This window comes from Saccopteryx bilineata, chromosome X (genome assembly GCF_036850765.1).
Source record: "Saccopteryx bilineata isolate mSacBil1 chromosome X, mSacBil1_pri_phased_curated, whole genome shotgun sequence".
Classification (NCBI taxonomy): Eukaryota; Metazoa; Chordata; class Mammalia; order Chiroptera; family Emballonuridae; genus Saccopteryx; species Saccopteryx bilineata.
Genome location: NC_089502.1, coordinates 81,721,679 through 81,793,767, shown reverse-complemented (window position 1 = coordinate 81,793,767; position 72,089 = coordinate 81,721,679).

Below are 72,089 nucleotides of genomic sequence, written 5' to 3'. Positions count from 1 at the left end.
AAATTAATCCACAGTTATATGGACAACTGATATTTGACAAAGGCTATAAGAGCATACAGTGGAGTCAAGACAATCTCTTTAATAAATGGTGTTGGGAAAATTGGACATCTACCTGCAAAAAAATTAAACTAGACTACCAATTTACCTTATTCACAAAAATAAGCTCAAAATAGATAAAAGACTAAATTTAAAGCCATAAAACCATAAGCATCTTAAAAGAAAAGATAGGGAATAAGCTCTTCCACATCACTCGCAGCAATATATTTGCTGATTTATCTCCATGAGCAAGTGAAATAAAAGACAGTATAAACAAATTGAACTATATCAAACTAAAAAGTTTTTGTGCTCGTAAAGACAATTAGAACAGAATAAAAAGACAATCTACACAATGGGAGAATATATTTGACAATACATCTGATAAGGAGTTAATAACCAAAATTTGTAATGAACTTATAAACCTCAACACCAGGAAGACAAACAATCCATTCAAAAAATGGGCACAAGAAATGAATAGACACTTCTCCAAAGAGGACATACAAATGGCCAATAGGCATATGAAAAAATGCTCAACATCACTAATCATTAGAAAAATGTAAATTAAAACCACAATGAGATATCACCTCACATCAGTCAGAATGGCGCTCATCAACAAAACAACACAGAATGAGTGCTGGAGAAAATGTGGAGAATAGGGAACCCTCCTGCATTGCTGGTGGGAGTGCTGACTGGTGCAGCCACTGTGGAAAACAATATGGAGATTTCTCAGAAAATTAAAAATCAAACTGCCTTTTGACCCAGCTATTCCACATTTAAGAATATACCCTAAGAACATCATAGAACTGTTCCAAAAGGAGAAATGCACCCCCATGTTTATGGCAGCATTGTTCACAATAGTGAAGACCTGGAAACAGCCCAAGTGTTTGTTCATGGATGAGTGAATTAAAAAGCTTTGGTACATATATATTATGGAATATATGATATCATCATATCAGCCATAAGATATGATGGCATTGGATCATTCACAATTATATGGATGGACCTTGATAATAGTATACTGAATGAAATAAATCAGAAAAAAAATAAGAGTATAGGAATCCATACATAGGTGGGACATAAAAATGAGACTCAGAGACATGGGAAAGAATGTGTTGGTAATGGGTGGGGGGAGGAAAGAGAGAGAGGGGTGGGGGGAGGGGAGGCGCACAAAGAAAACTATATAGAAGGTGACACAAGACAATTTGACTTTGGGTGAGGGGTATACAACATAATTAAATGTCAAAATTATCTGGAGATATTTTCTCTAAACATATGTACCCTGATTTATCAATGTCACTGCATTAAAATTAATAAATTTAAAAAAAGAAGAAACAAGATAGTTCACAAGTAAACAAGCTAATATCACAGCTTAGAGAAGTAAAAAACAACAAAGAAAATGCAAATTCAGCAGAAAAAAGAAAACAGGAATATTAGAAGAGAACTAAATGAAATAAATAACTATAACTACAGAAAAAAATTAATAAAAATAGAGCCTGTTCTTTGAAAAGATAAATAAAATTGACATCCAACCTGGCATTGACACAGTGGGTAGAGCATTGACCTGTGATGCTGAGGAATCAGGTTTAAAACTCTAAATTTGTCAACTTGAGTGTGGGATCACTGGCTTAACAGAAAAGTCGCTGGCTTGAACCCAAGGTCGCTGGCTCAAGCAAGGGGTCACTGGCTCATTTGGAGCCCCCGATCAAGGCATATATAAGAAAACAAACAATAAACAACTAAAGTGCCCCAGCTATGAGTTGATGCTCTTCATCTCTCTCCCATCCTGTCTGATCATCTCTATCTCTCTCTCCCACCTTCTCTCTCCTTTATTAAAAAGTTAAAAATAAAAATAAAATTGACAATCAGTAAGAGAAATGACTCATACAAAAAAAAAAAGTCCAAAATGAAAGAGGAGAAATTATGACGGACAGTATAGATATACAAAGGAGCATACTATGAAAGATTGTATGAAACTAAATTTAACAATCTAGAAGAAATGAATAGATTACTAGAACTATTCAATCTTCCTAGATTTAATCATGAAGAAGTAAAAAATTAAAATAGACTCATAAACAGGGAGGGAAGAAAAACAACTATCAAAAATATTTCCCAAAATAAAAACCCAAGACTAGATGGCTACAATAGTAAATTCTAAACCATTTAAAAAAAATTTGGTACCTATTTTTTCAAAACCTTCCCAAAAATAGAGGAAGAAGCAATCATCCCTAACACATTTTATGAGGCTAATATAACTGTGTTACCAAAACCTAGCAAGGAAACCACACAAACAGAAAAAGTAAAGACTAATATTTCCAGTGAATACAAATGCAATAATCCCAAACAAAATACCAGCAAATTGAACACAGCAACACATTAAAAATGATACATCATGATCAAGTGGGATTCGTTTCAGGAGCACAAGGATGGTTGAACATACATATATAAATCAGCACAATACACCACATCAAAAAAATCACAAAGAACAAAAATCATGTCCCTATTAATAGATGCCAAAAGGCATTTGATAAGATAAATCAGCCCTGGCCGGTTGGCTCAGCGGTAGAGCGTCGGCCTAGCGTGCGGAGGACCCGGGTTCAATTCCCGGCCAGGGCACACAGGAGAAGCGCCCATTTGCTTCTCCACCCCTCCGCCGCGCTTTCCTCTCTGTCTCTCTCTTCCCCTCCCGCAGCCAAGGCTCCATTGGAGCAAAGATGGCCCGGGCGCTGGGCATGGCTCTGTGGCCTCTGCCTCAGGCGCTAGAGTGGCTCTGGTCGCAATATGGCTATGCCCAGGATGGGCAGAGCATCGCCCCCTGGGGGGCAGAGCACCGCCCCTGGTGGGCGTGCCGGGTGGATCCCGGTCGGGTGCATGCGGGAGTCTGTCTGTCTCTCCCTGTTTCCAGCTTCAGAAAAATGAAAAAAAAAAAAAAAGATAAATCATCCATTTACATTTAAAACACTTAATATAAAATTGGTATAGAAGAATACTACCTCAAAATAATAAGGCCACATATGACAAATCATCAGCTAATATCATACATAATGGTGAAAAAAATTAAGACTTTTTCTCTAAAACCAGAAACAAGACAATGCTACCTCCTATCTACAATCTTATTCAACACAGTTCTGAAAGTATTAGCCAGAGAAATCAGGCAACAGAAAGAAACAAAAGGTAGTTATACCAGGAAAAGAGAAGTAAAGGTATAACTTTTTACAGATGACATGATGCTGTATATAGAAAAGCCCAGAAACTACAACCAAAAACTACTAAAAAGAAGAAATGAGTATGGTAAAGTTGCAGGATACCAAATCAATATACAAAACTTAATGCTTTCCTATATGCCAACAATGAAACTTCAGAAAATAAACTAAAAAGCAAACAACAAAACAAAATTTATTTTACAATTACAAAAATAAAATAAAATAAAATACCAAAGCATAAACTTAACAAAGCTTGTGCAGAATCTATATACTGAAAACTACAAAGTATATTGAAGGAAATTTAAAAAACACTGAATGAAATGGAAAAGATAATCTATGTTTATGGATTGGAAGAATCAGCATATTTATAATAGTCATATTAGCCAAAATAATATACAAATTCAATGCAGTCTTCATTAAAGTTCAAAGTAATTTTTAAAGAAACAATAAAAAGTCATCAGGTTTGTATGGAACCATAAAAAACCTTGAATATGGTGGAGCGTCAGCCTGGCGTGCGGGAGTCCTCGGTTTGATTCCCTGCCAGGGCACACAGGAGGGGTGCCCATCTGCTTCTCCACCCCTTCCCCTCTCCTTCCTCTCTGTCTCTCTCTTCTCCTCCCATGGCCAAGGCTCCATTGGAGCAGAGTTTTCCCGGGCACTGAGGATGGCTCTGTGGCCTCTGCCTCAGGCACTAAAATGGCTCTGATTGCGGCAGAGCGATGCCCCAGATGGGCGGAGCATCGCCCGCTGGTGGGTGTGCCAGGTGGATACCAGTCAGGCGCATGCGGGAGTCTGTCTGACTGCCTCCCTGTTTCCGGCTTTGGAAAAATACAAAAAAAACCCAAAAAACCAAAAAACCTTGAATAGCAAAAGCAACCCAGAGAAAAAAGAATGAAGCTGAAAGTATCACAATCCCTGACATCAAAGTGCACTACAGAGCCACGACAATCAAAACAGCATGGTATTGCCAGAAAAATATACATATAGATCAATGGAACACAATAAAAAATTCAGAAATAATACCACATATATATATATATACAAGTAATGTTCAACAAAGGTGTTAAAAACACAAAATGGAGAAAAAAAGCTACTTCAATAAATGTGTTGGGAAAATTGGAAAGCCACATGCAAAACAATAAAACTTAATTATAGTTTGACCCCCTGAACAAAAATTAATTTAAAATAAATCAAAGACCTAAATAAAATATCTGAAACAATAAATTACATAGAAAAAAAAAACCCCATAAGTACTAAACTCATGGCACTTGGCCACAGAGAACATTTTATTAATTTGACCCCAAAGGCAAGGAATATAAAGGCAACAGTAAATGAATGGGTCTATATAAGACTAAAATGTTTCTGAACAGCAAAAGAAACTGGTAAAACAAAAACACAGCCAACGAAATGAGAGGTGATATTTGCAAACAACAGCTTCGGTAAGGATTAATATCGAAAATATATGAAGAACTCACAAAGCTCAGCAACAAACAATTCAATTAAAAAATGGTGAGAGAATTTAAATAGATATTTCTTATAGAAGACATACAAATGGCCAACAAATAAATGAAAATTGCTCATCTTCACTTAGCTATTAGTGCAATGCTAATCAAAACTACATTGAGCCTGACCAGGCAGTGACACAGTGGATAAAGTATCAGACTGGGATGCAGAGGACTCAGGTTCAAAACCCCAAGGTCGCCAGCTTGAGCGTGGGTTCATCTGGTTTGACTAAGGTTCAGCTGCTTGAGCCCAAGCTTGCTGGCTTGAGCAAGGGGTTACTCAGTCTGCTGTAGCCCCTCCCCGTCAAGTCACATATGAGATAGCAATCAATGAACAAGTAAGGTGCCGCAACAAAGAATTGATACTTCTCATTTCTCTGCCCTCCTGTCTATCTGTTCCTATTTATCCCTCTCTCTGACTTTCTGTGTCTGTCACAAAAACAAACAAACAAACAAAAAACTACAATGAAATACAAGATAGGTAATAACATGAGTTGAAGAGGCTGTCGTGAAAAAAGTGAACTCATTCATTCCTGGTGGGAATGCAAACTAGTACAGCTATTATGGAAGAAAGTCTGGTGATTCCTCAAAAAATTAAAAGTAGATCATATGACTCAGCAATTCCTATAGTGAATATATATCAACCCAAAACTCTCAAAATTATTGGTTCATAAAGGCACATGCAGCCACATATTTATCACAGCATTATTCACAGTGACCAAGACATGGAAACAGCTAGTGTCCCTTGGTAGAAATTAGATAAAGAAGAAGTGGTGCATATATATAATGGAATACTATTAATCCATAACAACTGATGACATATTGACATCTATGATAGCATGGATGAACCTTGAGAATATTATACTGAGTGAAATAAGTAAATCAGAAAAAGATAAAAATTATATAATTTCATATAAGTTTGATATAAAACTGAGACTCATGATATAAATAAAAGTGGTTACCAGGGGGAAGGTTTATAGGGAGGGGGAGGGAGTAAAGAGAAACAAATATAAGGTGACAGAAAGTCATTTGACTTTGAGTAATGAGTACACCTGTTAATCAACAGTTCAAGTGCTATAGAAATGTTTACCTGAGACCTATGTACTCTTATTAATCAATGTTATCAGGTTAAACTTAATTTTCTAGAAATTTAAAAAAAATTTTTTTTGTATTTTTCTGAAGCTGGAAATGGGGAGGCAGTCAGAAAGACTCCTGCATGCGCCCAACTGAGATCCACCAGGCATGCCCACCAGGGGGAGATGCTCTGCCCATCTGGGGTGTCACTCTGCTGCAACCAGAGCCATTCTAGCGCCTGAGGCAGAGGCCACAGAGCCATGCTCAGCACCTGGGCCAACTTTGCTCCAAAGGAGCCTTGGCTGCAAGAGGGGAAGAGACAGAGAGGAAGGAGAGGGGGAGGGATGGAGAAGCAGATGGGCGCTTCTCCTGTGTGCCCTGGCCGGGAATCAAACCTGGGACTCCTGCACACCAGGCCAATGCTCTACCACTGGGCCAACTGGCCAGGGCCCTAGAAAAATTTTTTTAAAAAGTTATAATGAAGACAAATGGGCATAACTGAAGGAGCCTTTAGATATGAAGTTGTAAAATTACAGGCAACTTTAAAATATGGAGATTTGACTAGCAGGTGCAATATGAAAACACATCAATAATTGGCAGTAAAAGAGAAAGTTTAACAAATGAATGAACAAATAAATTTCCAAGTACCATTGAGGATAAAACTACCTGTTCTGTAGTATTGGTAAGAACGTATTTTAGGTCTAGGAAGATATAATGAATAACATATATTTTATCCAACAAAAAATGATATACATACTGTGTGCCAAGCATTATAAAAAAATTACAACTACTTTGATCTTTTATCTCATAACAGCAACTATATAATGCTAGGCCTATTATCATCCAGGTTTTACATGTGACAAACTGAGTTACAATTTTAATAACTTGCCAAAATTAACACACTTAGTAAATTGTAAGAATAGGATTTGATCCTAGGCACTTTCTTCATTGTGACTAGGCCTCTTAACCATTAGAGAGCACTGTCTTTCCAATATAGTTAAAATAAGCTACAAGGATAGTAGAGAAGAGAGTGTGACATTGGGAATATTACATAGAAAAAAAGAGGATTGTCAGTAAAATATCAAAAGAAGCAGGATCCCAAGTGGATGAGTAGGTAAAATAGGGTTTATACATCTTAATACCAGAGTGACTTGTGAAAGATGTATTTTCATAATTAGATGTACATTAGGCTGGGAAGAGAAATTAAAGGAATTTCTGAGAAAATTCACAAAGCAAATAAAGTGATGGCTTGCCATCCAGGCAAGACAGGCACAAATGATCTTCTTGTGCAGTGACTCAAAAAGATAATTTTGGAGGACCGAGAACTGTAACAATGGGTAGAAAAGTATTGACAAAGGTTTCTGATGAACTAGAAGAGAAAAGTTAAATACAATTTCCATTTTTAGATATTTATATACCCATAAGAGTAAAATCTTTCATCTTTCTAAGAAGCTCATAAAACATCCAGACAGTGCCTAGTTTTAGAATATTTGTTCCCAATGTGCAGTCTCCAGATGTGCAGTATCAATATCACTTAGAAACTTATTAGAAATGTTTATTGTCACTTCTTTCTCCCTCACCGGAATACTATACCAGAAACTTTTCAAATTTCTAGAGACAGGTAGGTGGCTGCTGAGAGACTCATGCCTTGCATGGCTGAATACAGGTTCAGGAAAAGGACTATGAAGAGAATAAATAGATATAGCTGATTAGATATGGGAAAGATTTTAGCGCAGTTGAGTTAAAAGAGTATAACATATGTATTTTTTCTTTTACACCCCAAAAATGTGTACATATCATTTATATCTTAGCCCACCCATGATCCTCACAAATGTCACAAATATCTAGTATAGATACTGCTCAAAGATAAGATGAGAGGCAAGAATACAGATTGCTAATATTACTTAATAATAAAGAAAATGAATACCAAAATGAGACTCATGATCATAGATAAAAGTAAAATGATTACGGGGGGGGGGAGGTTGGTGGGAGGGAAGTGGTGGGGGTAAGGGAGTAAAAAGGACAAGTTTACAGTGGCAAAATGATTTGACTTTGAGTGATGGGCAAACAGCACAATCAATAGTTCAAATGCTATAGAAATATTTACCTGAAACCTATGGACTCTTATTGATCAATGTCACCCCATTAAATTAAATTTTCTAAAAAAAATTATAAAAATAAGAAAATAAGTTCTGATAACTTACTATAGCTATTTTGTTTCAGCCACATCAAAATATCCTCAGTATTAAAATGTTCATGTAAAATTGGCCATTTTAAATTATCTTGTTTCAAAAATACGATCATAGTATCCAACAAATATATGTTCATTTCAGAAAGGTGTAATTAGTTCTTTGTGAGAATTAAAGTAAGAAGAATTTTTTAATATAATTAAATCCAACTCCTTTGGCAATATAACAGTATGTGTTTTTAGTGGTAGATTAAAAATAAAAGAATGTCCTGTATTACTTGCACATCACTGTTCTAAACATCAGAATATATTATAAAAGACATATTCACAGGTTTGAGAATAATGTCTTCTCCCAGGTTCAGGGTTACAATTATGGCCTTTGTTGATTGGAGATTAGTGAAAGTAATTACTACTGGAGGCTTTTTCTCATGGTTTAATTAGCTGTATATGAAATTACAACTTGCACTAAACCATCTTTTTAAAATTTATTTAGAAAATAAAATTTAATGCAGAGGTATTGATCAGTAAGAATACATAGGTTTCACATAAACATTTCTATAGCATTTCTATGTGCATCACTCATCACCAAAAGTCAAATCATTTTCTGTCATTATATATTTGTCGCTCTTTACTCCCCTTCTCTCACTTTCTCCCCAAACCTCCTCTTCCTGGTAATCACTTCATTTTTATCTGTCCATTAGTCTCAGTTTTATACCATACTTATGTGTGAGATCATATAGTTCTTAGCCTTTTCTGGTTAGCCTAATTTCACTTACTATAATATTCTCAATGTTGTCAACGGCAATATGTCATCATTTCTTATGACTGAGGGGTATTCCATTTTATATATGTACCACATTTTCTTAATCCAATCTTCTACTGAAGGGCACTTTGGTTGTTTCCATGTCTTGGTCACTGTAATGAAGATGGTGGTGCATTTGTCTTTGTGTACCAATGTTTGTGAGATTAAACTATATTTTATAAACAATTTCCATTAGATAAATGACCAATTGCATACAAAATTACTTCTTCATATATTACCAATGTCCTTTTACAGTGAGCAGACAGCATTATGTGGCAGTTTCTTAAACTTTTGCATTGAAGTTTCCCAAAGGCATAGAAGGATCTATGAATATGATAAATTAGGGTTGTCATGAGGATTCCACGAAGTCTTCTCTGAATAACAACAAAAAACTTCTGTAAATATTTTTTATTAAAAATAAGTAGTAGTTGAATTTTACTTTATAATACATCTGTTGTTTTTGAACTGAAAATAATGATCTAATTTATTACTATAAAGAAAAATGGATGCTGTAAAAAGACATGTTACTTATTTCCTGTGGCTCACAATGAACTAATATATTTTCCAAAAGCCTCATACACTTAGGGTTGAATAGTAAGAAAATGAAATGTTACATGGGTTTGAGCTTTAGAACTTGCCAATGGTCTGGCCTTTTCCTGATTTCTTTGTCTCAATGTCTACATGTGAGACACCAATTATAACTCTTGCTTGATAATTTCTAGTAATAGTTTGCTCACCATATATTAAAGCAGCCTATATTAGCTTTTAACAATTCTTAATGTAATAAAGGTGTTTTCTGTTTCTTGTCATGGTTGTTCATTAGGGGCCATTCAGTGTAATGGATAAATTGTGTTTTCCCCACCCATTCATTTATTAAAGTCCTAAACCCCAGCATGTCTGATGTGACTGTATTTGGGAATAGGTGATTAAGTAAATATGAATTAATTGTATTATGATGGACAACTAGAAACCATTGCCACATGTTTTTTTAATCAACACATAACTTATGACACAATGCTAATATTATTCTCCCATAATATACAAAGTGCTAAGGTATAATAAAGTCAGAGAATAAGGCCAAAGTTATATGAATAATAGTTGACCTAACAAATCCAATTCAGTTAATTAACTCCAGAGACTATATATATCATTATTATCATTACTACTGCTACTAATACTGACACCATTGCTATTACTACTGCTTATTATTATTGTTATTACTACAGTTGTTACTTCTATTACAACACACACATGAGAATAAGCTCTTTGAGACCAGAGGCTATGTTTTATTACCTTGGAATTTAACTGTTGTAATATTAGGCATTAAATAATTAGTCATTGAACAAATGGATAAAGAAATGAGTAAATGAGCATTATTAGCTCATTCAATCAGTTAAAAATCCACTTGACTTTACTGTTATTTACTTTATTTTCCATGCTTGTTTAAATATATATAAAGTGATAATATAAAATCACTTGTTCACACCCTGGGAAAAAATATTTGTGTGCACACACTTTTCTACTAAAATAACCAGTCTATTAATTGAATATTATTAACATAACAGTGTTATTTAACCTATCTTGGTTGTTACTAATTTCTACTTTATTAGTGCATTAAAGTCACCTGATTTTCAATCTGCCTGAGATTTTACTATGAATTAATATTAAGATGATAAATGTGGAATTTTTGGGTTTCAGAATGTTTGGGAAAGAAGAGTTAGATATTGCCTATCTATTGAGTGAACCAAGGATAAAGGGAACAATCAAGGCAAAGAAAATTAAAAAAAAAGATCTTTGAAAGTAATCTATATTTTAAAAGAAAGCACAGCATTAGACTGGTTACCAAGAAAATGCTCAGTGTTAGGTTTTGTATTTCCTCAGTAATTATTTATTATCCATTATGCCTTTTATTACAAATGGGAGCCATAGGCATTATAATCTCATCAGTGCTCAGGGCCTCTACTATTTGTATTCAATATTCTCTTTTTTGTCACAGAAACAGAGAGAGACAAAGAGAGGGACAGATAGGGACAGACAGAATGGAAGGGAGAGATATGAGAACTATTTATTCTTTGTTGCAGCATCTTAGTTTCTCACTTGATTGCTTCCTCACCTGTGCCTTGATCAGGAGGCTACAGCAGACTGAGTGACCCCTTGTTCTGTTGTAAAGTACCCAATTCAAAATTATGCAGGTTTTTGTAGAGATACCAAGTCCAGATAAAATTTGAAAAGTTTTATTAAAGGAGGAAATTTATTAAATATTCCGGCCAAATATATCTTACATGGGGCAGCAGTCTCAAATCATGTATCTGATTAATATTCTAGGGGCTGGTTATATACACTTAATTATACATGGGTAGGAAAAAGCCTGACATCACGGCATAAGCTTATAACCTTTGTTCAGAGATATATACATTAACTACACACTTTCAGGAGGGGAGGGGTAGTTTACATGGGGAAAAAATGACTGTAAATAGCCCATCAATATGAGAAAAGGTTTAATTTAATATTTTCAATTCCTGCACCTGGCTGGCTATTCACTTGCTTCCTCACAGGTGTGTGTGGCGGGGGAGGTCAGAGAATCCAACTCTCTTTCCCTTCTGCATTTACAACATAATACCATTTGCCATCCTGGCTTTATGCTAATCACAAAAGCATAGAAATTTCATCTACAAAATCTCTCTGCCCTAGCCCAAATTATTAAAAAATTTTAAGCTTCCTATAGTATTAACATTAATTCTGTAATTCTGATACCTGACAAAAATCCTCACTGGTTTTTTTTGTTATAAATTTTTATTTTAATGGGGTGATATCAATAAATCAGGGTACATATATTCAAAGAAAACATGTCCAAGTTCTGTCATTCAATTCTGTTGCATACCCATCACCCAAAGTCATATTGTCCTCCATCACCTTCTATCTAGTATTCTTTGTGCCCCTCCCCCAAACCCTCCCCCTCTCCCTCCTTCCCTCCCCCCCACCTCCCGTAACCACCAAACTCTTGTCCATGTATCTTAGTCTTGTTTTTATGTCCCAACAATGTATGGAATCCTGCAGTTCTTGTTTTTTTCTGATTTACTTATTTCACTCCGTATAATGTTATCAAGATCCCACCATTTTGTTGTAAGTAATCCGATGTCATCATTTCTTATGGCTGAATAGTATACCATGGTGTATATGTGCCACATCTTCATTATCCAGTATTCTATTTTTTTACACTGATTAAAGCCTTTAAGCAAACTCTTGGCCAATACAGCAAGAATCCATAAAAGAGTAGTGTCCTTAACATGTTCACAATTCCAAGTTGGCCCCAACACCATGCCAAATCCCTGAAAAATGCAACCCAACCCCAGTTCAGTATGTTAGGAGCTGTCACAAGGAGTAGGAGTCCAGGAAAAGTCCACATCCAGGAAAAGTCCGCATGGCACTGGAATTGTTGTCACAATTCTATACTTTGCAGCTTATGTCCAAGTCACAGTGACCACTGCTTCTAGCTGGTAATGATTCAGGTAGACTGGAAAAGCCATCTGTAGCATGTGTGGAGATGGAGCTTCTGTTCTCCTCTGCCTGGAGACATGAGACCAGGTTGCTTTTCCCTGGAGCTCTGTGACTGTGGCTTGGTAAAGAGAACCTTGGGATACACTAAGCTGGGTGGCAAAGGTAGATTCATAACAGTGGTTAGCAAAAGGGGGAAAGAGAGCTCTAAATTAGGAGTAGGTCCCAGCCTGAAATATGAGTGGGGCATTGACGTAGGACAAATAAAGAAAACACGATATATTAAACAAAGCAGCAGAAAATAGGACTATCAACACCCACAACAGAGATCTTCAAGGGAAGAATAAAAAACCCGACTATTCAGGCAAGACATAGTTAAGTGGCCCTTGTGAAAATGAGATCAGTATACCTGCTTCTTGGAAGAAATACCCCAGGCTCGTCCACAGTGTTGTAGATAAGGCAAACAGCCCTGGTCACCTTCAGCCTTCAGTGGAAAACCCCAGCATTCTGGGCAAGGTTAGGTCATATGTGGCTGGAGCAGGGCTGGAAGAGACTGAATCCTCCCTTGGAGGAGCGAGAGAGAATCCTATCTTCCAGTGTCCCTGTTTCCACACAGCAGAGGCATGTAAGTCTGGCAGGCTTTAGCTCAATGACCTTCCTTTCCACTATTGAAGCAGGACCCAGATGGCATCCTATGAGACCCATTTGGGGCGTTGGAGCCTTTAAGGGCTTATCCTAAAAGCTGGTAGTTCCCCTGATCTCTATTGGGCTTTTCTGCCTCTTGGTATCTTAAAGGCCATGCTCAGAAGATCTCGTTGAGGGATTTAAGGATCCCCATCTGCCTATATAAATCTTTTCCATATATCTGGAACTATTTGAAAAAAGACAAAACAGTGTTATTAGCTGGAACAAATAAAGAAGGTAGTAGTTTACAGCAGAAAAAGATTTGGCATCTCCTGTTCATCAGTATTCAAAAGAAATTTAACATTTTTTAAAATAAAAAGCATGATATGGTAGACCCGTAGGAGTTCCAGGATATGACTCCTCCCTTTTAATTTTTTTTTAAATTGACCTTAAAATATTTGCTGGGTACACATTAATAATACCTTGACTTTAAAGATTGTAAGAATGACAAAATACAGTAACAGTATGAGACTGAATTGCTCGATCTGTCATGGTTGCTCCAAATAACATTCTTTTGGGTAGCTTGATCAATAAGGGCATTCCTAGACCCTGGCCAGTTGGCTCAGTGGTAGAGTGTCGGCCTGTTGTGCAGGAGTCCTGGGTTTGATACCCGGCCAGGGCTTCCCAGCCAGGGCACACAGGAGAAGCGCCCATCTGCTTCTCCACCCCACCCCTCACCTTCCCCTCTGTCTCTCTCCTTCCCTCCCGCAGCCAAGGCTCCATTGGAGCAAAGTTGGCCCGGGCGCTGAGGATGGCTCTGCGGCCTCTGCCTCAGGTACTAGAATGACTTGTTGCAACAGAGCAACACCCCAGATGGGCAGAGCATCCCCCTCCCCGGTAGGCATGCCGGGTGGATCCCGGTCGAGTCTGTCTGACTGTCTCCCGGTTTCCAAATTCAGAAAAATACAAAGAAAAGAAAAGAAAAGAAAAAGGGCATTTCCTTGTGCTAAACCTCCAGAGAGCATGGAGTGAGCTTGAGTATGTCCTATAAAACATGGAGCTCTATGTTGACATACAAGTCTTTAAAGAAGGAGGAACTGCTTAAATAGTTCATCAGCATTTGTCCCTAAGACAGCAGTATTTATAGTAGAAACACCATAAATAAATATTTACTGTCTTTATATAGATTAAAGGGGGAATATGAAACCCCAACATTGTTGTCCATATCTCTGAGTCTCATTTTTGTGTCCCACCTATGTATGGAATCATATAGTTCTTAGTTTTTTCTGATTTACTTATTTCACTCAGTATAATGTTATCAAGGTCCATCCATGTTGTTGTAAAAGATCCGATGTCATAATTTCTTATGGCTGAGTAGTATTCCATAATACACACACACACACACACACACACACACACACACACACACACACCAAAGCTTTTTAATCCACTGATCCTCTGATGGACACTTGGGCTGTTTCCAGATCTTTGCTATTGTGAACAATGCTGCCAAAATGATAGTGCATTTCTTCTTTCAAACAGTGGTATGGTATTCCTGGGGTATATTCCTAACAGTGGTATGGCTGGGTCAAAGGCAATTTGATTTTTAATTTCTTGAGGAATCTCCATACTGTTTTCAACAGTGGCTGCACCAGTCTGCATTCCCACCAGCAGTGCAGGATGGTTTCCTTTTCTTCACATCCTCACCAGCACTTATTCTGTGTTGTTTTATTGATGAGCGCCATTCTGACTGGTGTGAGGTGATATCTCATTGTGGTTTTAATTTGCATTTCTCTAATCATTAGTGATGTTGAACATTTTTTCATATGCCTATTGGCCATCTGTGTGTCCTCTTTTGAGAAGTGTCTATTCATTTCTTTTGCCCATTTCTTGATTGGATTGTTTGCCTTCCTGGTATTAAGTTTTACATGTCCTTTATAAATTTTGGTTATTAACCCTTTATCAAACGCATTGTCAAATATATTCTCTCATTGTGTAGTTTGTCTTTTTATTCTGTTCTTACTGTCTTTAGCTGTGCAGAAGCTTTTTAGTTTGATAAAGTCCCATTTGTTTATCCTGTCTTTTATTTCACTTGCCTGTGGAGACAAATCAGCAAATATATTCCTGTGAGAGATGGCAGAGAGCTTACTGCCTATGTTTTCTTCTAAGATGCTTATGGTTTTAGGGCTTACAATTTAGTCTTATATCAATTTTGAGTTTATTTTTGTGAATGGTGTAAGTTGGTGATCTACTTTCATTTTCTTCCAGGTAACTGTCCAATTTCCCCAACACTATTTGCTGAAGAGGCTGTCTTTACTCCAATGTATGCTCTTACCTCCTTTGTCAAATATCAGTTGTCCATAAAAGTGTGGGTTTATGTCTGGGTTCTCAGTTCTGTTCCATTGATCTATATGCCTGTTCTTATGCCAGTACCACGCTGTTTTGAGTACAATGGCCTTATGAGATAACTCGATATCCGGAAGTGTGATACCTCCCACTTTATTCTTCCTTTTCAAGATTGCTGAGGCTATTCGTGTTCTCTTTTGGTTCCATATAAATTTTTGGAATATGTGTTCTATCTCTTTGAAGTAAGTCATTGGTATTTTAATCGGTATTGCATTGAATTTATATATTCATTTGGGTAATATAGATGTTTTAATGTTTATTCTTCCTAACAATGAGCATGGTATATGCCTCCACTTGTGTGTATCTTCCCTGATCTCTTTTATCAATGTTTTATAATTTTCTGAGTACAAGCCTTTAATCTCCCTGGTTAAATTTATTCCTAGGTACTTTATTTTTTTGGTTGCAATGGTAAAGGAGATTGATTCCTTAATTTCTCTTTATGAAAGTTCATTGTTAGTGTATAAAAATGCCTCTGATTTCTGAGTATTGATTTTATATCCTGCCACATTGCTCATTTAACAGGTCTAGTAGTTTTTTGACTGCGACTTTAGGGTTTTCTATATACAATAACATATCATCTGCAAATAATGATAGTTTTACTTCTTTTCCAATTTGGATGCCTTTTATTTCTTTTTCTTTTCTGATTGCTGTGGCTAAGACTTTCAGAACTATGTTCAATAAGAGTGGTGAAAGGGGGAACCCCTGCCTTGTTACTGATCTTAAGGGGATTGCTTTTATTTTTTGCCCATTGATTATGATATTGGCTGTGGGTTTGTCATAGATGGCCTTTATCATGATGAGGTATGTTCCCTGTATTCCCACTTTGCTGAGAGTTTTGATCATGAATTGGTCCTGGATTTTATGAAATGCTTTTTCTGCATCTATTGAAATTATCATGAAGTTTTTCTCCTTCCTTTTGTTTAGGTGATGAATCACGTTGATTGATTTGCAAATATTGTACCAGCCTTGCTTCCCAAGAATAAATTGCACCTGATCATGGTGTATGACTTTTTTCATATATTGCTGGATCCGGTTTGCTAATATTTTGTTGAAAATTTTTGCATCTGAATTCATCAGGGATATTGGCATATAATTTTCTTTTTTTGTGTTGTCTTTGCCTGGTTTTGGAATCAGAATTATGCTCGCCTCATAAAAGGAGTTTGGAAGTCTTCCTTCCTCTTGAATTTTTTGAAATAGCTTGAGAAGGATAGGAGTTAGTTCTTCTTTGAATATTTGGTAGAATTCACTTGTGAAGCCATCAGTCCCCGGATTTTTCTTTTTGGGGAATTTTTTGATAATTGTTTCAATCTCATTTGTTGTAATTGGTCTGTTTAGGTTTTCTGATTCTTCCAGATTGATTTTTGGAAGATTATATGATTCAAGGAATTTGTCCATTTCATCTAGGTTGTCTAGTTTTTTGGCGTACAATTCTTCACAGTATTTTCTTACAATATTTTGTATTTCTGTTGTGTCAGTTGTTATTTCTCCACTCTCGTTTCTAATCTTATTTATTTGAGTCCTCTCTCTTTTTTTCTTGGTGAGTCTCATTAAAGGTTCATCGATCTTGTTTACCTTTTCAAAGAAACAGCTCCTGGTTTCATTGATCCTCTGTATTGTTTCTTTAGCCCCTATGTCATTCATTTCTGCTCTGATCTTTATTATTTCATTCCTTGTACTAGCTCTGGGCTTTAGTTGCTGTTTTTTTTCTAGTTCTTTTAGATGCAGGGTTAAGTTGTTCATTTGAGCTTTTTCTACCTTCTTGAGGTATGCCTGTAATGCTATAAACTTCCCTCTCAGGACTGCTTTTGCTGTGTCCCATAAATTTTAAGTTGATGTATGCTCATTATCATTTGTTTCTAGGAATTTTTTAATTTCTTCTTTGATCTCAATGCTAAACCATTCGTTATTTAATAACATGCTATTTAGTTTCCAAGTGTTTGAGTATTTTTCAATTTTTCTGTTGTGGCTGATTTCTAGTTTAATGCCATTGTGATCAGAGAAAGTGCTCAGTATGATTTCAATCTTCTTAAATTTGTTGAAACCGCTTTTGTGCCCTAACATGTGGTGTATTCTAGAGAATGTACCATGAGCGCTTGAAAAGAATGTATATTCTTCTTTTTTAGGGTGAAAGGTTCTGAAGATATCTATTACATCGATTTGATCTAATATGTCCTTTAAGTCTGCTGTTTCTTTGTTAATTTTCTTTCTTGAGGATCTACCTAATGATGTTATTGTGGTATTGAAATCCCCTACTATTATAGAATTGCTGTTGATCTCACCCTTTAAATCCATCAAAGTCTGCTTTATATATTTAGGTCCTCCTATATTAGGTGCATAGATATTTATAATGGTTATATCTTACTTTTGGATTGCTCCCTTTATCATTATGTAGTGACCTTCTTTATCTTTTACTATAGTCTTTGTTTTAAAGTCCATTTTGTCTGATATAAGTATTGATACCCGTGCTTTTTGTTTATTTCCATTTGCATGAAATATTTTTTTCCATCCCTTAATTTTCAGTCTATATGCATCTTTTGATTTAAGGTGTGTCTCTTGTAGACAGAATATGTATGGTTCCTGTTTTCTTATCCATGCAACTACCCTATGTCTTTTGATTGGATCATTTAATCCATTTACATTTAAGGTTCTTATTGATATGTAATTGTTTATTGCCATTTTATTCTTTAAAATTCATTCCTCTTTTGCTATATTCTTTTTCTCCTTTGATCTGTTTACAACAGGTCCCTTAGCATTTCTTGCAGCCTTGGTTTGGTTGTAGTGAATTCCTTGAGTTGTTTTTTTGTCTGTAAAGCTTTTTATTTCTCCTTCAGTTTTAAACAATAGCCTTGCTGGATAAAGTAATTTTGGTTTTAGGCTCTTGTTCTGCATTACTTTGAATATTTCTTGCCATTCCCTTCTGGCCTCAAGTGTTTCTGTTGAGAAATCAGAAGTCATCCTTATGGGGTTTTCTTTGTAGGTGATAGTCTTTTTTTCTCTAGCAGCTTTTAATATTTTCTCTTTATCACTTAGCTTTGGTATTTTAATTATGATGTGTCTTGGTGTTGATTTCCTTGGGTTTCCCCTTAATGGCGTTCTCTGTCCTTCCTGAACATGTGAGACGTTTTCTTGCCTTAATTGAGGGAAGTTTTCAGCTATGATATGCTTGAACAAAGTCTGTATCCCTTGTTCTTTCTCTTCTTCTCCAGGAACTCCTATGATGCAGATGTTATTTCTCTTCATGTTGTCACAGAGCTCCCTAAGAGTTTCCTCAGACTTTTTGAGTCTCTTTTCTTTTTTCTGCTCTGCTTCCATGCCTTTATCGTGTCCTCTAACTCGCTGATTCGATTCTCTGCTTCATCCATCCTGCTTTTAATTCCTTCCATTGTGTTCTTTATTTCAGATATTGTATTTGTCATTTCCGACTGATTCTTTTTTATTATTTCAATTTTCTTTTTTATATTTGCTATCTCTTTATTTAGGTTTTTGTAATGACCATCTATTGTTGTTCTGATATTTTTGAGCATCCTAACAATCATTATTTTAAACTCTGCATCTGGTAATTTGGTTATATCTGATTCATTTAGGTCCTTTTCTGGGGATTTCTCTTGGTTAATTTGTGTTGCATTTCTCTGCCTCTGCATTTTCTCTGTGCAAAGAAATTTTTTGGCCCTGGAGTCCACTGGGTATGGCCTCTGTTCTCTATGTATGGTCTGTCTGCAGGCCCGCCTCCCCCTCTTCTGATGCTGCCTAGGGCTTTTGGGTTTGGGTGTTGCCTGTGCCTGCCCTAGGGGCTGTTGCTGTGGTTTCCACCTCTCCTTCAGGGGAGTGGCTGTGCTCACGTGCTCGGGTGCACAAGCCTTGGTGGCCTTGGCCTTTGCCCCAACCCTGTGGGTAGCATTATGGTCAGTCCTGAGGGCACTGGCGAGCACCTTTGCTCAGCTGCGGGTCTCTGCCTGTTTCTCGGATTTTGCCCCGCTCTTGCAAGAGGAGCCAACTTGTGGAATGGCTGCTAGCCTTGGCTCTACTGGCCGGACAGGACTGCATGCCCAGGCTCAGCTCAGTAGCAGAATTCCACCTGTTCTGGGCTTTTGGCTCCACCTTCGTGGGAGGTGCCAGCTCCCAAGTCAGGCCACAAGTTTACGTTCCACAGGTGGGGCAAGGCTTTGTTCCTGCACCCTTGCTCAAAGGCTGGTCTCCACCTCTTCCTGGATTCCCACCTTTCTCCAGTGGGCTTGATTACAGGCTGCCAGCAGCTGTACTTGACCACTTTTGCACACCTACTCCTTCCCAGCCGGAGAAGACTGAGCTCACACGTGAACTCAGTTGCGGCCAGCAGGCTTCTGCCCCTGCCAACAGAACTGCACCTCCACGTCCCACCGACACTTGCCCTCTGGCGAGCCGTCACCATGTGGTGTGGGTGCTGTAGCTCAGAACCTAACAGTCACTACTGTACACCCGAAAGTTCCCTCCTTCTAAGCAACTCTGCTCCCAGTGCCATGGCGGAGCTTGTTTGGCTGCTCTCCTGCTTCCCTTTGCTGGTATTGCTGTTTCTGGGGGAAATATTCACTTCAGATTTGGGGAGTGACTCGACCCAGGGGTTAGGGTGGCTGTCTCCTAGATTACACTTTCTTCCTGCTACTCTGGTATTCTCCTCTCTCCCCATTCCCCGGAGCCCCGGGTGAGTGGTTGTGAGAGGGGTGGTCTGGCGCAGTCCCTTTAAGAAGAATCCTGGATCTGAGAAATCAGACTCTTTCTCACAAACAGTATCCTGACTTGTTTCCAGCTAAATATTGTCCATATGCCTCTTCTAGGCTCTGGGGCTTTAGGCTGGGGCTTTGTTCCTGGGGCTCAGGACCCTCCCCTCTCTGCTAAACTCACTTCTTGCCACATGAGTCTCTCCCAGCTGCCGTTCACTCTGGAGAGCTGGGAAGCCCTCTCTGCGTTTCCGCTTTTCCTACCAGTCTCAGTGTGGCTTCTTCAGTGTTCCTTGGTTGAAGAGTCCTCTTAGTTTAGTCCGAAGTTGGTTTTTCCAGATGATAGTTCTTAAAGTTAGTTTGTAATTCACTTTGGTTCTGGGCAGTGGATGTTGGTATGTCCGCCTACTCCAGCGCCATCTTGTCTTCTCACCAATCCCCACTGTTTTTATTTCCTAAGTCAAATCCTTGACTTAATTTTCTGAAGAGCATAAAGCTGTTGTGTACAAATTACTAACTTATAACATGTAATAGATATTTAACAGACAGCATTAATAGCAATACAGCTGACTAAAGAAACAAATATTACTGTTTGATTTTTTATAAACTACACAAACCTTTTATAACTTACATAAAATTAACTGGCTTTTGTAACAATTTACTTTTAGTCAGAACTCTTAATTTTAAAACTTTGAACCTTTAGTGACAATTAAGCTGGTTTTCTTTTTTCCTAGTTTTCCTTTTCCTCAGAGTCTGACTAAAAAGGGAGTCCTTAGTAAGTTTCTTCATGCATTCGCCATACATAGACCAATCAGCTTCTGGTTTGTGGTTGGAGTACGGCATACCTTCTATTTTGGCAGCAGTGGGAGTTGTCAGGATCATGGTGTGTTGACCCGTCCATGTGGGATCTAGTCCCTCAGTGATACACTGGATCTCCTAATAACCTAGTATTATCCTAGTTGGAAGTGCCTCTCGGACAGTCTTTAAACAGTTTGCTGAGTAACCTGTAAATTCTGCAAGTACTTAGGAAAGGGGTGGTTACACTTCCTTTACTATTTGATTCATGCAATTTTACTTGCCCTGAACCTTTGGGTGCCTGTGGGCATAATGTAATTTCAAATTAGCTTCTAATTAATATTGGGTTCATTTCTTATTAGCTTTAAGATTGTGGACACAAATGCAGGCCCAACACTAGAACGGGCAAGCTAAACCTGGAAAGAATTTTATTATGTAATTCCCTAACAATTGTTAATGTAGCCTATTTTAAAAGGAAAAGCTTTTATTTGCTTGTCAATTATTTTATTAAAGTCTATTTTTAGATATTCCTAAATGTTTACCTGAGAAAATTTCTTTCTTTCTTGTTTTTAAAATATTTTCTAATTAGTTTTGAATAAATCTTTGGCAATAAGGGTCCTAAGACTCCAGTGTTTTTGCATGGCACCTATTCATTTAAATTACTATGTTTCGATTTTGAGGTAGATTGAAAAAAATATAAAATAAACAATAAAATTCAAATAGTTAATGTTAACAACTATAACAAGTGTCTTAATACAGTAAAATGACTAAAGCCTATTAGATTATTAAATGAATCAGAGTTTTAACTAATATAACAGGATCCAAAATAAAATTCTTACAGTCACAAATGTTCTTAACATGTTAACATAATTTCACAAAATCTATGTTGACAATATTGCTGCTTTATATTATTTACAAATGTAACCTAATTTTTATTTCAGTCTGAGAAATGTCCTAAAGAGCATGAGTTATACATATTCAGGAAAAGTCCACAAAGCACTGGAACTGTGGTCATATTTCTACACTTTGTGGCTGAAGTCTTAAGTCCTAATGATTAATGCTTTTAATTGAAATTAGAAACAGGTCCCAGCCTTCAATAGGTATGGGGGCATTGAGACAAGAGCTATAAAAGAGACACTATACATTAAACAGTGACAGAAATTAGACTGTTAATACCCACAGTAGAGATCTTTGAGGGATAAATAAAACAAATATTCTGGCAAGGCATAGGAAATGACCCTCATGTTTACAAGAAATGAGATAGACTTACTTGCTACTTGGAAGAAATTTCCTAGGCTCCTAAATGGTTTCATGAGATGGAGGCCAATGGTCTTAGGCACCTTTGATCCTTCAGTGGCAGGTCCCAGCAGACTGAGCAAGATCAAGTCACAAGTCATTTGATTAGGGCTGGAAGAGACTGAACCTTCCCTCTGTGGAGCAAGGGGGCAGCTTTCCTTCTCGTGTCTCTTTTTCTCACAGCAGAGGTATGTCCCTTGGTGGGGCTGAGAAGCCTGGCAGGCCTCAGCTCAATGACCTTTCTTTCTACTCTTAAAGCAGGACCCTGAAGGAATCCTATAAAGCCTCTTTGGGGCATTGGAGCCTTTAAGGGCATATGCCAAAAGCTGGTATTTTTCATGATCTCTTTTGGGCTTCACTTGCTTTTTCTGTCTCCTTTCTTGGTCATTATAGACCTTAAAATCCATGCTCAGAAGATCTCACTGAGGGTCTTGAAAGCCCTTTTCTATCTATATAAACCCTTGGAAAAAATACAAAAGACAGCATTATTAGATGGATTAAATCAAGAAAAACAGATTTTCGTGCCTCCTTTAGAATTTTAGAGTCTCTTTGCTGCTAAATAATTTTGTACATTAGCATTTAAAAGAAATTTTAACAAAATCATGATAAAATAGATTTGCAGGAGTTTCAGGATACAACTTCTTTTTCTTATATTACCTAGCATTGAACAATATTGTTTCAAAATAATAAACAAAACATTACATAAAAAGACAGTATTAACAACTCTTAATATTTAAACTAAAATTTGAATATTACAGGGCTATGAAATAGTTAATAAAACAATTAGCAAAGGCCTTTGAAACAACACATACATTTTAACATGGAAAATACTATTTTTACACAATTGTAGGCGGACAATAAGTCATTACTCCTAACCCAGTGGTCGGAAAACCTATTAGTTAATAGAGACAATTATTAACAATACAATAACTAAAATTTCTTTTAAGAGCCAATTTTAAATTTAAACTACAGGCCCTGACCGGTTGGCTCAGTGGTAGAGCGTTGGCCTGGCGTGCAGAAGTCCCGGGTTCAATTCCCGGCCAGGGCACACAGGAGAAGCGCCCATCTGCTTCTCTACCCCTCCCCCTCTCCTTCCTCTCTGTCTCTCTCTTCTCCCGCAGCCGAGGCTCCATTGGAGCAAAGATGGCCCGGGCACTGGGGATGGCTCCTTGGCCTCTGCTCCAGGTGCTGGAGTGGCTCTGGTCACGACAAAGTGACACCCCGGAGGGGCAGAGCATCGCCCCCTGGTGGGCAGAGCGTCGCCCCTGGTGGGCGTGCCAAGTGGATCCCAGTCGGGCGCATGCAGGAGTCTGTCTGACTGTCTCTCCCCGTTTCCAGCTTCAGAAAAATACAAATAAATAAATAAATAAACAAACTACATATGTAAGCACCTTCCCACACTTGGCATTCCATTGGAAAGCTATACCTAAGAGGGCAAAAAACCCTTATGTGGCTCGTGAGCTGTTTTTCAAATGGCAGTTTGCTGACCAGAGTTCTTAGAAAAAGGAGAACGAGGGAGAGGCATCCTATATGCCTGTCCCTCTTTGTACAACCTGAGGTCTGACTGAACCCTAGCCTGGCCAAGTACAGGATGGCAGTAGTGGCGATGCTCTGCGCTTAGTTTCAAAGTAGTGTCCAATCTTTCTAGGACTCCCATTACCTTCTCCTTTGCCTCTGGATTAGGTATATCATTGCCATGGGACAGATGGCATGAACAGGCAAATATTTGGACCCAGCATTTTCAAAAACCAAGCCAACTTTTATTTCCTCACCTGGGCAGCTGTTTAGCTTTATTTCTTACAATAAAAGCAGCAAATTAAAATACAATTTTTATAAATTTACCTTTCTAACAGTGGGCTGCTTTAGCCTATATGAGGTTTCTAAATTTTTCCACAATTCCCTAAAAATGCTTTTTACAATATTTTATGGCTAATACACTGTGTCTCCCTTATAAACTCTATGCCTTCTACATAACTGAGAGGCTTATTATAGAGGACCCAACACTTCCTTGGCCTACGGGACAGTGTTGGAACCTTTTTTTCTAATTTTTACACTAGTGGAGGGCAATAAGCCACTATTCCCTAACTATGGAGGGCTTATTTTTAATAATTCTATTCCCTATAATTCTATTATTTATAATTATATTATAATTATAATATATAATTATATATTACTCCTTCTGGAGCTGCAATTTAATTTAAGAAACTGCCTATTAACAAGCAAGTTCTACACTTATGGTTTGTTAATTTCTAAATTCTTTTCTTATTTTTTAAGATTTTTCCAAAGCAAAGTTTTAATTTTTAATACTATTCCTACCCTGTATTTTCTAAATGGAAAAAACTTCTTTTGGTCAGTAGACAGATATTTGAAACTAGTTTTTATTCTATATTTTTTAGTCACCTCATCCTTTCTCTATTGCTCTTTCTCTGCCATTTTTCACACAGTACGTACTGGCCCTGCCTTTTTCTCACTCAAACTACTCAAACTGTTTATTTGCTAGTTCTTCAGCATTAAAGGCTGGAGGAATACTTTTAATTTTTAGGCTCTAATTTTCTTTCACCCCTTCAACTGCTTGTAACCTGGGGCATTTATTTTTCCAATGTCCCTTTTCCTTACAATAAGCACATTGATTATTTTTTAGCTGAGTCCTATTTATTTTCAAATTTCTTTTCTCTTTTTTAATAGAATTTACACCAATCTTCATAATTCTTTTCAAGAGCAGCTATGTCCTTACATGTCTTGGAAAACTTTACTTTCTCCTCTGTGGGTCCCTTATCTTTAAAAGAGTTTGCCTCTTGGAATGCTGCTATTACAACATTAGCTATTCTTTTTTTCTGTTTCTGACTCAATTTTGGCTTGACTAAGAAGTCATGGCACCCACTTTGTATCGAGCATGTTTTAAGCCACTGTGGTAGATTCATTGTTAAATTTAGCCACCAATCAATGTATGGAAACTGATTGAGAGAGCCTGGGTTCCAAGTTACTATATTTCAGACTGCTTTTCCTATCTGGGGATTAAAAGTTCCAGTTTTTGGCACCTATTACAAAACTGAGACTTGTTCCAGGATAATCTAAGAATTAGTGCAGTAACAGGGAAGATAAGACAAATAATTAACTAGCAATCAAAATAAAAGGTGTTTGACTATAGAGGTATTAATTATTACACAAAACAAGGTGAAGAAGCCAACAGAAGAGAGTAATTTTTTCAAAGGAGAAACCTAACAGGGCCCCCGAAGCTAATTTGAGAACAAAGAAAGAACAATGATTCATCACTTAAGATTGCTTTTTAGTCAAGAGCTTCCAATTTTGATATAAAAGATCTAAGCTAGGCTTTAAAACAGACACATTTGGACATTAAACAAAGATTTATATGCACACACACAAACACAGATATGCGCGTGCGTGTGTGCACTTTCATAGACTAGGGAAGGGCTTCCCCTTGGGGCCTCTCAGGTGTACGCAGGCTGCATCCCTGCAAGGACTTTAGACTTAAACCCAGGAATTTTAGACAAAAGGAAGGAGAACAAAGAAGAATGAGATTGCGATAAATACAAAGGTGTCCCTAAAAAGTCCTGAGGCAGAACTGATTAGCTCAGCATCAACTCAGTTCCTACTCAGGTTTCCTCCCGGGAACACTAGCAAATGTGGAGACTAGTTTTGAATCAGCAAAGCAGTTGGTTTTACCTACACACCAAAGTTTCAAATCAGTAAAATAAAAGATCTGTTCCACTTACGCCTCTAGAGTTTCAAATTAGTAAAACAAAGGGTTTGTTTTACCTACAGGCTATCAGAGTTTCAGATTAGCAAAACAAAAGATTTACTTAACTTACAGACCAGAGTTACAAATTAGTAAAACCACAAATCTAGATTGGCCATAGATCTAGATTGACTTTACCTGCAGGTTTCCAGAGTTTCAAATCAGTAAAACAGATCTGCCTTACCTATGCACTAGAGTTACAAATTAGTAAAGTCACAAGTTTACTTTACCTACACCTAGTCCCATACCAGAACCAGTCCTAAACAGAAAAGCAAAAGCAAGTATTCAGAGGAAAGCCGGGAAATTCAGTAAAGCAAAAAGAGTTGCTTTACCTACCTCCTCGATTTTTCTGCTGAATTACCCAAATTGTCGAATTTGGGAACTGAGAGGCATCTACCAGAGGACTGTCTGAACTCACAAAAAGACCAAGAGCCCTGAAAAGTCTTAGGTGGCTCACCTCTCCTTGAGAGTAAAGTGGTGCTGGCAGCACAGTGGAGAGTTCATTCGATTGCTGCCTCTACCCAGTGATGCAAAACACCATAGGGCCCACGTTGGGCACCAAATGTTGTAAAGTACCCAATCCACAATTCTGCAGGTTTTTGTAGAGACACAAAGTCCAGATAAAATTTGAAAAGTTTTATTAAAGGAGAAAATTTATTAAATATGCCAGCCAAATATATCTTATATGGGGCAGCAGTCCCAAATCATGTGTCTAATTAATATTCTAGGAGTTGGTTATATACACTTAATTATACATGGGCAGGGAAAAGCCTGACATCACAGCATAAGCTTATAACCTTTGTTCAGAGATATATACATTAACTCACACTTTCAGGAGGGGAGGGGTAGTTTCCATGTGGACAAATACCTGTAAATAGCCCATCAATATGAGAAAAGGTTTAATTTAATCTTTTCTCTTCCTGCACCTGGCTAGCTATTCACTAGCTTCCTCACAGGTGTGTGAGTGTGTGTGTGTGAGGGGAGGTCAGAGAATACAACTCTCTTTCCCCTCTGCATTTATAATACAATGCCATTGACCATTCTGGTTTTATGCTAATCACACAAGCATAGAAATTCCATCTAAAAATCTCTCTGCCCTAGCTCAAATTAATAAAATGTTCTTTAAGCTTCCTAAAATATTAATATTAATCCTGTAACTTTTGATACCTTACAACAGTTCAAGCCAATGACCTTTGGCTCAAGCTGGGGAGACTTGCTCAAACCAGATGAGCCTATAATCAAGCTGATGACCTTAGGGCAGGGGTTGGGAACCTATGGCTTGCGAGCCAGATGTGGCTTTTTTGATGGCTGCATCTGGCTCTCAGATAAATCTTTAATAAAAAATAATAACATTAAAAATATAAAACATTCTCATGTATTACAATCCATTCATTTCCTACCACTCATGTTCATGGTTGCAGATGGCTGAAGCCAATCACAGCTGTTCTGCAGTACAACACCAAATTTTTATTGGATGATGCATAATGTACATGGGTTGTTCTATGGCTCTCAGGGAATTACATTTTAAAATATGTGGCTTTCATGGCTCTCTCGGCCAAAAAGTTTCCCAACCTTTGCCTTAGGGTTTTGAATCTGGTTCCTCCGCATTCCAGTCTGATGACCTATCCACACTGCCATCACCTGGTCAGCCTGTATCAAGTATTCTGACACTTTCCTTATTCTCCACACATCTGTATAACTGTTAAAGGTTTCTATCTACATATAAAGGTTCCTTTGTGGAGCTTATTTTAATTTATCTGAGTTGAGATACTTGAATGTGTTTCAAATTTTCAAAGAAAGCACTTGTACTCCAAAATAAGCTATTTCTCCCTGGAAGTGTTTTAAATTTGTGTTTTAATGACATGTTCTAATTCTAATTCATAACATTACACTACCTTTCTTCATTTTATGATGGTCAATTTATAACATTTTTGCATTTTATCAAACTATGTAATTCAGTCATGAAAATAATATTGGAAATCTTTTTTCAATATAATACAAAATCTGTGCTCTATTTACTAAATATTTTCTAAAACCCCAATAAATATATATTTTTTAATCAGAAAGATTAATATTGAATTAAGGATATAAGAATATTAACTAGAAAACAAATAATAGATTTTAAACCTTTAAAACTGTAAAATATATTTCTAATAAAGCTCACTACAATGTTTATTGTTAACTTTATTTTGACATATAAATTATTGATATGTAAGAAATAGAAAGCTAACTAGCTAATATATTTTAATACAAATGTATTTCAAATAAAATGGAATTAAAGAAATACAAAATAAGTTGCAATAGTATTGTTTATAATATCAATACTTACTTAGTAAAATAAAATTGACCTTTCTGTTCAGCAAAAAGTTGAGCTGTACTTCACTTAAATTTTAAAAATCTATGTTTCAATCTTGGTTTACTGATCTTGAAATGATGGATGCTGCTTTATAAAAATATAACCTTCAAATACTTATGCAGCATCAGATTTTGCTTAGAGTTTTTTCAGAAACACATCTCATTATTAACTCTATCATTCAAAAATATTACCTGAATATTCAAGATAGAAGTAGTACAATGTGCACTACAATTCAAGTAGTAGCATCTCTCCTGCTGACTTTAATTTATATTAAATTGTAAAATCTTCAAATGTTGTGCCTGTAAAATTCTAAGTAGTTAACATAAGAAAACTATAACGTAGTCAAGCAAGTATTAGTGAAAATGGGATCATGAGAATAAACTTTTAATAACTATGTCAGTCATTTAAATAAATAAGTCATTTAATCAGAAAAAAACAAGAGGTATTACATTTTTAAAAATCACTCATTTACTTTTCTCAAGCAATCACAAAAGTCAAAATAGTATTTCAAAAATATGAAATAGAAATTTTGAAAATCACATAAAGCTCAGAAAATTTGTTTATAATTTTTTTAATGAAATGCATATTGATAGTGTATATAAAATCAGTTTGAGAATGTATTCAAGTGCTAAAATTTGTTAAAGTGTAATAATATTTAGATTAATAATTTTTAGCAGTCTATATATAATATAAGCAAGTAGCTATCCTTTGAATATATGCTAATCTACTATGTGGCTTAAATGATTTGCATGAAGAAGTGGACTCATATTCCATGAACATTTTACTTTACAGCATGGAAGTAATCTGAACAAGAGTATCTCTATATTATAGTATTCTTAATCAAGAGAGAAAATTTAAAAAAGAAACAGGATGGGTTTGTCTTTTAATTTTTCTTTTATTTTATTATCATTAACTGTTCAACTTTTATCTTGTCACAACAATCTCATTTTTTATTTTTTGAAGGTCAATGAAATCATCATAATTTGCATTTTCACAGAGCACAAAATATTCCATAAAGTATATCAGTTTAGTTTGAGATGAGATAATCATATGCTCATTGTTGGGCAGATAAAATAAATTATGCTCACTTTGTTAAACATGGCGCTGCCCACATGGAGGCTGTCGCCCAGGTGATATTAATGTGTGTTGGGGGCAGGCTGTGGGCAGGCAGGATCGTTGTAGCCTGGGGCTTGGTTTTGGGATTAAGCCTTTCCCACCCTTTTTGATGTGTGGTGGTGCAATCCCATCATGTCTCTGGTGGATGACTTTGTATTAGAGACTTCCCTATTTTGTATATTGGATTAAAGGTTTGGATTTCTACACTATAAAATAGGGGCAGAACGGGAGCTTGCTCTCTTGGTTCCTGAGATTAATATTAGAGGAGAGAGCAGAAAGAGGCCATGTGGCCAGGAGAAGCAGCCAAGATGGCGGAGTGATGAGTGAGAAGCCCGTTAGTGCAGAGTTTGTGCAGGGAGAAGGAAGGAGATGGGGAACAGAGGTGAATAAGTCTGGTGAGCTAGAAACCTTTGATTCTAGGAAACATGGATTAAGTCAGTAGCTTTGTGAGCACTGAATGTGAGTGGGTTTTGGAGCCCAGTGTGTGTTTTTTGCTTGCCCGCTGGGTGCAAGCTAGGATAAAAGACTATGGCCCACCAATTTTTGGCTCCATTGTTTCTTTACTGACTGTCCGAATCCAATGCAAACCTGCACTGGCCAGGCGGCTGTGATAGTGGCCGTGGCTTCTGGCTTTACACTCAGTGATTAATGAGGAATTAAAATGTTAATGACATTTATATTAAAATACAATTAACCTATGGAAGCATTCCCTCCTCTTCTTAAGTGATAGTTTAATTATTATTCTTATTCAAAGCTGGAAAGGGGATTCCAGTTCAAATGTAACCACATTTCAGATATAGGTATTTTATTTTTTCAACTTGTGAAGTAATTTTATTTTCATGCCTGAGAACTGTGCAAAGAATTAATAAAAAGTTGCTCATGATTCTCTACCATCGAAAACCACTAGGAATATTTCTAATTACCTATTTTTAACTGGTTTGATTACATGGACTATCTTGGTCTTAACAAGTGATAATTTTTCAGTCACAGCAGCTGAATATTGCTTCACCTAAAGAAATAATTTTATATTGATTGTACATGTGTGTGAGCAGTTACAAGGATAGAGTGCCACTAGAGAAAAATAGTACTTTTGTTAATCTTTAATTCCTCTTCCTTTTCCTCTTTCTGTAAAAGAATAAAACCACCAAATATTACAATATATATGAGAAAATAACTAATGATAGATACATCCATAATACAGAATAAGGCACTTTGAATACTGTGTTGCATATCCGGTTTAACTTTTATCCAGATCCTGATTTTCTTCTCTCCCACTCCCCCTACAGATAAGCACTAGTATCAATTAAAAGATATCCTTACACTCCATTTTTAACATAATTAACCGTAGAAAATACATAGCACAGTTTTTCTTTTAAATTTTGTGTAGAAGAAAGGTTTTATAAATGCTTCTTCAATTATCTTTTTTAAACTCATTAATATGTTTGTGAGGTTTTTCTGTGTTGAAATACATTGTTAATTACAGTATTTATTTTTCCAGTGACATATTTTGTTGTATGAATATGCAACAAATTATTGATCTCTTTCTATATCGATAAACATTTAGTATATTTTTTTAATTTTAACTATGATGAACAATTCTAATACATTTTTCCTTTATGTGGAAAAGATTCTTGAATAAAGAATTTCTGGGTTGTGCATGTGGACATTTTTTAATTCTTCAAGGTATTGATTGCTAAATTATTCTCACATGTGTGTATATATGAACTTACAGTCTCATCAGCTGTGTATGATAGTACTATTCTCCATACTCTCAACAAATTTGATATTATTATTAATTTTAATTTTACTGTAAACACTCCTTTATATCAATAACTCAAGTTGTCATAATAAGCATTGAAGGGTTTGGGGATTCATAAGTGTAAAATAATTCTTATTAAGAGAAAAAATTTGATATCTAAAATCTATCTTAAGAAAATAATATAAAATCAGGAGATTGAGTTTACAGTGTAGAAATTATGTGGATAGCCTAAGTAACACTGAAAAAAAAGATGCTTCAAATAAGGACAGAAACAAGGGAAATGATAGAAAGTAGATAGAATCCTAGTTAATCTTGTTGCCACAATATCTTGGATGGAATCTTACTATCTCAGATGTCATCTACTTGATCAAAAGTATCTGAGAAAGTTAATTACCTCAGAATACTGTTTACTTCTGAGGGTTCTTGAGGGATCTTCAGTTTTACACCTTTAATTGGGATGGACTACATTCTGAATAGCTCTGGGACCTCTTGAGTTGACAAACCAGAACCAATGGTTGGACGTCTTGAAGTCTGACACGAGTTAGTGTAAGAAGGATGATATAATAATGGTCCTTTTATTTTTTTAAATTTCTTTATTAAATTTAATGCAGTGACATTGATAAATCAGGGTACATATGTTGAGAGAAAACATCTCTAGATTATTTAGACATTTGATTGTGCTGTATACCCCTCCCCCAAAGTTAAATTGTCTTCTGTCACCTTCAATCTGGTTTTCTTTGTGCCCCTCCCCTCCCCCAACCCCTCTCTCCTTCTTCACCCCCTCCCCCCTCCCCCCACCCCCCCACCCCTGTGGCCATCACATTCTTGTTCACGTCTCTGAGTCTCATTTTTATGTCCCTTTTATGTATGGATTCATATAGTTCTTAGTTTTTTTTCTGATTTACTTATTTCACTCCGTATAATGTTATCAAGGTCCATCCATGTTATTGTCAATGATCCGATGTCATCATTTCTTATGGCTGAGTAGTACTCCATAGAATATATGTACCAAAGCTTTTTAATCCACTCGTCCTCTGACGAACACTTGGGCTGTTTCCAGATCTTCGCTATTGTGAACAATGCTGCCACAAACATGGAGGTGCATTTCTCCTTTTTGAGCCGTTCTATGGTGTCCTTGGGGTATATTCCTAAAAGTGGGATAGGAGGGTCAAATGGCAGTTCGATTTTCAGTTTTTTGAGGAATCTCCATACTGTTTTCCACAGAGGCTGCACCAGTCTGCATTCCCACCAGCAGTGCAGGAGGGTTCCCTTTTCTCCACATCCTCGCCAGCACTTATTCTGTGTTGTTTTGTTGATGAGCGCCATTCTGACTGGTGTGAGGTGATATCTCATTGTGGTTTTAATTTGCATTTCTCTAATGATTAGTGATGTTGAGCATTTTTTCATATGCCTGTTGGCCATCTGTAGGTCCTCTTTGGAGAAGTGTCTATTCATCTCTTTTGCCCATTTTTGAATTGGATTGTTTGTCTTCCTGGTGTTGAGATTTACAAGTTCTTTATAAATTTTGGTTATTAACCCCTTATCAGACGTATTGTCAAATATGTTCTCCCATTGTGTAGTTTGTCTTTTTATTCTGTTCTTGTTGTCTTTAGCTGTGCAAAAGCTTTTTAGTTTGATATAGTCCCATTTGTTTATCCTGTCTTATTTCACTTCGCCATGGAGATAAATCAGCAAATATATTGCTCCAAGAGATATCGGAGAGCTTACTGCCTATGCTTTCTTCTAAGATGCTTATGGTTTCACGGCCTACATTTAAGTCTTTTATCCATTTTGAGTTTATTTTTGTGAGTGGTGTAAGCTGGTGATCTAGTTTCATTTTTTTCCAGGTAGCTGTCCAATTTTCCCAACACCATTTGTTAAAGAGGCTGTCTTTACTCCATTCTATTTCCTTGCCTCCTTTGTCAAATATCAGTTGTCCAAAGAACTGTGGGTTTATTTCTGGGTTCTCTGTTCTGTTCCATTGATCTATATGCCTGTTCTTATGCCAGTACCACGCTGTTTTGAGTACAATGGCCTTGTAGTATAACTTGATATCAGGAAGTGTGATACCTCCCACTTTCTTCTTCTTTTTTAAGATTGCTGAGGCTATTCGTGGTCTCTTTTGGTTCCAAATAAATTTTTGGAATATGTGTTCTATATCTTTGAAGTATGTCATTGGTATTTTAATTGGTATTGCATTGAGTTTATAGATTGCTTTGGGTAATGTAGACATTTTAATAATGTTTATTCTTCCTAACCATGAGCACGGTATATGCTTCCACTTATTTGTATCTTCCTTGATTTCTTTTATCAATGCTTTGTAATTTTCCGAGTACAAGTCTTTAGTCTCCTTGGTTAAGTTTATTCCTAGAAGCTAGAAAAAGCTCAAATAAACAACTTAACCCTGCATCTAAAAGAAATAGAAAAAGAACAGAAAGTAAAGCCCAAATGTAGTAGAAGGAAGGAAATAATAAAGCTCAGAGCAGAAATAAATGATATAGAGGCTAAAGAAACAATACAGAAGATCAATGAAACTAGGAGCTGGTTCTTTGATAAGGTAAACAAAATTGATGAACCTTTAACTAGACTCACCAAGAAAAAGAGAGAGAGGACTCAAATAAATAAAATTAGAAATGCAAGAGGAGAAATAACAACTGACACAACAGAAAGACAAAATATTGTAAGAAAATACTATGAAGAATTGTATGCCAAAAAACTAGACAACCTAGATGAAATGGACAAATTCCTTGAAACATACAATCTTCCAAAAATCAATCTGGAAGAATCAGAAAACCTAAACAGACCGATTAAAACAAATGAGATTGAAACAGTTATCTCCCAGCCAGGGCACACAGGAGAAACGCCCATTTACTTCTCCACCCCTCCGCCGTGCTTTCCTCTCTGTCTCTCTCTTCTCCTCCCGCAGCCAAGGCTCCATTGGAGCAAAGATGGCCCGGGCGCTGGGGATGGCTCTGTGGCCTCTGCCTCAAGTGTTAGAGTGGCTCTGGTCACAACATGGTTGTGCCCAGGATGGGCTGGGCATTTCCCCCTGATGGGCAGGGCATTGCTCCTGGTTGGCATGCCGGGTGGATCACGGTTGGGTGCATGCGGGAGTCTGTCTGACTGTCTCTCCCTGTTTCCAGCGTCAGAAAAAAAAAAAAGAAAGAGTTATCAAAAATCTCCCAACAAAGAAAAGTCCAGGGCCCGATGGCTTCACAACAGAATTCTACCAAATATTCAAAGAAGTAACTCCTATCATTCTCAAACTATTTCAAAAAATTCAAGAGGAAGGAAGACTTCCAAGCTCCTTTTATGACGCGAGCATAATTCTGATTCCAAAACCAGGCAAAGACAACACAAAGAAAGAAAATTATAGGCCAATATCTCTGATGAATATAGATGCTAAAATCCTCAACAAAATATTAGCAAACCGGATCCAACAATATATGGAAAAAATCATACACCATGATCAAGTGAGATTTTTTCTGGGGAGGCAAGGCTGGTACAATATTCGTAAATCAATCAATGTGATTCATCACATAAACAAAAAGAAGGAGAAAAACCATATGATAATTTCAATAGATGCAGAAAAAGCATGTGATAAAATCCAGCACCCATTCATGATCAAAACTCTCAGCAAAGTGGGAATACATGGAACATACTTCAACATGATAAAAGCCATCTATGAGAAACCCACAGCCAACATCATACTCAATGGGAAAAAATTAAAAGCAATACCCTTAAGATCAGGAACAAGGCAGGGGTGCCCCCTTTCACCACTCTTATTTAACATGGTCCTGGAAGTCCTAGCCACAGCAATCAGACAAGAAGAAATAAAAGGCATTCAAGTTGGAAAAGAAGAAGTAAAACTATCATTATTTGCAGATGATATGATATTGTATATAGAAAACCCTAAAGTCTCAGTCAAAAAGCTACTGGACCTAATAAATGAATTCAGCAATGTGGCAGGATATAAAATCAATACTCAGAAATCAGAGGCATTTTTATACACCAAAAATGAACAGTTAGAAAGAGAAATTAAGAAAACAATCCCCTTCATAATTACAACCAAAAAAATAAAGTATCCAGTAGCTTTTTGACTGTAATATCCCTCAGTAATTATTAGAGTTCAGAGTCAAATTATATACTAGCTGAGAAGGGAGATGGAAGATAAGATAAACTCATTGTTGGCTCAGGAAAGGAGTTAAGCCCAGAATTTTGTCTGCTGGCGCTCCAGAGCGTGGAAAAGCCCATAGTGACTGTTTTATTTATTTTTCTCTCCCTGTCAGGGATACAGACAGGAAGATTGAGCTATCTGGGTTTTGTCTGCTGAGATAGGAAGAGGGAAACATGGAGTGACTGGGTCTCCTTCAGCTAGTAGGAGCAGTGAGATTGAAGGATAGAGAGGGTAATACAAAACCAAAGTGTTGGCAAAACAAGGGGTCAACACCAGTATTTACACAGTTTGCCTGCAGCCACTTGATGCAGAGAGAGAGAAAAAAAAACAAAATATGGCCCTCCAGCTAATCAGATCCTGCCTCTTTCACCTCATGCAGCATAGAGAGTGGCATTGATTAAACTTACAGTTAACTCTGCAGAGAAAAGCTTTCCCCTGAGGAAAAGAAGTTCCCTGTGTCTGTTCCCCTGGTATTTTAAAATGTGTGGGTGAGCACATGCAGGCCTGAAATCACCATTGCTAAAACCATAAAGCTGAAAGTGTAAAGCCACAGCCATAAACACTCAAAACACACCCCACCATAAAATCAATTGTGGCCTGGCCTATAATACTATGACAACATCATTTTACGAGAGGTCAGACTAAGAATTTCAGAGAGCTAAAACTTATAACACAGCAACCCCTACTGAAATAAAGAGATAATCCTCTCAAATGTTTTTTATCTCTCTTTTTTATTTTTTTTCACTTTAATACTTTCTCTTGTTTCTTCTTTTGAATTTTGTTTTCTTTAAATTTTATATTACTTATTCTTAATTTTGTGCACATTTTGATTGTTTTTATTTCTTTCTTGTTTTAGCTCACTGTTTTTTGTTGTTTTCTATGTTTTTCTTATCATTTAAATTTTTTTTTATATTTTAACTGTATATTTTACTTTCACTTTTCATTTTTCAGTGTTTTTTTTTGTTATAAATACTTTTTAATTTTGTGACAGAGACAGACAGGCACATACAGACAAGAAGGGAGAGAAATGAGAAGCATCAGTTCTTTGTTGCTGCACCTTAGTTTTTCATTGGTTTTCTCATATGTGCCTTGACTGGAGGGCTACAGCAGATTGAGTGACCTCTGGCTTGAGCTAATGACCTTGGGCCCAAGCTGGCAAGCCTTGCTCAAACCAGATGAGCCCATGCTCAAACTGGTGACCTCAGGGTCTCGAACCTGGGTAACCTGTGTCCCATTCTGATGTTCTATCCACTGCATCACCACCTGGTCAGGCTTGTTATAGTTATTAAAAATTCAACTCTCAAATGTCATCAAGAAAGAAAAAAGCCCTGGCCGGTTGGCTCAGTGGTAGAGCGTCGGCCTGGTGTGCGGGGGACCCGGGTTTGATTCCCGGCCAGGGCATATAGGAGAAGCGCCCATTTGCTTCTCCACCCCGCCCCCCCTCCTTCCTCTCTGTCTCTCTCTTCCCCTCCCACAGCCAACGCTCCATTGGTGCAAAGATGGCGCGGGCATTGGGGATGGCTCCTTGTCCTTTGCCCCAGGCACTAGAGTGGCTCTGGTCGTGGCAGAGCAACGCCCCGGAGGGGCAGAGCATCGCCCCCTGGTAGGCAGAGCATTGCCCCTGGTGGGTGTGCCGGGTGGATCCCGGTTGGGCGCATGCGGGAGTCTGTCTGACTGTCTCTCCCCGTTTCCAGATTCAGAAAAATACAAAAAAAAAAGAAAGAAAAAAATGGAATATTATAGCTACCAAAGACAGAAATGTACTTCAGAAAGAAAAGTAAAACTATCCAGAAATTAATCTCAATAATGTAGAAACCATGGAGTTAAACAATAGAGAATTCAAAATTGAAGTTCTGAAAATACTCAGTGAGATGCAAGAAAACACCAGTAGGCAACTTGATGAGCTCACCAGGGGGATTGAAATTTTAAAAACAGAGATGAAGAACTCAATATATGAGTTGAAAACTAAGATAGCATATTTAGCTAATAGAACAGGCCAGATAGAGGAAAGAATCAGTGACATCGAATATAGTCAACTACAAATGCAACAGAGAGAAAAACAGCCTCACAGATATTAAAAAAGAGAGATTTTTACAAAAATTGTGTGACTCCATCAGAAAGAGCAATATAAAAATAATGTGTATATCACAACAAGACAAGAGGGAGCAGAGAATGGCAAACCTATTTAAACAAATAATAGATGAGAAATTCCTAAGTCGATAGAAGAGTTAGAGTTTTAAATCTAAAAAAACAAACAGAATGCTGAATTACTTCAATCAAAACAGATCTAGACCAAAACACATCATAATTAAATTGTCAAAAATCAATGACAAAATTCTCAAGGCAACTAGAAAAAAGAGAACATAACATATAAAGGAAGGCCCATTAGATAACCATAAGACTTCTCAGCAGAAACTCCACAGGAGAGAAGAGAGTGGACTCAAGCATTCAAAGTACTGAAAGAGAAGAAGTACCAGCCAAGAATACAGTTATCCTTTAAATCTGAAGGAGAAATAAAAAAAAATTGCAAACGGAAGCTGAGCAGAAATTTATGAGCAGAAAACAACCACTGGCAGGAAATACTCAAGGGAGTTATATAACCAGATAGAAAGAAGAAAACCACAAGTAAAATCTCCAACAAGTTCAAAATAAAAACAAAGATACCTGTGAAAACAGTAATGTAAAAGAGAGAAAAAAATATCCTGCAGTGGCAAAGAAAGATGGAGTGCAGAAGCATTCATAAGACAAAGGAATCTTGTATATTTATAAATTATTATTTCTCTTTCTTTTTGGGGGTGGAGAGAGTAAGGTGGACTCCAAAATGTGCCTCAGCCAGGATCCACCTCGACATCCCTGTCTGGGGCCAATACTTGAGACTGAGTTATTTTTATAACCTGAGGCTGATGTGCTTGCACCAATTGAGCTATCCTCACCACCTGGGGCCATGCTCAAACCAATTTAGCAACTGGCTGTGTAAGAGGAAGAGAGAGACAAGGTGGAGAAGGAGGGGAGAAAGTAGATGACTGCTTCTTCTGCGTGCCCTGACAAGGTATTGAACAAGGCACTGTCATATGCCAGGCTGATGCTATAATCCACTGAGTTACTGGCGAGGGCCAAAATTTTTTCTCTTAATTAACTAATGTTAACTACCCATGAATAAGCCACTATTGAAACATATAATTAAAAAAAGAAGAAACAGGTGAAAGAAGTATACAATACTACCAAACAAAAACAACTGACAGAAACACAAAAAAGAATCAAAGGTGACACAATGTTATCAGAAAACAAAACATAAAATAGCTATAAGAAATTACAGGCATCAATAATTACCATAAATGTGAATGGACTGAACTCACTTATAAAGAGGCACAGAGTAGCAGATTGAATCAAAAAGGAAAACCCAAACATATGCTGCCTTAAAGAGATAAATCTAAGATGCAAGGATGAAATAGACTCAAAATTAAAGGTTGCAAAATGATTCTTTAAGAAAATAATGCCCAAAGAAAAGCAGGTGTAGCTATAATAATATCTGACAATGCTGACTTTAAGACAAAAGTTAATGAGAGACAAAGTTGGACATTTCATAATGATTAAGAAGACACTGTATCAAGAAGACATAACACTTCTTAATATGTATATAAGCACCAAATCAGGAATCATCAAAATATATATATGACATCTACTAACTTATCTAAAAATAGAAATAGAGAAAACCACAATCATACTTAGAGAACTCAACACACCATTGTCTACTTTAGAATGAACATTCAAACAGAAAATCAATAAAGAAATATCAACCTTAAATGACAAACTGGACGAAAAGGATATAATAGACACTTACTGGACAATTTATCCCAGAATATCAGGTTATATATCCTTCTCCAGTGTGCATTAAACATTCTCAAAGAAAGAACATATGTTGGGCAACAATACTAACATCAACAAATTCAGGAAGATTGAAATGATTTCAAGTATATTTTCTGACTATAAGGCTTTGAAATTAGATTGCAGCAGTGAAAAGAAAGCAAAGATATTCACAAAAATATGGAAATTAAATAACATACTTCTTATGAATGACTGGGTCAAAGAAGAAATAATAATAGAAGTCAAAAGATATATACAGAAAAATGAGAATGACTACATGACATATCATAATTTCTGGAATGCAGCAAAGGCTGTAATAAGAGAAAAGTTAATTTTATTACAGGCTTATTTCAAGAAAAAACAGGGATCTTGTAAAGCCAGTATCCACGGCCACTATGACAGCAGCCTGGCCCACGCAGGTTTGCATTGGATTCGGACAGTCGGTAAAGAAACAACGGAGCCAAAATTGATGGACCATCACCTTTAATCCTAGCTTGCACCTGGCGGGCAAGTAAAAACACACACTGGGCTCCAAACCCACTCACATTCAGTGCTCACAAAGCTACTGACTTATCCGAGTTTCCTAGAATCAAAGGTTTCTAGCTCACCAAGTAAAAACACACACTGGGCTCCAAAACCCACTCATGTTCAGTGCTCACAAAGCTACTGACTTATCCGAGTTTCCTAGAATTAAAGGTTTCTAGCTCACCAGACTTATTCACCTCTGTTCCCCATCTCCTTCCTTCTCCCTGCACAAACTCTGCACAAACTGGCTTCTCACTCAACACTCCACCATCTTGGCTGCTTCTCCTGGCCTCCTCCATGTGGCCTTTCTCCCCTCTCCTCTCTGCTCTCTCCTCTAATATTAATCTCAGGAATCAAGAGCGCAAGCTCCTGTTCTGCCCCCATTTTATAGTGTAGAAATCAAAATCTTTAATCCAATATACAAAATAGGGAAGTCTCTACTACAAAGTCACTTATCTGAGTCATGATGGGAACTACAAAGTCACTTATCTGAGTCATGATGGGATTTCACCACCCCACATCAAAAAGGGTGGGAAAGGCTTAATTCTAAAACCAAGCCCCAGGCTATATCAATCCTGCCTGCCCACAGCCTGCCCCCAACACACATTAATATCACCTGGGTGACGGCCTCCGCGTGGGCAGCGCCATCTTTAACAAAGTGAGCATAATATATTTTATCTGCCCAACCGATCTCAAGTAAACAACCTAAAATCACAACTTACAGAACTAGGACTAAAAGAACAAAGGTAATTTAAAGTCAGCAGAAGAAAGGAAATAATAAAAAATAGAGCAGAACAAAATGAAATATTAATACAACAAAGAGCTGGTTCTTCAAGAAGATCAATAAAATTGACAAAATCCTGGAAAGACTAACTCAGAAATAAAGGGAAAGTACTCATATAAACAAAATCTGAAGTGAAATAAAAGAAAAAACCACAGGAATCATAGATATACAATGGATCATAGTAGAACACTATGAGATTACAGTATATGTCACCAAATTCAATAAACAAGAAAAAATGGATAAGTTCCTAGAACTATACAATCTTCCTAGACTGAGTTACAAAGAAGTAGAAAAGCTAAATAGGCCCATAAGCATAGAGGAAATAAAAATAAAAAAAAAACTATGGAATACCCTGGAGCTGGAGGAAGTGCTGGAGGAGGAGGCTGACCAGGTTTGCGAGATTCGCCTGGAAATGGAGCAGCTGCTAGAGGAGGATTCACAGGTTCGTGAGTTGCCAATTGCCCTGGAGGTTGTGGAGAGACAGCAGCGGCAGGAGGCCAGGGCTGAAGCTGAGGCCACATCTGGAGCTGCAGGGTCTGCGGAGCAGAGGGCGTCAGCAGCCCGGGACTTGAGCCCGGCAGTGCGAGCTGGTGTTTTCAGTTCCTCTTTGGAGGATGAGGAGAATTGGGCTGGAGTTGTGATCTGCAGTCTCCAGAAGATGGAAGCCCAGCTGGAAGGAGCACCTACTGTGGCCCCGGTAGGTCTGCGATTTTGGGACATAGGGCTGGACATGTTCTCCGGAGCAGAGATGGAAATGCTGACTGCCATTGCCATGTGCCCCTCTTTGGGACAGTGTAAGACCTGCGAGGATGGCAGGGATGAGGGGGGTGGCTGACGCCCCATGTGCACGGACTGATTTCCTGGACTACGACCGGAGTGGGCATTGGCTCCTTTGTTGGATGGACTTACGGATTATGGATTTTGGACAATGTGAAATACCCTGATGGGGGTGGGGGGTGGCTTTGATGGAGGCCCTTCCCCTACCCCAGGAAGCTTTTCCCGTGGCTAGAAAGAAGGCCGAGGACATTTTGCACTTTTGGCAAAGTGCTCAGATATTGGTGAAATGTACCTTTGTAATTGTTGAAACTGTATGATTTTTGCTGTTGTAATTTGTGTAATTTTTGCTGTTGTAATTTGTAATTACAAAAAATGTAATTTGTTGTAATTTGTCTAATTTCCTTGCACAGAGATGACGGTAGTATAGATTGTGGGTAGTAAAGTGAGCATAGGGGTGGATTGTTGGGCAGATAAAATGTATTATGCTCACTTTGTTAAAGAGGCCATTGCCCAGGTGATATTAATGTGTGTTGGGGGCAGGCAGGATGGTTGTAGCCTGTGGCTTGGTTTTGGGATTAAGCCTTTCCCACCCTTTTTGATGTGGGGCGGTACAATCCAATTATGCCTCAGAGAAGTGACTTTGTATTAGAGACTTCCCTATTTTGTATATTGGATTAAAGGTTTTGAATCTACACTATAAAATGGGGGCAGAATAGGAGCTTGCTCTCTTGGTTCCTGGGATGATTAGCATGATAGAGCAGAGGGAGAGAGCAGAGAGCAGCGGAAAGAGGCCAAGTGGCCAGGAGAAGCAGCCAAGATGGCGGAGTGCTGAGTGAGATGACAGTTTGTGTAGAGAGCAGGAAGGAGATGGGGAACTGAGGAGAATAAGGCTGGTGAGCTAGAAACCTTTGATTCTAGGAAACTCGGATAAGTCAGTGGCTTTGTGAGCACTGAATGTGAGTGGGTTTTGGAGCCCAGTGTGTGTTTTTACTTGCCTGCCGTGTGCAAGCTAGAATTAAAGACTATGGCCCACCAGTTTGTGGCTCCATTGTTTCTTTACTGACCATCTGAATCCAATGCGAACCTGCATGGGCTGGGCTGCTTTGATGATGGTGGCCCTGGCTGTGGCTACTGGCTTTACACTCCCCCAAAATAAGAGGTGAAAACAAAATGGCAACACTAGTGAATTCTACCAAACATTAAAAAAAAATTTGGTACCTATCATACTCAGTGTCTTCCAAAAAATAGAAGAAACACTACTTTTTATCACATATCATGAGACCAGCAAATTTTGATACCAAAACCAGGAAAGTTGAACACAAAAAAAGAAAACTACAGACAAAGATCTCTAATAAATACAGAAGCAATGTAAAGCCAGTAGCCAAGGCCAGGGCCACTATCACAGCAGCCCGGCTCATGCAGGTTCGCATTGGATTCAGACAGTTGGTAAAGATACAACGGAGCCAAAAACTGATGGGCCAACATCTTTAATCCTAGCTTGCACCCGGCGGGCAAGTAAAAACACACACTGGGCTCCAAAACCCACTCACATTCAGTGGTCACAAAGCTACTGACTTATCCGAGTTTCCTAGAATCAAAGGTTTCTAGCTCATCAGACTTATTCACCTCTGTTCCCCATCTCCTTCCTTCTCCCTGCATAAACTGCACAAACTGGCTTCTCACTCAACACTCTGCCATCTTGGCTGCTTCTCCTGGCCTCCTCCACATGGCCTTTCTCTGTTCTCTGCTCTAATGATAACCTCAGGAACCAAGAGTGCAAGCTCCCGTTCTGCCCCTATTTTATAGTGTCGAAATCCAAACCTTTAATCCAATATATAAAATAGGGAAGTCTCTAATACAAAGTCACTTATCTGGGGCATGATGGGATTGTACCACCCCACATCAAAAAGGGTGAGAAAGGCTTAATCTGAAAACCAAGCCGCAGGCTACAAGGATTCTGCCTGCCTACAGCCCACAGAAACACACATTAATATCACCTGGGCAATGGCCTCCATGTGGGCAGCGCCATCTTAAAGTGAGCATAATACATTTTATCTGCCCAACAAGCAAAAATTTTAAACAAAATCCTAGCAAATCAAATACAACAATACATTAAAAAATTAATACATCATTATCAAGTGAGATTTATTCCAGGAACATAAGAATGATTCAACATACAGAAATTAATCAACATAATACACCACATCAACAAAACAATGAAGAAAACTGATAAGATCTAATCTAATCTAATAGATGCAGAAGAAGCTTTTGATAAGATATAACATCAATTTACATTTAAAACAGTTAAATGAAATAGGTATAGAAGAAAAAGAATTAACCTAATAAAGGTTATGGAAAAACATATGAAAAACCATCAGTTAATATCATACTAAGTGGAGTAAAATTGAAGTCTTTTCCACTAAAATCAGGAACAAGACAGAGTTTTCTCCTCTTTCCACTTTTATTCAACATAGTTCTGAAATTTTTATCTAGAGCAATCAGGAAAGAGATAGAAATAAAAAGCATCCATAATAGGAAAGCTAAAGTTAAAGGTGTTACTTTTTGTAGGTGAAATGATCTTGTATATATAAAACCCCAAAGACTCTATGGAAAAACTATCAGAAAAAATAAACCAATACAATAAAATCACAAAATACAAAACTAATATACAAAAGTCTTGCTTTTCTATATGCCAACAATGAAACTTCATAAAATGAACTAAAAAAATTTTCTTTCACAAATACAACAACAATAAAACCAATATACCTAGGAATAAACTTAACAAAAGAAATATATACTGAAAAATATAAAGCATAATTGAAAGAAATTAAAAAAGACACAATGAAATGGAAAAATATTCCATGTTGGAAGGAATATTAGATTTGAAGGATCAACGTAGTTAAAATGGCCACATTATCCCAAGCTATATACAAATTTAATGCAATCCCTATCAATATTGCAATGCCACTTTAAAAAAATAGAACAAAATATTACCAGGTTTTTATGGAACCATTAAAAACACTTATTAGCAAAAACAACTCTGAGAAAAAAGAATGAAGCAGGATACATCAAATTACCTGACTGCAAATTATACTATAGAGCCACAATATTCAATGCATCATGGTACTGGCAGAAAAACAGACATACAGACCAATGGAACAGTATTGAGAACCCAGACACAAAATGACATATACACACACACACACACACACACACACACACACACACACACAAATAATTTTCGACAAAGGAGCCAAAAACCCACAATGGAGAAAAAAAAGCATCTTCAATAAATGGTGTTGGAGCAATTGGAAAACCAAATGCAAAAGAATGAAACTTGACTACAATTGGACCCTCTATACAAAAATTAATTCAAAATGGATCAAAGACCTAAATAAAAGATATGAAGCAATAAATCACATAGAAGCAAACATAAGCACTAAACTCATGGATCTTGGCCGTAGACAACAATTAATGAATTTGACCCCAAAGTCAAAGAAAGTAAAGACAGCAATAAATGAATGAGATTATATCAAACTAAAATGTTTTTTAACAGCAAAAGAAACTGACAACAAAACAAATGGGGATGATATTTGCAAACAACAGCTCCGATAAGGAGTCAGTATCTAAAATATATAAAGAACTCACAAAGCTCAGCAACATACAAGCAAATAATAATAAAAAAAATGAGCAGGAAACCTGAAAGACATTTCTCCCAAGAAGACATACAAATGACCAACAAGTATCTGAAAAAATGTTCATCTTCACTAGCTATTAGAGAAATGAATATCAAAACTACAATGAGATATCACCTCATACCTGTCACATTGCCTGTTATCAACAAGATAAGTAATACCAAGTTTTAGAAAGGCTGTGAAGAAAAAGAAACCCTTATTCATTGATGGTAGGAATATAAACTAGTACAACCATTATAGAAGAAATTATGGTGGTTCCTCAAAAAATTAAGGATAGAACTACCATGTGACCCAGTAAACTCCCTGCTGAGTATCTATCCCCCAAACTCAAAAACATTGGTACTAAAGACACAGGCACCCTCATCTTCATTGCAACAATACTCAGAGTGCCTAGACATGGAAACAACCAAAGTGTTCTTTTATGGAGGATTGGATAAAAAGAAGTGGTACATATATATAATGGAATACTGCTCAACCATAAGAAATTATGACATATTGCATTAATGACAATATGGATGGATCTTGAGAATATTTTATTGAAGGAATTCGTAAATCAGAAAAAGCTAAGAAGTATGATTCCACACATTGGTGGTATATAAGACTGAAATTCATGAACATAGATAAAATTGAAGTGGTTTGCAGGGTTAGGGTACTTTTGGGGAGGTGTTGAGGGAAGGGAGTCAAGAGTGACAAATATAAGGTGAAGGAAAATGATTTGACTTTGGGTGATGGGTATACAACATAGTCAACAGTTCAAATGGTATAGAAATGTTTACCTGAAACATATGTACTCTTATTAATTAATGTCACCCCTTCAAATTTAATTTTCTAAATAAAATTTTAAAAAGTATACACACATATATAAAGTGTATACTCACATATATTAAGTATATATGTACCTAAGCTATATGCTTGTATATAAAGTATATATAATTAAATACATTTATGTATTTTTTCATCAAATATATTTTTTTCAGTTTTATTGAGATATAATTTTTAGAATGTAAATCTACTAATTTTAGCTATGGAACTTCATGAGTTCAGACAAAAGTATGCTAGAATTTATCACTATTGCAATAAAGATAATTATATATATTCCAAAGTTTTCTCCTGTCATTCTTAGTCATTTTTCTCTTCTCAGTTCAAGTCCCTTTTAACCATAGATCTGCCTTCTGCAAGTATACTTTTTCCTTAATTTTATAAATATAAAATAATACATTGGTTAGAATTTTGTGTTTGTCTTCTTTCACTTACCATATTGCTTTTGAGATTCATCCATATGGCTGCATATATCAGTAGTTCATATATACTTTCTAAGAAATGTTTGTCGTTTCCAAGATCACAAGGATTTTATCCTATATTTCCTTTAAAAATTTACAACTACCATTTTTTATATTTTTATCAGTGATACAATTCAATTTAATATCTGTATATGTCTTGAGATATACATATATAGTATATGTATATATATGTAAATGTAGATATATCTATGTCTTACAATATATGTGCACATATTTGTATAAATATCTGCATACAGATATCCAATTTTCCAGCTTTTTTATATAAATCTTTTCCCCAACTATTTTAGCATCTTTATCAAAATAAATTGACTATATATGTGTGATTGTATATCTAAAACCTTTCTTCTTTTCCAATGATCTGTACATCTATACTTATGCCAATACTACACTATTTAGATTATTGTAGGTTTTAAAGTAGGTCATAAAATCAAACAATATGAGTTCTCTTCCTTCTTTATTTTAAAACCATTTTGGTTACTCTAGATCTTTTTATTTCAACAATTATTTTCTGACTAGCTTGTCAAGTTCTACAAAAAAATAGTCAACTGGAATTTTGTTTGTTCTGTTTGAATGTATTTGTCAGTTTAAAGACAAGTAAATATTGGAAACAATCATAATGATGGAAAAGAAATAGTTAATCTCTGGTAGATGCAAAGGAATGTGAGAATAAAGTAGATTTCAGAATATACAGAGTTATATGTAAAGTAACATCTGGATGATAAGGTTCATATTCAGTGTTGATAGTGGTTTTCTTCCTTAGGCAGTCAGAAATAGTAAGGTAGGTGGATCCATTTTATACTAATGCTACAAATGTGGGTTGGAGTGTATAAGTCACAGCTATAGTACACATATTTCTATGGGTCCCATTTAAATTCTGCCTGTTTTTGAAGATATGAAACCCAGCAACATGATAAGAGCAGAGGAAATGTTCTAAACCTTGACTTGCAATCACTGTGGAATATATCTGGCTGAAGAAAAGCATTAGATTTCTTCCTCTGTTACTTTATATTGACATGGTTCATATGATACTGTAAATTTCCTTGGATCTGCAACTATTAGAAATCAGAGACGTAAAAAGCACTTTCTTAAATAGATGTATACAGAAGAGAAAGACATGTGCTATAAAGGTAGAACACAGCTAAAGCTCTGTTGAACTGAGACATATTGCCTTTGACTCTCAAAGACATGACAGATCATAGATCCTCACTGAAAGGACATAACTTATACAGGTAATCAAAAGCTGCAAGTTAAAATCATGCAAAAACAAAACTCCCAGCATTATTATGATTTTTAACCAACAGAAAGTATGGAATTCATTGGCATAACCACATTCATGTTAGAGTTGGATTTCAATCAATCTTAATGAACTAGCCTGACCAGTCAGTAGTGCAGTGGACAGAGAATAAGCCTGGGATATAGAGAACCCATGTTCAAAACCCCAAAGTCACAAGCTTGAGTGTGGGCTCACCAACTTGAAGGCAGGGTTGCTGGCTTGAGCATGGGATCATAGATATAAACCCATAATTGCTGGCTTGATCCCAGTGGTCACTGGCTGAAGTACAAGTTTGCTAGCTTGAGCCCAGGGTTGCTGGCTTAAGCAAAAAATCAATGGCTTAGCTGGAGTCCTCAGGTCAAGGCTCATATGAAAAAGCAATCAATGAACAACTAAGGTGCCACAACAAACAATTGATGCTTCTCATCTCTCTACCTTCCTGTCTGTCTGTCTCTGTCTCTCTCGCTAAAAAAATCAGATTGAACTATGAGGAAAAATTGATATTTGATGAGCTCGTCATCATTAGGGCTGGGTGGGCCACATACTGTACTTCCAGCATGTGATTTAGGCCTAACTGGTATTCTCTGCAGGACAGCCTGGGACAGAACAATGATCCAATCTGAACTCTCATCATTATAATTTTTAAAAAGGAATCATTTGGAGATACTATGCAAGTTAATATAAAGATCCAGGATATCGTTAGCCATTCACATTCTAAATGGATACCAGTGGTGCCCTTTTGTGCAATGAATCTATCTTGTTCAAAACTTCAAAGGACAAAAAAAGCAATGTTAAGATGTAGATATTTTTATTTGTTTTTTTATTTAGAAGTTAAGTTTAAGAGATGACATTAGTCCATAAGAACACATAGATTTCAGGTCTACACCTCCATAGCATTTGAACTCTTGATTGTGCTGTATCCCCATTACCCAAGGTCAAATCATTTCCCATCACCATATATTTGTCCCTCTTTACTATCCTCTCTCCACCTCCTCCCTCTAATATAATTTCATTTTTGTCTATGTCCGTGAGTCTCACTTTTATATTCCACCTATGTATGAAATCATGTAGTTCTTAGCTTTATCTGATTTACTTATTTTACTTAGAATACTATTCTCAAGGCCAAGACATAAAAACAACCAAAGTGTCCCTGGATAGAGGATTGGATAAAGAAGTTGTGGAACACATATAAAATGGAATACTACTCAGCCATAAGAAATGATGATATATTGTCATTTACAACGATTTGGATCAACCTGTTAGACATATTAAAAATAATGTTTCTCAAGTCTTATGTCTTACGAGTCTATTTAGACTGCTATAATGAAACAGTACAGAATATTTTTCACAATTCTATATAGTGGAAATTCTAAGGCCAAGGCACCAGCATGGTTATGTTCTGATGAGGACCCACCCCCAGTTTTTAGTGGATGCCTTTTTACTGTGTCCCCTATGGTAGATGGGTCATATGGAATTTTGTGGCATCTCCTTTATAAAAGCAGCAATCCCATTCAGGAGGGGTCTATCTTCATGACCTAAGAACTTACCAAAGGCCCTATATCCTATATCCTCATAGCACTACATTGGGCATTAGGATTTCAACATATAAATTGTGACAAAAAACTTTCAAAGCATAGTGTCTCAAAAATCTGTGTAACCTTCCAAATATTTGCTTGTGAGCTTCAATAAACATACAATGTCATACTATACTAACAGATTAAATGTATTTAAGTGAAGTCCATGTTTTAATGTTTAAAAAGTTTATTCTTAAAAGATACCTTAAGCCAAACAATATGATTTGAAAAAAATATTCAAAAATTATTGTTCTAGGAAGACACTGAAAGATACAATTCACCTTTCATCTGTTTTTAATATTTTTCATTCTTTCATATATATATATATTAATTTCTCTTTTTAATTTATTGGGTTAATAATCCTTCACCTTCTTTGATCTTATCTACTTTTTTCAGATTTCTCTGTCAGCTTTCCCTCTGTTCCCTTTGACCATTCTTCTGTTTCTATTTTGTTCCTCAGCTTATTGTGTTCATTAGATTCCACATATAAGTAAGATCATATGGAATTTGACCTTCTTTGACTGGCTTATTTCATGTAGCATAATAATCTCCAAGTCCAACCATACTGCTGTAAAAAGTAATATTTTCTTCTTTTAAAATTTTCATAATATTCCATTGTGTAAAGATACTACAGCTTTTTTTGTCCACTTATCCACTGATGGACACTTAGTCTGTTTCCAGATCTTGCCTATTGTAAACAATGCTGCAACAAACATGGGGGTGCATAATTTTTTTTGAATTAGTATTTTGGGATTCTTAGGATATATTATTAGAGGTGGGATAGGTAGGTCATAAAGTAGCTCTATTTTAGTTTTTTAAGAAAATGCCATACAGGTTGGTTTTTTTTATAGTGGCTGCAGGTGTCTGCATTCCCACCAGCAGTGCAGGAGGGTTCCCTTTTCTCCACACCCTTGATAGCAGTTATTATTTAATGAAGTGTTAATGAAAGTCATTCTGTAAGGTGTGAGGTGATAGCTCATTGTGGTTTTCATTTGTGTTCTCTGATGATTAGTGACATTGAGCAATTTTTCATACACCTTTTGGCCATCTGTATATCCTTTTTGTAGAAATCTCTATTCAAGTCTTTTGCCCATTTTTATTGGATTATTTTCCTGGTGTTAAGTTTTATAAGTTCTTTGTAAATTTTAGTTATTAACATACCCTTACCAGATATATCAGTGAATATGTTATCCCATAGAGTGGGTTGTCTTTTTATGTTGTTAACAGTGTCTTTTGCTGTTCAAATTTTTTTTTAGTTTGATATAGTCCCTTTTGTTTATTTTATACTTTATTTCCCTTGCCTGAGGAGATACATTGGCAAAATATTTCTACAAGAGATGTCTGATAATCTACTGCTTATGTTTTCTTCTAGGATTTTTATGGTTGTGCTTCTTAAATTTAAGTCTTTTATTTATTTTGAGTTTATTTTTAGTAAGTTTGAGGTCTAATTTTATTTTTATGCATGTATCTGTCCAATAAATTTTTTCAACACCATTTGTTAAAGAGATTGTCTTTACTCCATTGCACACTCTTGCATCATTTGTTTTGTATTAACTGACCGTAAAGGTGTGAGTTTAATTCTGGGTCTTTTGTTCTGTTCCATTGATGTGTAGGCCTATCCTAATGCCAGTACCAGGCTGCTTTGATTTCAGTGGCCTTGTAGTATAGCTTGATATCAGGAAATGTGATACCTCTCACTTTGTTTTTTATTTTCAAGATTGCTGAGACTATTCAGTTTCTTTTTTGGTTCCAGATATATATTTGGAATATTGGTCCTAGATCTTTGAAATATGCCATTGGTATTTTAATAGGATTTGCATCAAATCTATAGATTGTTCTGGGGAGTATAGATATTTTAATGATATTTATTCTTTTTATCCATAAACTTAGTATATGCTTCACTTGTTTGTATTTTACTTAAATTCTTTTTTCAAAGTCTTATAATTTTACAAGTATAAGTCTTCTATCTACTTAGTTAAACTTATTATTAGGTACTTTATTTTTCAGTTGTTGCAATAGTTAATGTATTATTTTCTTAATTTCTCATTTTGAGAGTTTATTATTGTGTATAAAAAATGCCACACATTTATGAATATTAATTTTACACTTAGAGACATTGTCAAATTAATTTATCAGGTCTGGTAGTTTTTTGGCGGACTTCAGATAATTCTTAGCCTTCATTTAGTTTATGTGATAAATAATATTTATTGATTTCTGAACATTGTACCAGCCTTGCCTCCCTAGAATAGATGCCACTTGATTATGATATAAGATCTTTTTAATATATTGAATATTTCTGAATCCAGTTTGCTATTAATTTTTTTGAAAATTTTAGCATCTTTATTCATCAGAGATGTTGACTTATAGTTTTCTATCTTTGTAGTGTATAATCTGGTTTTGGAATTAGGAAAATTCATGCTTCATAAAATGAGCTCGGAAGTCTTCTCTTTAATTTTTGGAACAGTTTCGCAAGGATAGGGGTTAGTTCTTTTTTGAAGGTTTGAAACAACTTCTTGCGAAGTCATTGCATTGAATACAGATATTTGCTGAGAGTTTTGTTGTAATTGGTCTGCTTAGGATTTGTGATTTCTCTAGATCCAGTTTTGGAAAATTCTGTTTCTTTTTTATATAAATTTTTATTAATTTTAATGGGGTGACATTAATAAATCAGGGTACATATATTCAAAGAAAACATCTCCAGGTTATCTTGTCATTCAATTATGTTGCATACCCATCACCCAAAGTCAAATTGTCCTCTATCTGGTTTTCTTTGTGCCCCTCCCCACTCCCTTTTTCCTCCCTCTCCTCCCTCCCCGCCCTGGTAACCACCACACTCTTGTCCATGTCTTTGAGTCTCATTTTTATGTCCCACCTATGTATGAAATCATGCAGTTCTTAGTTTTTTCTGATTTACTTATTTCACTCCGTATAACGTTATCAAGATCCATCCATTTTGTTGTAAATGATCCGATGTCATTATTTCTTATGGTTGAGTAGTATACCATAGTCATCTATTGAAGGGCTTTTTGGTTGTTTCCATGTTTTGGCCACTGTGAACAATGCTGCAATGAACATGGGGCTGCATGTGTTTTTATGTACCAATGTTTTTTAGTTTGGGGGGTATATACCCAGTAGAGGGATTGCTGGATCATATGGTAGTTCTATTTTTAGTTTTTTGAGGAACAACCATACTTTCTTTCATTCCCACCAACAGTGGATGAGGGTTTCTTTTTCTACACAGCCTCTCCAACACTTCCTATTAACTGTCTTGTTGATAATAGCTAATCTAACAAGTGTAAGGTGGTATCTCACTGCAGTTTTGATTTGCATTTCTCTAATAACTAATGAAGTTGAGAATCTTTTCATATATCTGTTGGCCATTTGTATTTCTTCCTGGAAGAAGTGTCTGTTCATGTCTGCTTCCCATTTTTTAATTGGATTGTTTGTTTGTTTGTTGAGTTTTATGAGTTCTTTTTATATTTTGGATAGTAAGCCCTTATCTGAGCTGTTGTTTGAAATATTTCCCATTTAGTTAGCTGTCTGTTTATTTTGTTGTCAGTTTCTCTTGACGTGCAAAAACTTCTTACTCTGATGTGGTCACATTCATTTATCTTTGCCTTCACTTCTCTTGCCTTTGGAGTCAAATTCATAAAATGCTCTTTAAAACCAAGGTCCATGAATTTAGTAGCTATATTTTCTTCTATGTACATTATTGTTCCAGGTCTTATATTTAGGTCTTTGATCCATTTTGAATTAATTTTAATACAAAGGGACAAACTGTTGTCAAGTTTCATTATTTTGCATGTGGCATTCCAGTTTTCCCAGCACCACTTGTTGAAGAGTCTTTCTTTTCTCTATTGTGTGTTGTTGGTCCCTTTATCGAAAATGATTTGACCATATATATGTGGTTTTATTTCTAGACTTTCTATTCTGTTACATTGGTCTAAGTGTCTAATTTTCTGCAAATACCATACTATTTTGATTGTCGTGGCTCTATAATATAATTTGAAGTCAGGTATTGTAATGCCCCCAGCTTTTCTCTTTTTCCTTAGGATTGCTTTGGCTATTCAGGGTTTTTTATACTTCCATATAAATCTGATAATTTTTTGTTCCATTTCTTTAGAAAATGTCATTGCAAATTTGATGGGAATTGCATTAAAGTTGTATATTGCTTTGGGTAATATGGTCATTTTGATTATATTTATTCTTCTTATCCAAGAACAAGAAATATTTTTCTATTTCATTGTATCTTTTTTGAATTCCCTTAGCAATGTTTTGTAGTTTTCATTATATAGGTCCTTAATGTTCTTTGTCATGTTTATTCCTTGGTATTTTTTTGTTGTTGTTGTTGTTGTTGTAACCGCAAAGGTGATTATTTTCTTGCGTTTGTTTTCTAATGTTTTGTTGTTTGCCTATAGAAAGGCTATGGACTTTTGTATACTAACTTTGTATCCTGCGACCTTACTGTATTGGCTTATTGATTCTAGTAATCTTTTTGTGGAGTCTTTGGGGTTTTCAATGTACAGGATCATATCTACAAAAAGTGAAACCTTTAATTCTTCTTTTCCAATATGGATGCTTTTTATTTCTTTATCTTGTCTGATTGTTTGGGCCAGAACTTCTAGCACCACATTAAATAAGAGTGGAGAGAGTGGACAACCCTGTCTTGTTTATGATTTAAGGGGGAAAGTCCTCAGTTTTATGCCATTTATTTATTTATTTATTTTTTTAATAAATTTTTATTAATGGTAATGGGATGACATTGATAAATCAGGGTACATATATTCAAAGAAAACATGTCTAGGTTATTTTGTCATCAAATTATGTTGCAAACCCCTCGCCCAAAGTCAGATTGTCCTCTGTCACCCTCTATCTAGTTCTCTGTGCCCCTCCCCCTCCCCCTATCTCTCTCCCTCCCTCCCTCCCATGTCCTCCCTCCCCCCCCCACCCTTGGTAACCACCACACTCTTGTCCATGTCTCTTAGTCTCATTTTTATGTTCCACCAATGTATGGAATCATGTAGTTCTTGTTTTTTTCTGATTTACTTATTTCACTCCTTATAATGTTATCAAGATCCCACCATTTTGCTGTAAATGATCTGATGTCATCATTTCTTATGGCTGAGTAGTATTCCATAGTGTATATGTGCCACATCTTCTTTATCCAGTCTTCTATTGAAGGGCTTTTTGGTTGTTTCCATGTCTTGGCCACTGTGAACAGTGCTGCAATGAACATGGGGCTACATGTGTCTTCACGTATCAATGTTTCTGAGGTTTTGGGGTATACACCCAGTAGAGGGATTGCTGGGTCATAAGGTAGTTCTATTTGCAGTTTTTTGAGGAACCACCATACTTTCCTCCATAATGGTTGTACTACTTTACAGTCCCACTAACAGTGAATGAGGGTTCCTTTTTCTCCACAGCCTCTCCAACATTTGCTATTACCCGTCTTGTTGATAATAGCTAATCTAACAGGAGTGAGGTGGTATCTCATTGTAGTTTTGATTTGCATTTCTCTAATAACTAATGAAGCTGAGCATCTTTTCATATATCTGTTGGCCATTTGTATCTCTTCCTGGGAGAAGTGTCTGTTCATGTCCTCTTCCCATTTTTTTATTGGATTGTTTGTTTGTTTGTTGTTGAGTTTTATGAGTTCTTTGTAAATTTTGGATATTAGGCCCTTATCTGAGCTGTCGTTTGAAAATATCAGTTCCCATTTAGTTGGATGTCTGTTTATTTTGATATCAGTTTCTCTTGCTGAGCAAAAACTTTTAATTCTGATGTAGTCCCATTCATTTATCTTTGCCTTCACTTCTCTTGCCATTGGAGTCAAGTTCAGAAAATGTTCTTTAAAACCCAGGTCCATGATTTTAGTACCTATGTCTTCTTCTATGTACTTTATTGTTTCAGGTCTTATATTTAGGTCTTTGATCCATTTTGAATTAATTTTAGTACACGGGGACAGGCTGTAGTCGAGTTTCATTCTTTTGCATGTGGCTTTGCAGTTTTCCCAACACCATTTGTTGAAGAGGCTTTCTTTTCTCCATTGTGTGTTGTTGGCCCCTTTATCAAAGATTATTTGACCATATATATGTGGTTTTATTTCTGGGCTTTCTATTCTGTTCCATTGGTCTGAGTGTCTATTTTTTTGCCAATACCATGCTGTTTTGATTATCGTGGCCCTATAATATAGTTTAAAGTCAGGTATTGTAATGCCCCCAGCTTCATTCTTTTTCCTTAGGATTGTTTTGGCTATTCGGGGCTTTTTATAGTTCCATATAAATCTGATGATTTTTTGTTCCATTTCTTTAAAAAATCTCATAGGGATTTTGATGGGAATTGCATTAAATTTGTATATTGCTTTGGGTAATATGGCCATTTTGATTATATTTATTCTTCCTATCCAAGAACAAGGAATATTTTTCCATCTCATTGTATCTTTTTCGATTTCCCTTAACAATGCTTTGTAATTTTCATTATATAGGTCCTTTACGTTCTTTGTTATGTTTATTCCTAGGTATTTTATTTTTTTTGTTGCAATCGTGAAGGGGATTATTTTTTTGAGTTCGTTTTCTAATATTTCATTGTTGGCATATAGAAAGGCTATGGACTTTTGTATGTTAATTTTGTATCCTGCGACCTTACTGTATTGGTTTATTGTTTCTAATAATCTTTTTGTGGAGTTCTTCGGGTTTTCGATGTATAGGATCATATCATCAGCAAAAAGTGATAGCTTTACTTCTTCTTTTCCGATATGGATGCCTTTTATTTCTTTGTCTTGTCTGATTGCTCTGGCCAGAACTTCTAGCACCACGTTGAATAAGAGTGGAGAGAGTGGACAACCCTGTCTTGTTCCTGATTTAAGGTAGAAAGTCCTCAGTTTTATGCCGTTTAATAGGATGTTGGCTGATGGTTTATCATATATGGCCTTTATCATGTTGAGATATTTTCCTTCTATACCCATTTTGTTGAGAGTCTTAAACATAAAATTGTGTTGTATTTTATCAAAAGCCTTTTCTGCATCTATTGATAAGATCATGTGGTTTTTGTTCTTTGTTTTGTTGATATGGTGTATTACGTTAACCGTTTTTGCGTATGTTGAACCATCCTTGAGATTCTGGGATGAATCCCACTTGATCATGATGTATTATTTTTTTAATATGTTGTTGTATTCGGTTTGCCAGTATTTTGTTTAGTATTTTGGCATCTGTATTCATTAGAGATATTGGTCTGTAGTTTTCTTTCTTTGTGCCATCCTTGCCAGGTTTTGGTATGAGGGTTATGTTGGCCTCATAAAATGTGTTTGGAAGTATTGCTTCTTCTTCAATTTTTTGGAAGACTTTGAGTAGAATAGGAACCAAGTCTTCTTTGAATGTTTGATAGAATTCACTAGTATAACCGTCTGGGCCTGGACTTTTATTTTTGGGGAGATTTTTAATAGTTTTTTCTATTTCCTCCCTGCTGATTGGTCTGTTTAGGCTTTCTGTTTCTTCATGACTCAGTCTAGGAAGGTTGTGTTGTTCTAGGAATTTATCCATTTCTTCTAGATTGTTGTATTTGGTGGCATATAATTTTTCATAGTATTCTACAATAATTCTTTGTATATCTATGATGTCTGTGGTGATCTCTCCTCTTTCATTTTGGATTTTATTTATTTGAGTCCTGTGTCTTTTTTCCTTGGTGAGTCTTGCCAAGGGTTTGTCACTTTTGTTGATCTTTTCAAAGAACCAGCTCCTTGTTTTATTGATTTTTTCTATAGTTTTTCTGTTCTCTATTTCATTTATTTCTGCTCTGATTTTTATTATCTCCTTTCTTCGGCTGGTTTTGGGTTGTCTTTGTTCTTCTTTTTCTAGTTCCTTAAGGTGTGAGTTTTATGCCATTTAATATTATGTTAGCTGATGGTTTATCATATATGGCCTTTATCATGTTGAGATATTTTTCTTCTATACCCATTTTGTTGAATATTTAAAACAAAATTGTGTTGTATTTTATTGAATTCCTTTTCTGCATCTATTGATAGGATCATGTGGTTTTTGGTTTTTGTTTTGTTGATATAGTGCATTATGTTACCTGTTTTATGTATGTTGAACAATCCTTGAGATTCTGAAATGAATCTCACTCGATTATGATGTATTTTTTAAAAATATGTTGTATTCGATTTGCTAATATTTTCTTTAGTATTTTAGCATCTGTGTTCATTAGAGATATTGGTCTGTAGTTTTCTTTTTTTGTGCCATCCTTGGCAGGTTTTGGTATGAAGGTTATGTTGGCCTCATAAAATGTGTTTAGAAGTATTGCATCTTCTTCAATATTTTGAAGACTGAGTAGAATAGGACCAAGTCTTCCTTGAATGTTTGATAGAATTCACTAGTATAGCCGTCTGGACCTGGACTTTTATTTTTGGGGAGGTTTTAGATAGTTTTAGAAGTTAAGTGGTTCACTTGGGCTCTCTCTTGTTTGTTCATATAGGCCTGAAATTATATGAACTTCCCTCTTATCACTGCTTTTCTGCATCCCAGAGATTCTGATATGTCATATTGTCATTTTTATTTGTCAGTATATATATTTTGGTCTTTGCGCTTATTTTTTCTTTGGCCCACTCATTTTTTAAAAGTATGTTGTTTAGTTTCCTCATTTTTATGGTTTTTTTTTACCTCTTTTTTGCAGTTGAATTCTAGTTTCAAGGCTTTATGATCAGAAAATATGCTTCGTATAATTTCAATTTTTCTGAATTTGCTAATTTTATTTTTGTTGCCCAACATATGGTCAATTCTTGAAAATGTTCCATGTACAGTAGAGAAAAATGTGTACTCTGTCACTTAAGTTTTCTGTAAATGTCTATCATATCCAATTGCTCTAGTGTTTCATTTAAGGCCAATATTTCTTTATTGATTTTGTGTTTGGATGAACAATCTAGAGCCGTCAGTGGTATACTGAGGTTTTCAAGTATTACTGTATTTTTGTCAGTTTTTGTTTTTTGGTCAGTCATTAGCTGTCTTATATATTTTGGTGATCCTTGGTTTGGTGCATATATATTAAGAATTGTTATGTCTTTTTGATTCAGTGTCCTCTTAATCAATGTGAAATGACCATTTTTGTCTCTGATTACTTTTGCTGTCTTGTCAGCATTGTTAGATATGAGTATTGCTACAACTTCTTTTTTGGGGATGTTATTTGCATGAAGTGGTGTTTTCTAGCCTTTCACTTTGAATTCATTTCTATCCTTGTTGCTTAGACGTGTTTCTTGTAGGCAGCATACAGTTGGATTTTCTTTTCTAATCCATTCTGCTACTCTGTGTCTTTTCATTGGTGAGTTTAATCTGTTTACATTTAGCGTAATTATTGACACTTGAGAGTTCCCTATTGCCATTTTATATATTGCTTTCTGTTAAATTGTATCTTGTTTGATTCTTCTCTTTTGTTTTTCTATCATTTGTTTTTGTTTGGTTATAATCCATACTTCTTTCCTCTGTTACTACCTTTTTTAAGTGATGTGCATCTGTGGTGTTTTTTTCAGGGGTGGTTTCCATTAAGTAATAAAACAGGTACCTACTATGTTCATTGTAGTAAACTATCTTATGAGTGCTTCTGCACTCCTTCATTCTTTGCTACTGTCAATCCCCATCTTCTCCCTTTTTTTTCTGTTTTTGTTGTCACAGTTTAAATTTGGTTTTATTGTGTTCTTGGTGGAGCTATTACTTATGATTTTGTTTTTTTTATATATATCTCACTGAAAAAACCCCTTTGGTATTTCCTTAAGTGGGGGTTTTCTGATGATAAATTCCCTCATCTTTTCTGTATCTGCGAATGTTTTCATTTCTCCTTCATATTTGAAGGATAGTTTTGATGGGTATTGTATTCTTGACTGGAAATTCCTCTCTTTCAGAACTTTAAATATTGGGGTCCACTCTCTTCTAGCTTGTATAGTTTCTGCTGAGAAATCCAATGATAATCTAATAGGCCTTCCTTTATATGTTGTATTCTTCTTTTCCCTGGCTGCCTTGAGATTTTTTTCTTCATTGTTGGTTTGTGCCAATTTTATTATTATATGCCTTGGAGTAGGTGTGTTGGGGATAAGATAACTCAGTGTTCCATTTGCTTCTTGAATTTGAAACTTTAGTTCTTTCCACAGGCTTGGGAAGTTCTCATCTATTATTTCTTTAAATATGTTCTCCATTACATTTTCTCTCTCTTCTCCTTCTGATATACCTATTATTCTTACGTTACTTCTTTTGATAGAGTCAGACAATCCTTGTAGAGCTTTCCAATTTTTTTAAATTCTTGAGTCTCTTCTTTGCTCTGTTTTGTCTCAAGTTGCTTGTCTTCTATGTCATTAATCCTCTCTTTTATCTGGCTTATTCTATTAGCTAAACTTGTTATCTTGTTTTTCAGTTCATGAATTGAGTTTTTCATCTGTTTGATTTGTTTTCATAGTTTCAATTCCCTTGATAATATATTCTTTGTGTTCATTGAGTTGTTTTCTGAGCTCCCTAAATTGCCTTTGTGTTTTCTTGTATATCTGAGTATTTTTAGAATTTCTATTTTAAATTCTCTGTCATTTAACTCCAAGAATTTCCAATATGTTAAATTTTTTTTCTATAGATTTTTTCCTCATCTATCTGTGCTATATCTCTGTCTTTTGAATCCATGATATTTGATTTCCTTTTCCTTAATGGCATCTGAGGGTTGTTTTGTTAATACCACTAATGAGAATTAATAAAGAATGAAAAGTAAAAAACAATGGACAATAAAAATAATTAAAGAATTATTTCCTTTTATTTCTTTTTTATTTTCTTCTTTAAGAAAATACCTTGAAAAACTGAGAATGATATTGTGCTAAATGGAACAAAAACTACCTATAATGGAGGAACTGAGTTGAGGAGAAGTGATAAAGGTGAAAAAAGGAGGTAAGGACACAAAAAGGAAAATATTTGGATCAAGAATAAAATAATTTGCTTGTAAATGATGGTTGACTGAGAGATATAGTGAAAGGGATAAGAGGGAAATAAGAAAAAGAGAAATATACTATTGTATTAAGTGGAACAAAAACTACATAAAATGGAGAGCTGGTGTTGGTAGGAATGCTAATGAGTTAAAAAGCAAAGTAAAAAGCCCACAAAATGCCACAAAGAAAAAATTTGAATCCAAAATAAAATAATTTGTGAGTGAGGATTGAATGAGAGAAAAGGTAAAGGAGAAAAGAAGAAACTAAGAGAGAGGGAGAAAAAAAAAGGACAGAGTTAAGGGTTTTGGAGTGTAACCCTCATAGAGAGAAAGAAAAAATAAAATAAAATAAATGGGAATTGTAACACTTAAGGGTAATGTAGTTCAAGATGAAGACAAAAGAATAAGATGAGCAGAGAATAAAAGGACCAAGGTGGAAGAGGAAAAAAAAATAAAGATAAAAAGATGAAAGAAACAAAAAAAATTGGAAGAAGTTATAAAGACTGTTAAAGACTGCGGATTTTTCTTGATTGTGAGAGGTTCTCTTTTTCCTTTTTCTTTGTTCTCTCTCTTCTTGGTCAGTGGCTCTATGCCCCAGGCTCTGCCCCTGTGTCACACTTAGGTAGAGATTTGCAGTTGATTTATCTCTATGTCGATGTCATATACTAAGCCTCAGTCTTGTTGGTAGTCAGGGCTTGTTAGCATTTGTAGGCTCCAACAATGGGAGATTCTGTTTCCCTGGAGCCTCTCTCCTAGTCTTTCTATCCTGAATTAGCAGCCTGATGATGCAGCTATGAGGTTGCCGTTGCCACTGCCTGAAGATTAAGAGACTCGAAGAGCTGGCAGTTCCCCACTCTATGTCCACTCAGCGCAGGGTTCTGTGTAAGGCTCTGTCAGTCAGAGCCGCCAGCATAATTAGGCAGGGCTGGGAGCCAATTGCTCTCAAGGTGTCTTTCTATGGGCCTCCAGATGTGTCCAGTATGCCTCAGCACTCTGTGGGACCACTCTCCCCAGGATTTTTGCACTTTGTAACCTGTTTTGGCTGGAAAGATGCCCTAGTCTCTGCCTGCAGAACAGGAGGTCTTAAAAGCTGCCAAGTCCCTCTTTTTAGTACACAGCCCTGAGAATGAAAGCTCTGCCAATCAGAGCCACCAGCTTAAGCAAGTAGGTGTGCGTGTTGAGTTCTGTTCAGTTCCCCAGATATATCTAGTTAAATTTGCCTTACTATTGTTTTCTGCAGGCTTCTTCCTTGTTAAAAAGCCTACAGCCTATCCTGTCTAACTTCTGCAGGGTTCTCTGAGGTTTGTTCCATAGAAATGTGTTCTTTCCCCTCTATTGGCTGACAGAAAGTTGCCCCCACCCCTACGTGCAGAGCAAGAAAATATCATGTAAAAAATACCACGTCTCGCTGATCTGAGAGAGACCTTGTCAACTAGAACCACGTAAGCCAGTTGGGCAGTGAGTAGACTGTGGGTTTAGCTAATTGCAACAATTGGATCCACAGATCTACTCCAGAGACCGTCTGCAAGCTGCCTGTGCTCCCCTCCCCCTAGTGCTTCTGTATTTTTTTCTTCCCCAGGACGTTAGCCTGAATGGCTGGGTGAGGTTCCCCACACGTCCAAAGAAGTCTGGGCATAGGGGAGTTTGCTTTTGCACACTCCCCACACGTTGTTGTTGGGGGAGCAAGGGCCACACCAAGACTCTGGTCGCAGCCCACACAGACCCTGCCCTTCTGTCCAGGAATGTGGACACCCATGCCCAGGGCGCTAGGAGGAACCTCTCGCACACTGTCTGTGCTCACAACTAAGATATTGAGGGTAATGGTGGCCACCGCTCGCCCGCCTTTGCTGGAGTCCAGCACCGGCGTTAGCTTGGGTGGGCTGAGTCACCGGGGGCACACTCTTTCTTTGGCTTGAACGCCTCTGCCCCAGTCCAGCTCTTTTCATGCCCCCAGCCCCCACTCTCTCTCAGTTCTAAGTGAAAGCAGCTCTTGCTCAGGTTAGTGAGGAAGGCGGACCACGTGTCCTGTTCTCTGTCTTACTTCCTTCAGGGTTGATTATATATTTACCCAACTTTTCGCCCAATCATACCTTTTTGTTCAGTGTGTGGGACTTCCAGACTCTCCAGGGATAGATTTTTCTGTCTCTGATTGTAGGACTTGTTGAAATTTTGGGGAAAGGTATCGGGAGCACTCCTCATGGCACCATTTATCTGACGTCACTCCAGTTTTTTACTAGCAAAAGTCTATGTTTCTAAGAATTTATCCATTTCCTCCAGATTGTCTAATTTTTTGATATATAGTACTTCATGGTATTTTAAAATATTTTGTATTTCTCTGAGGTCAGATGTTACTTCTCTTATTTCATTTTTAATTTTATTTATTTGGGTCATCTCTTTTTTTCTTGATGAGACTAGTTAACAGCATGTTAATCTTGTTTACCTTTTCAAAGAATCAGCTCTTTGTTTTATTTGTTTTTCTTTTTTTAGCTTCTACGTCATTTATTTCCATGCTGGTCTTTATTATTTCCTTCCTTCTACTTCTGGGCTTTTTTCCCCTAGTTCTTTCAGATGAAGTGTTAAGTAATTTATTTTATTTTTTCCAGCTTATTGAGGTATGCCTATTCTGTTATGAATGTCCTTCTTAAGACTGCTTTTGCTGTGTCTTATAGACTTTGTGTTTACCTATGTACATTTTCTTTTTTTTTCTTTTTGAAAATTTTTCTGAAGTTGGAAATGGGGAGGCAGTCAGACAGACTCCCACATGTGCCTGACCGGGATCCACCTGGTATGCCCACAAGGGGGCGATGCTCTGCCCATCTGGGGCTTCACTCTGTTGCAATCAGAGCCATTCTAGCACCTGAGGCAGAGGCCACAGAGCCATCCTCAGCACCCGGGCCAACTTTGCTCCAATGGGGCCTTGGCTGTGGGAGGGGAAGACAGAGACAGAGAAGAGAGGAAAAGGGGTGGAGAAGCAGATGGGCGCTTCTCCTGTGTGCTCTGGCCAGGAATCAAACCCAGGACTCCTGCATGCCAGGCCGATGCTTTATCACTGAGCCAACCAGCCAGGGCCATTTTCATTTTTTAAGGATATTTTTATTTCTTCCTTGTTTCCATTGATAACCCATTTGATATATAATAACATGCCAGTTAGCCTTCAAGTGTTTGAATGTTTTTAAAGTTTTCTACTGTTTATTTCTAGTTTTATGCCATTGTGATCAGAGAAGATGCTTGATAAGATTTCAGTCTTCTTAAATTTGTTGAGCCTTGATTTGTGTTCTTGATTTGTGGTTTATTTTTAGAGAATGTAACATGTACACTTAAAAAATGTATATTCTACCTGGCTTGTTATGGCACAGTGAATACAGCATTGACCTGGAATTCTGAGGTTGCCAGTTTGAAGCCCTTGACTTGCCTGTGTGGACAAGGCCCACTGGGAGTGAGGACAAGAGAGCCGTAGAGACTCAACTCCGGGGACCAGGTTCAGTGATGCAAATCCGCTTTATTCAGGAAGCAAGCTGGCTTATATACACAGGTTCAGCCTATAGGGTTTTACAGAGTGTTCTTCAAAGCCAATGGCCAAAAAGATCAAGGAGCTGCCTGGTTGGCACTGAGTCACTTCCTTATAGTGGGCAAGCTCCCTCCTGGGTGAGCCTAGGAGGGTTTCAGGTGCTAGAGTGTTCTCACAGCATTGCATCAGCCACAGCTGCTAGGAACGTGCTCTGTGCTCTACTTACATGCCTGGTCAAGGCATATATGGGAGCTGATGCTCCTGCTCTTCCTTCTTCTCTCTCCTCTTTCTCTCTCTCTCTCTCTCTCTCTCTCTCTCTCTTCTCTTTAAAATGAATAAAATTTTAAAAATGTATATTCTGCTATTTGGGGGTGAAATGTTCTGAAAATATAAATTAAATCTGTTTGATCTGGAGTGTCTTTTAAGGCCACTGTTTCTTTGTTAATTTTCTGCCTGGATGATCTATCCATTGTGTCAGTGGGGTATTTAAATCTATTACTATTACTGTATTGCTGTCAGTCTCTCCCTTTATGTCCATCAAAATCTGCTTTATAAATTTTGGTGTCTTATATTAGGTGCATAAATATTTACAGTGATTTTATCTTCTTGTTGAATTGTTCCATTTATCATTATGTAGCAACTTACTTTATTACTACAGCCTTTGATTTAAATATTATTTTGTCATATAAAAATATTGATACTCCAGCATTTCTTTTAATTCCATTTGCATGGAGATATATATTTTCAGTTTCAGTCTACTTATATCTTTTGTTTTTAATTGGGTGTCTGGTAGACAATGTATATGTGGGTCATGTTTGTTTTTTTTTATCTATTCTGTTACCCTATGTCCTTTGATGTCCATTTACATTTAAAGTTATTATTGTTATGTACTTATTCATTGTCATTTTAGTTCTTAAACCTAATACCCTCTTTCTCTCAATTTCTTCTTTCCTTTCCTCTTATAGTAAGCTTACCATCATATCTTGCAATACTCATTGGTAGTCATAAATTTTGTTAGCCTTTTTTTGTGTGTGTCTGAAAAAATCTTTATTTCTCCTTCAATTATAAATGATAGCTTTACTGGATTGTCTTGGTTGTAGGTTTTTGTTTTGCATCACTTTAATATTTCTTCTTAATCCCTTCTGACCTGAAGTATTTCTATTGAGAAGTGAGATGACAGCTTTATGGGGGCTTCTTTGTATATACTTAATTCTTTTCTTATTGCAGGTTTTAGTATTCGTTCTTTCTCTCTTATCTTTGGCATTTTAATTATGATGTGTCTTGATGTGGGCTTCTTTGGGTTCATCCTTAATAGGATTCTCCATGCTTCTTGAACTTGTCCAACTTTTTCCTTGATCAGTTTAGGGGAGATTTTAGCTATGATGTCTTTAAACAGGTTTTCTATCCCCTGTTTATTCTCTTCTCTTCCAGGAACCCTTATGATGCAGATGTTGTTTTTCTTCACTTTATCACAGAGGTTTCTTAAAATTTCCTCATTCTTCTTGATCCTCTTCTTTTGGCTGGTTTGCATCTGTGCTTATGTTTATTTTGTTGGCTAAATTATTGTTTGAATCTTTCACTTTTTCCAATCTGCAGTTGATTTTTGCTAGTGCAGTCTTCATTTCAAATATTGTATTTACCTTTATTGACTAGTTCTTTTTAATGGTTTCAATGTTCTTTTTAATGCTTACTATCTCTTTGTTTAAGTTCTCACTGAGATAATCCATTCTTACTCTAAGATTCTTGAGCATTCTAATAATTATTTTTAAACTCTGCATCTGGTAGTTTGGTTACTTTCATTTCATTTAATTCTTTTTCTGGGGTTTATCTTGTTGATTCATTTGGAGCATATTGCCTTGTTTTCCTATCTTGTCTGTGTATTGGGTAACTTCATTCTGATCCACAAATTTGTGATTTCTTTATGAAGAAGTCAAGCTCAGTGATTGTAACCTCCAGGCCACTTAAATTCCTTGCTCTAGGAATGTTTCTTGAGGCTTTATATTATCCTCCTGCTGTATGTGTGTCTTGAATGCTCTTTGCCTTCTTTTTGGTGGAGTTAACAGTTCATGCTGGCTAGCTCTAAGGGTTAATTTTGATCACCTGTATTTTATGCTGTGCAGTATTTGTTCCTTGTGGTGTAGTTATTCTCAGCAGAGTCTGGTACCTGTTGAACTTCCTCTTTGGGTGTGCTGCTTGTGTGGCTAGCTGGATCTAATAGTTCTTGTGTGGCCTGCAATCTACTGTTGTTTGTGTTGGTTCTAGGTTTTCTAAGGTGGGGTTCTGGTACAGGTTGTTTGCAGATGTTTTTCTAACCCACTGTGAGCTATCTGTAGCTACCACTCTGTTCACTCTTTTGTCTGTGTTTTCTGTGCCTTGTTGTGTGTGGCAGGGGCCAATCTTTGTATAAGAATTGACTTCCTCATGCTTAGAGCTGACAACAAGTTCCATAAGTTTTGCCTTCACTTTTCAGCTGCTTCACCTCCTCTTGTAGCTGTCTCATCTTCCTGAAGAATCTTCTGTGTAAAGAATGTAAAGTGGGCTCAGAATGTCCTCACTTCATCAACATCTCCATAGGTTGCAAGGTTGGTGGGTTAGAGCAAGTGAAGTCAGGAGGGCAACATTCATGGGAACCCCTATATGAGTGGTCTTCTACTTCAGATCATGGTGCAAGTTAAAGTAGCCCTTACTTCAGTTCCTAATCCCTCATTTTTTGCTGGATACTTCTATTTTTCCCAGAGAGGTGAAAGGTAGGTTCAGGTTGGATTAGACTAACAGTTTTCTCTGGAGAAGTTCTTTTAGCTAAGTAGCCCCTATTTTCGCCTGATCAGGTGGTGGCACAGTGTATAGACTGGGATGTGCAGGACCCAGTTTTGAAACCCTAAGGTTGCCAGCTTGAGCATGGGCTCATCTGGTTTGAGCAAGGCTCACCAGCTTGAGCCCAAAGTCACTGGCTTAAGCAAGGGGTCACTCAGTCTGCTGTAGCCCCCTGGTCAAGGCACATATGAGATAGCAATCAATAAACAGCTATGGTGCTGCAACAAAAAATTGATGCTTCTCTTTCTCCCTTTTGATCTGTCTGTCCCTATTTGTCCCTCTCTCTGTCTCTGTCATAAGTAGCCTCTCTTCTTAGGGAAGAAGATTGCAAAATTCTTCCACTGGTCTTGTTAGGTACCCTTCACAGAGAAAGTGGCTAAACCCCTTGGCCGGTTGCAACAATAGGCAACAAGAAACTCACACTTCAACTGTCAGAGTTCTAAGGTTTTCACCCTTCATCTTGTGAAAGTTAGCCCAGCATGTCAGGGTATTTGGGACATGGGCTTTTTTACTAGGAAGTTCTTCCTTGGCCAATGCCTGTGAGCTGCTGTGCAGGTGCTGACCACAGAAAGAAAAATTTTCTTCAGCTAGATTTGGTGCCTGGCAATCTCTCCCTGTGGATATGCTATAGTGATGCTAGCTGCATCCTTTTCTGATGTCTTTATCTGGCCACTGGGTGTGTTGGATCTGGGCCTCTTAGGAGGGATCCTGACCATTTTTAGAACTATAAGCAATCCAGTGTCTGTGGCTGGCTCTGCTGTGCCAAGCTTTAAACCTATGCTGGCTTTAACTAGCTCTGGTTCTGGGGGCAAGTCAACAAAACCCACAAGGTTCTCTGAGATTTGCTTCTTGGTGCCTATCTGCTTGGCTGTTTGCTAAGCTCCAGGTCTCTAAATATTGGTCTGTCTTGAACTTTTTTACAGACTTTAAGTAGTACCCACTTTAGTGGGTACTAGGAGTCTGTTTTGTGTGGTGGCTGAAACTCAGAGATTTGGTCTGCCAACAGTTTGGTCAGTTTTGTTGAATTTCCCATGAGCCAAAAACATAAGTCATATTCTCATATTCTCAGAACAGTGTATATGTGTGTCTGTGGGGGAGAGTGTTCTGCCTCAATGCCAAACATCTGAGTCAGTGTCACCCTCTGAGTCTTTTCAGCCCCCTTGCTTTTTGTCCAAAGCTGCTTATTTCTCATCAGGGCCCAATCTCCATAGGAGGAGCAATAGAGATTTCTGAGGGTGGGGAAATTGCTTTTACTCAGAGTGGTGTTGTAGGAAGGGATTGCTCCACCCAAGAAAGATAGTGATTGTGGCATTGGAGAATAATTCATCATAGGATCCTGGTGGATTGTACACCACTATGTCTCACCCTGAACCTGGCAATCTCCCACTATATTCTACTGACTCTAGTACACTCAGCTTTCCTCTGCTGGGGCTCAGGGTAAGTGGTTGTGAGTGATATTTTCTATGTTTGCACTTTAGGACAGTGTCTGAGTCACTAAAAACTCTTATCTTTTCCTAGCAGACAGAAATCTAGTCTCTTTTTACCACCAAATGCTATGTGGGCCCCTCTTCTAAGCTCTAGCCATCTAGGCTGGAAAGCCTGACCTTGCGTTTAGGACCCACACTGCTCAAGTCAAACTCCCCCTGCAGGTGAGATATTCCTGGAGACCTTCAGCCACAGCTTACTCTTGGGAGCTGAACAGCCCCTTTTATGTCTTTGTTTTTCTTACCAGTCCTTATGTGGCTTCTTTTGTTAATCCTTGGTTGTAGACTCCTCTTTATTTAGTCCTGAGTTAGTTTTTCAGAATGATTGTTTTTAAAATTAGTTTTAACTTCAATTTGCTCCTGGCAGGAGGTGAGTAGAATGTCTTTCTGATTACTCTGTTGCTATTTGTTCCCTCATTTATTATTTCATGATAAAATTTATGGTTAAAATCATTAAGCATTTATTGTATGCTGAGTTTTATGATAGATTTTATTTTTAACTACAACTTCATATTAAATTTATTTCTCTTGTTATTATTTCTGTTTTTATACATAAAGAAAGTAATTTTCAAAGAGAAAAAACTTGCCCTAGGTCATAGAGCTGGTAAATAGTAGAAACATTTAAACATTCTGCTTTACAGTGATAACTATTATCTTTATAGTATCTGACCAGTTTGATATTGATGTTGAAAATCCATGGCATTGCATAGTTAGAACATTTAAAGCCATACACTGAGCAATAGAGTACACAGAAATTTATCAAATGCAGAGTTTTTTTCTCCAGAAGATCAGAGTATGGTGAGAAAAAAGTACATAGTCACAAATAACTACAACAAAAGAAATTAAGTTAGAATATGCAAATGGCATAGCAAGAAAATAAATAAAGTGAAGATAGCTGTTTATTATGAAAGTCTTTGTGGAAGATAGGGATTTAAACTTGATCTTGAATGAAGATAAAGGTTTATATGTGTTGTGGTGGTGACATATGGAAGGCAGCCAGTAAAAAAGTTAATTAATAGTATTTATTACCCTTTCATTCTGATGTATAGTAATACTAGGTTTCTGATCTAGATAGTTATAAAACCTTTCCCAACCAGACTCTTTGTCTCAGAAGTCTGACATATATTGACAATATCAATGAAGTTCTATGTCTTTTGTATTCCTGTTGGATTGGGCCATTGGAGAGACTCAGCGAAAGAGCTGAATCAATACTAGGGGTATTAATAATCTTAGGCACTCCCCATTACAAGTCACTTTAAATTTGCTGTATCCCAAACTAGAGATTGTTATGCCTCCCAGGGCAATTATACAATGCTTTCTGTTTTCAAATTCTGGCTACTGCTTTCTCCCCTACTACTGAAGCCTCCCTCAAGGTCATCCTATACCCAAAAGGCAGTGAAGTATCCCTTTGGGGTGATTTTAATTATCTCAGTTTGAGTATACCATCTTTTCTCTATTGAGGCCTTACTAAATTCACCTTTCTACATCTCCTTACTCTTCTTTCCTGTGGCTTAGGCTGCACTCTTGCTATTATGAAAACAGTATATTATAAAGAGTATCTTTCAATATAAAGAGTACTTTTCTCTTTATATTTACTTTTAATAAACCATTCTGATGTTTTTCTTCAAGGTAGATACTAAACCAATGCAGCCAATGCACTGCACATGATTTTATGTACCATAGGGAGCATAATAGAGCAATGTTTGGCCTGAGAAGCTATCTGCTAAAATCTATGTCATTCAACAGAAACTTGTTGCCATTTCTTAATAATACTGCCAGTTTAATGAACACCTGAGGATAGTCTGGGAATTCTGCATCCCTTTCCATAGAAGGACAATAAAAAGGCCAACTGTGTCATTTTTCCTTCCTGTTGCATTACCCTTCATCTAAGATAAGATTTACAAAAGCAGTATGTGTCTAATTGCTCTTGCATCAGAGGAAAACAAGAAATTGGCATCACTTTTGAGTTCATATTTTATATGTGAATAGCTAAACATTAATAGCTGAAGTGTGTTTCCTGGCACAATTTCTGTGATGCTTTCTCTCTATTCTCACTAGATAGAGGCAAAGCAAAAAGGAAAAAGGGATACAGAAACTGAGAGACTTTCACTTGTCATTTTCTAAAGTCCATGTACCTTTTCTCTATTTAGTCATATACATTTTTTTGTTCAAACAACTAAAAGAAGGATATCCTTTTTTGTACACAGAAATATGCAATGAAAGCAGGAAGGTATGTTAAATTTTATTAAGGCTGTTTTGTTTCTAGTTCTGCTGCTGGCTAAGTACCATATTCTGCTTTCTTCCTTCTTATTATATTCTTCAGCTTTAATTTTAACTGTAGGATACCTCTAATTAAGAGCTTTTCATCTTATACACCGTTTTTATCATTAAACTCCCCTCTTCATATTCACTCACATGTGACCTCATCCATCTTATATACCATGTATCTGTAGAAAAATCACTGCTTTGAGAATTGATGAAGCTGGCTTGTATTTGAAATTGAATAGATCTAGCTTTAGTTAGTGCATTGCAATTGGTTTTAGACATGTCATTAAATCTCAGTTTCCTCATAAGTAATATGAAGATTAATAAGACTTTCCTCAAGAGCTACTAGGATAAATCTGGAAAGATTCATACATATAAAAATGAGCAATTACTATTTTTCTACTTTCATTAATGCTTTTCCTGTCCAAGAATTTATTCCTTTTTGTTATTTCTGTCTCTTTAACTAGATTATAATGCCATGAGGACAAAACTATGTTAACAGTAGTTCACCACTGTGCCCATTGTCTAACATGGAGCTGAACCTAGTCAGATGCTCCTAAATATTTTAACTAAACTATAACACCCAAGGGTAGCAACTGCATTTTCATAGCAAACAGCACAATCATCTATTTCTTATTTGTAGAACTTGGTATTAACTAATATTTTATAAAATATTTATTTATCTCTATTTAAACACTTCCCTTTTCCATTTAGTGACATTTCATAAACATCCTGATGACTGAGTCTGAGATAAGTAAGAAAATGTGTAAATCTATGATAAATCTGTTTGCAGAACGATGGTAATAATAGGCTCCATTCTTTTAACTGCCTATCTCAAGTATCAGAGGACAGAAATGCCTCAGAGAATACATATCTATTTTGTTGATGCTATAACTAAACTATTATGTTTAAAAAATGTAATCTAGCAGTCAAAAACTTCAGCTGATTTTTGTATGGTGTCATAAGATATACTTACATTGAAATTAGTTTTATACTGCTTTCTGCAGCTTGTCAGGTATTTCAAGAGAAGACAAATAGAAGACATTAGCACCAAAATTTCTCCAATAAACTTGTTATTAAAACAAATAGAAATAGAATTCCAGTGACCAGTGCCCACTGAGATAATTTTACCAGCAAGAAAATCACAGATAAAAATAGTGAACATCTAACTTGTGAATGTCATGCTGCAAAGATCTCATAAAAGAAAAAAACAAACAAAATAAAGCAAGCAAACAAAAAAACCCAAGTGCTTTAGATTTTGCACAATACAGTCTACTAATTTTTATATATGTCATTTTTTGTTATTGTTATTGTTCATTTCTCTGCCTCCACATACCACCACACTTGGTATTTCTTAAGTTTTGGTACTTGGTTTACTTTTGCCAAATGAGTAGCTTCTTGATGAAAAAGTTTCAATGAAAGTATCTATTGTGGCCTGACCTGTGGTGACACAGTGGATCAAGTGTCGACCTGGAACACTGAGGTTGCTGGTTCAAAACCCTGGGTTTGCCTAGTCAAGGCACATATGAAAGTTTATGCTTCCTTCTCTCTCTCTCTCTCTCTCTCTCTGAATTTCTTCTCTAAAACAAATAAATAAATAAAATAATTAAAAATTAAATTAGCCTGACCTGTGGTGGCGCAGTGGATAAAGCGTCGACCTGGAAATGCTGAGGTCACCGGTTCAAAACCCTGGGCTTGACTGGTCAAGGCACATATGGGAGTTGATGCTTCCTGCTCCTCCCTTCTCTCTCTCTCTCTCTCCTCTCTCTCTCTTTTCTAAAATAAAAAAAAATTAAAAATTAAAAAAATGGAAAAGAAAAAAATTACCTATTGTGTGAGCTGACAGAGGTTATCAGGTTGTAGGTAGACACTTGATAGATCTTTAGTCAATTGAGGTGGAATGATGCACAGGCCTCTGAGGAAAATAGCTTCAGAAAAAAAAGCATGCCTCATTAATACCAAAAACAGTTGCTCTCTAACTGATATGACCACACCAATCAATAT